At 37.8% G+C, this 72,089-nt stretch overlaps 2 protein-coding genes across 2 annotated transcripts; both read right to left on the reverse strand.

Moving 5' to 3' along the window:
* Positions 1 to 224: 224 nt before the first annotated feature.
* Positions 225 to 31,251, reverse strand: LOC145770273 (uncharacterized). Its single transcript, XM_082581873.1, has 9 exons — positions 31,160 to 31,251; positions 30,429 to 30,500; positions 29,467 to 29,655; positions 28,362 to 28,565; positions 26,975 to 27,137; positions 26,159 to 26,288; positions 16,127 to 16,327; positions 3,081 to 3,312; positions 225 to 2,542 (listed from the first exon to the last, which is right to left on the reverse strand). The coding sequence occupies exons 1-9, from the start codon at positions 31,217 to 31,219 to the stop codon at positions 2,435 to 2,437; spliced, it is 1,359 nt and encodes a 452-aa protein (XP_082437999.1). The 5' UTR covers positions 31,220 to 31,251; the 3' UTR covers positions 225 to 2,434.
* A 5,631-nt stretch (positions 31,252 to 36,882) lies between these two features.
* Positions 36,883 to 59,148, reverse strand: LOC145788222 (peptidyl-prolyl cis-trans isomerase B-like). The gene is made up of 6 exons (XM_082599952.1): positions 58,953 to 59,148; positions 58,396 to 58,527; positions 44,743 to 44,888; positions 41,464 to 41,695; positions 38,221 to 38,337; positions 36,883 to 37,453 (listed from the first exon to the last, which is right to left on the reverse strand). The coding sequence occupies exons 1-6, from the start codon at positions 59,146 to 59,148 to the stop codon at positions 37,230 to 37,232; spliced, it is 1,047 nt and encodes a 348-aa protein (XP_082456078.1). The 3' UTR covers positions 36,883 to 37,229.
* Between the last annotated feature and the right edge of the window lie 12,941 nt (positions 59,149 to 72,089).

Raw genomic sequence — 72,089 nt, forward strand, 5'->3', positions numbered from 1 at the left:
AAACCATGTCATATTCTTTAGATACAGTGCATTTTCCTTACAAATCTCTTGATGTGGTTACATTTATTTTGCGTGTAAGAATGTTTTAAAATGTTAATTGACTGTCTAATGAAATTCTGTCTGTCTAACGGATATTCTAACTAATTTGATTATCTGACTCCATTAACTATTTCCCCACAATTGTTATTCGAGTTATAATTTTTAGTTATCAGAAGGTGTTCAACTGTTCATATTATATTGTAGGTTTATAACAAAAGTTGAAATTAAACATTATAGGATAGTGAAACAATATTACGAATTATTACATTTTACAGTCGTCCAAATGTTACATAAAAGTAGCCTACACAATCAATTTGATTTTTTCTAAGCGGAGCTGAACTGGTCTGACTGTTTGTTCAACATGCGAATGTGAACAGTTTTATTTTCTGTTCTCTTTTTTCTATTTGCAGTAAGTTAACTTAGATGGAAAAATACAAAATCTTTGAAAGATGACCTGTGAGTTAAAATGGTTCACTTGTTAGGAAGGAAAACTTATCTGACGTACTAATGAATCGCTACACAAGTATCTCATTGGTAGCGGGCCAAAAATATCCTCAACAGCCCTGACTATTGAATATGGCATAGTTGTTAAAGTAGGGCTACCATATGTACTCTTTTTAGAGGATTTGTCCTCTTTTTTCAAAAAAAAATGAATAGTCCTCCGAAGACACTCAGAAATGCTCAAATGTCCTCTTTTTTTGGTATTTTGAGTTTTCATGCTTAAATTTTTAACAGGATTTTATTGTTGTGCGAATTTTCGGCGATGGATTGGATGTGCTTTCCAAAACAATTTTCTGCACCAATGTAATATTCAAAGATAATTCAAAAAATTGGAATAGCCTATCTTGTTAATCCGCTGTAAACAATCAGACGTCTACTGTATTGTAACATATCAAACACCATTGTTTCGCGGTTATCGGAAATTTGTGACTTTAAATTTGGAATTTTATAAGGAAATTTGTGACGAAATAAGAAATTTGAGAAATCAAAAAAATGAGTGGGCTATGTAGGCTAAAAATGGCCCTCTGCATACTTTTGCAAAAAAATAATCTTTTTACTCAGATTTTGTTAAATTGATTCAACGCTTGTAGACATTATGATTACCAACTTAAGAGTTTGGCTCGTTGGTCAAGTGAAGAAAGTAGGAAAGAATGTCCAAAAGTGCACCATGAATAACATAGCTTACGGTAGGCTACTGCAAAAAAAATCGTGGCATAGATACTTTCAGTTTATGCAGATGCAAATAGAACGCATTTTATGTACGATTCTCGTTTCGGCCTCAATGGTAGGCTACATGGAAACAAACAGCCTTTAGTTATCTCAGTCCGTTTTCAGAATCTTAAATATTGAGTAGCAATTAGCATACAATTTCAATCATATTTTATGCCAACAATTTTGAAATTTCAAAGCTGATCTTTTCTCACTGAAAAAGTTAAGGCATTGCTACCTGGAGGTGGTGCCTGATTTGTCACATTTTGTAAATTTTTGTGATCGTTGCTGTCTGACTTAAATTTTCTAAAAATCAGACGTTTTCGCTTTTTGCTGACTCGTAATAATATGAAAGCTTTTTGTTGCCTTGGGGAAGCAATCAAAAATGAAAAAAAACATATTAAAAAAACGTTCAAGCAGACTGGTAAAAAGTCCTTGTAACTTGTAAGCAAGTCCTTTTACCAGACTGAAATTTTATAGGTTAAATCGTCTTCGTTTTTCCAACCCTTGTGATGTTGAAACTCATTGTGTCACTTGGAAAGATAGCAAAACATGTAAAGAAAATAATTTTAAAAATTTTACTCAGACAGTAACCAAAAGTTGGAAAAATCTGAAAACGTGTTGCAGATTGTAGGCTAACAAATCAGGCCGTAGCCTATAAAGGGGCTGCAAAATATTCATAGGCCAAATCTGGCATATAAATTTATCTTTCTTTTTTTTACTATAACTTTTGATGCATAAGCTTAAAATTATCCAAAAGATGTAAAAGATTGTCCAAACGTAGGAATTCTACTTGCATTTTACTTGCTGGCAAAACGTGTCCTTTTTTGGGGCTATGAAAACATGGTGAAAACATGTTAATGTGAGGGTAAATGCCTGATAAATTGCCTAATGAGGTAATCCGCGCTGGATAAGATTATTTACCAACCCTGAAGTTGTAAATCTTTGTTCTTAAGTTGAAACGGTTAGACAATGTGTTGGAGAAAATAAATAAAAACGACATTGACACAAACTGCACAAATACAGTGACGTCGGCAACATGATAGCCTACTGCATAGCCTATACGGACCCGAATGAATCACTTCTATGGAATCAAGTCATCCATAGATCGAAGAAAACTTTCCACTGACCCACTCGGAAGAAAGGCTTTTCATGAAAGAGTCAATAATTAGAAAAATGCATTCAATCACAAGAGAAAAACTTGGGCTCCATATTTCTGCGCAATCCGTTCTCGATGCTCTTGTGCGCCTTCTAGCGGATCGACAGAAACGGGATTTTCTTTCATCAGTTGCATCTGAATAAAATAGACAGAATATTTCATTTTAAAGCAATATCAGGTGTTCTCATTTCAACACGATAAATGTGTTGCATTTTTAAAGATAACAAAAAATGCAGTTTGTAACGTTCGTAAGAGGGGTATTGCCTCGTGCTCGTTTTTAGAAAGTTTCTTATACATTTAAACGAATAGTTTGAAATACTTAAACAACCTAACAACCAAAACTATACCCCACCCTAAGAGTCTTTAAGCAACTGACATCAAGGCACCTGTTTGTCTCGTCTGATCTCCAACTGAGTCTAGGTAACTTTCCTTGCATCTTATTCAACGTGCAACACTTTTAGTAAGCTGTTTTTTATTTCGCGAATAATTGATTTGTTTTACAGAACTTGAATATGGCAAGGAGAAAATTTTTTACTGCTCGAAGTTTAGCGAAAATAAAACATGAGTTTCAAGCAATGAAAAGCTTTCTCCTCGCGATAGTCAAGTTTTGATTCTAAAACTAAATTGGTTTAACGTATAGTAATCTTGAAGTTTGGTAAATGATTTTGCTTACCCTCTGACGTAACAAATTCAAATTCTTCTCCAACCTTTTGTTGAGTTTCGCTCCTTCACGGATTCGAGCCTGATCTCTGAAGAAGTCTTGCTTTAATTCAAGAATTTCATTTATCAATAGAATTTGATGAGAAGCTAATTCAACGTTTTGTTTTCTCGTTGTGTGTTCCACGAGCACCGACCTCAGCTTGTGTGTAGTGGCTTTGTCTGCTCGATGGCTAGATGACGCCAGTCTAAACAAGTTTAATTGAAAGATCATAAAATTATAGCGGTCCATCATTTTTTGACACAGTTGTGATGAATTGGCAGATTAGTCTATAAAAATTTCAACAGTTTTTATGCTTGACAATACACGTCTACAGAAGATCAGTTACACAGAAAACATATCATGCTCAAACTATTTTTGGTGAATGTGGTTTATATATGAGGTGGCAACGCTAGATTGTAGGAGCGTTGCCAATACATTGTAGGCTACTCTTGTCACGTCGTCTTGAACACAGCACACACGTAGTGACAACCGTAGGGGGAAGGTCGGGACCCATGAGCCACTTTTGACATATTCACACATACTTGGTAGCAGGAACAAGATTGGATGCTGAAATTTGGAAGAAGTGTAGCCTGCGGCATACCTAATAGGGTGGAGTGAAAAATTTTTTTTCTTTTAAATCAAAAAGTCTAGTTTACCAAAATTCGGAGTTGACCCCAAAAACACCTTCAAACACAATGTTGGGTCGGTGCCCCCCAGGGGGTGCAGGCACATCCCCCTAAAGTTCGAAGAACCCCAATTTTATAAAAAAAAAAATAATAATATCTAATTAACCACAGACGATAGAAAGTCGGTTGATGGCTCAAAATCATCAGAAGGTACAAGTTTATATTACCTTTAAAAGAAGTGTTTTTACTAAAAGCACTACAAAGTGGTCATTTTTGCAATAATGCAATTTTAGTCGTAAATTTACGTCAAATTTGGTCGATTTTGTAAATTAAGTTAATCTTTGTGCTTAGTATGTGTCATAGAAGTGAAAAATCAAGCAGATTTATTGTCATTTAACAATATGAATAATTGAATATCATAAAATGGTAACTGTAATGCAGTGTTCGCTCTAAGGTGCAAAGTTGAGAAATTATTTGAGCAATTTTTTTCTTGATTTGAAAAATGTGAAGATATAGATTTGTGTGAAATTTTGGCATAGGGGAGACCGGGGCTAAAAGTAACAGGGGTAAGTTGTAACACTATCATTTTCTCCCCAACTAAACAGAAAAATGTATTTTTCTATTGCGCCCTCTATCAAGTGTATTGTAGCTAAGTTACAGAGAAACCCTCGTTTCAATATCTCTCCGTACAGTTGAGTTATAACGAAAAGCATTTTTTGCCTAGGTACTGAAAGTAAAATTTTAGAAAACTAAACTTGTAGTTACTACGACAAGAAAAGGTAAGCTAGAGGGCTGGTCTTTTTTTTTTTGATATAACCATTTACTTAGGTATTTAAAAAATTAAAGGTGACCAAAAATATGTGGCATTTTATTGGTGAAATATCGAACAGTTCATGGCTAACTGCTATTGGGGCAAGATGTAACAAGAGCTGTGTTATGTTCTTTGGCAGTAAATCAGCTAGATTACTTGGTAACTGTTACAATTATGCGTAATTATAAAAGAAAAAGTGAACGTGGGAAGATTCCACCTGCTGTATTAAAACGTGCTGCTGAGGAAGCCATCACTGATGGAAATGAGTTTATTCGAAAAATTGCCAAAGATTACAACATATGCCATGTGACTTTGTACAGACTGGTTAAGAAAGTTAAAGGTAAACTTAACTAGCCTACCTAAGATAGCTTACTGATTGTAAGAAAAAATATTGAACACCTGTAGGCCTATGTCTTTCGAGCGTACTCGAACAGTAGACCGGGAGAAAACTGGGTCAGGTGTGAAAAGTGCCATGGTTGGTCGCATTCTCAATGTACCGAGGGATTGCCAAAGTATTATTGTCACCTTTGTGAGGAGTAAAGAAAAAATGTGAATTTTTGAAATGCCTATTATATTGTGTGCAGTTTTGCTTCAGTGTGTACCTTCTGGTGAAAATTTTCTGACCTTAAGGAGTGAATAAACCTTTCTTGAGGAAAAGTGAATGTTTAGTAAAGTGTTTGCTATTTATTTGCAGCAAAAATATTCTGTTACAACTTGCCTCTGCCTGTATTACAACTTGCCCCAGATCCGGGGCAAGTTGTAACGCCCGATTAAAGTTTTTCTAGGCCAATTTTCTCAAAATCCTTCATACATATCACAGGGCTTTAGGTGGAATAATATGCGTAAATAGTCTACCTATACAACTAATCTCCAAAAAATTCGCTCAGACTTGTTTTTACAGACATATAATAAATAATTCAAAAAATGTTACAACTAGCCCCGGTCTCCCCTATTACTTAAAAAACTCGTGTGTTGAAGTAAGTAAAAGTATGAGCAAAATTTTTCTAAAGCAGAAAAAAATACGTTGGGCAAACTTGTACTTTAATCTACTTTGGGCAAATACTTACTTTACAATTTTCTTAGCGAAGAAAACTGCTGTAAGAAATGCACTTAACTACAGTGAGCTGATGTAAAAATGTTCAATTACGTGTAAGTTATACGACCAAGTTCAAATTTATCATAAATCAAGTTTCAGCAAATTGTTCATCAGACATTAAATTGATTTTTGGTATTGAAGCACGGCATTAGCATACGAGACTTAATATTTTGTCTGATCATGCCATCTCGTCTGTGAAAACCTTCAACGCTTGCAGCAGCTTCAGTTAGCAAGTGCACATGCCTTTCCACTGCCTGGTTATGGCAGGGATGGTTTAGCTCAAGTTTATCTGTGATAATTTGTTGCACAGCTTCATTCGTCATGTTCCTGACTGCAGGCGGCTCGTGAAAATCAGAAAGGTCTAAACTTGACATATCGTAATAGGCTTTGGCTCCCGCATCTAACTTCGGAAGAATGAACATTCGTATCTTAGCAGAACCACTTTCTTGATGGATGCTTTGACTTCTGCTTTGAAGAATTTTGTTTATTGCAGTGATACGAACGCTTCGGTCATCATCTCCCAGCATTGCTAGAATTATGTTTTCATGGTGGGCAAAAAAAGCATTGTTTTGCAAAACTTTAAGTCCAACGTTGTTTACCAGTACATTTGGAAAATGAGAAATGGCATTTAGCATAAAGAAAAAAATTTTGGACCAGTCTGTAATTCTATGATGACATTTGATGCGAAACCAACAGGGAAAATAGACTCGAACAAGGTATTCAGTCAAAGTGCGCAAATTCTTTGAAGGCCTCTTCTTTGAAACGTAATAACGTAGGATTCGACATCCTAAGGTCAACCAACGGGAATGGCATAATCCACCAACTTCAAGGTATTTCAAATCCTGTGTAACTACGCCTGTCATAACAGCTTGACACATTTGCACAGCATAATACTGATCACTGCTGAGACTTTCAATTACTTCATCAGGAAGAATAGGAAATTCGTCATTTAAGGTAGGCAGAAAATTCGCCACAGCCCAAGCTGACACTTTTCCATTCAATTGCTTGCCAATTGTTCCAGAAAACGATTCTGGACCACTTGTTAAACCATCTACTTCCTGAAATATATGCCTTAGTTAGAGGGAGCTCATTGAGATGCAGCAAGCACACCACCCATTGCAATGGACGCCCAAGCTTTTTTTCAAGGGAAGTAATGAAACCAGATTTTTTCCCTGTCATAGTTGCTGTTCCGTCTGTCCCAATGATGTTTAGCTTGCTTTCTATTGCTGTGCCTTCAATTGCACTATACACGGCTTGAGCAATTTGTTGACCAGTTCCATTTTCTGGTGTGATATGCGTGATGTAAAATTCAAAGGGTTCACCGACAACTACATAGCGCTCTTCAATGATTCTGGTTCGATGATAGTTGCTCCCTTGTTTCACACTGGTAATGGTGGCATCCTTTCGCCCATCAACATAAAGTCCATCCACAATATCAAACTGCAATTCTTCTTCCTTCTGAATTTCTTCTCTGTATATACTTTTGTCGTTCTCTCCTTAATTTACTTCGGTCAATAATTTGTGATTTATCAATGTCAGTTACTATACTAAATGCTTTGAGAGTGGCAGTAGCAATAGCAGCACCTGCTCTATCCGTCATTAACAATGCGGTTTTGTAGCCAAGCGCCACTGTACGCATTTACACCGTACTAAGCATAAAATATCAACTGAATATACAAAAATCGACTAAATTTGACGTAAATTTACAACTAAAATTACATTATTGCAAAAATGACCACTTTGTAGTGCTTTTAGTAAAAACACTTCTCTTAAAAGTAATATAAACTTGTACCTTCTGATGATTTTGAGCCATCAACCGACTTTCTATCGTCTGTGGTTAATGAGATAGTATTTTTTTTATAAAATTGGGGTTTTTCGAACTTTAGGGGGGGTGTGCCTGCACCCCCTGGGGGGCACCGACCCAAAATTGTGTTTGAAGGTGTTTTGGGGGTCAACTCCGAATGTTGGTAAACTAGACTTTTTGATTTGAAAGAAAAAAAATTTTCACTCCACCCTAATACCTAAGATACCTAGGATTCGAGCCTGCGGCATACCTAAGATACCTAAGACAGAAACATTTTTTCATTTAACATAAAATTACCAAAAATATTAACAAAATAATAAAAAACTAAATATGGCTCATCGGTTCCTTCATGGAGGGTCTCATAAACCATCTCTATACACCGTACAATTGCATCCTTTTGTAAGGCACTGAATAGAAATTGGGCTTGCAAATAGTTACAAACTGTTTTTTATAAGTTGCATTGCATGTGCTTTCTACTGTGAAGCATCACTTGTTGTTAAAGCCAGTGGCGTAGCTAGGGATTTGAGCCGGAGGAGGGGGGTGCAAGCTTATCTAAAAGGGGCCCTTCCCAAATACGTGAAATGTCTTCGAATTATTTGTTGGTGCAATATTTTTAGTGCAAAGAATAAGCAGAGGCAGACCTAACTTTTACAAATATATTTTACATATAACCATATATGGCCCATGGGTTCCAACTTCTGATGGCTCAAAGGAACCGAACTGCTACAATCATCTTTCCAACAAATTTTCTTCCCATATGCTAAAGTTAGCTTCCCAACTCAGTTACAACGTCTACAATAATAAATTATGTTCGTATAACACGATACTTCACACCAGTGGCATATTTAGAAAGTTTGTTAGGGAGGGGCCGAGACATTGAGTCAGTCAGCCGCGTAGCGGCTGACTCGGTGGCTGGAGGCCAATGCGGGTCTGGGGGTAGTACACACGGGGTAGTTTCAACTGTAGTACACAGAAAGCTTAAATTTGGTGAAAATGGCTGTTAATTGGTTTAAGTTTTTTCTGCTTGGGTTAAAATTAGACTTGTTTGACCCTTGAAATAGGGAGGGGGAGGTATACCAAAATATCATATGATGCGTCAGAATGGGGGGAGGGGGTTAGCTGAAACCGTCAGAATACCGTCAGATAGGGGGAGAGGGGATCCAAAATCAAGAGTGAATCCGCAAAAGTAAGTTACTGTTCCAATCAATAAACCAACAAAAGATATTAAACTCTTCAGAACATAAACAATAAGTTAGTCCATCCGACTTCGAATACTTTTTGAACATTCTCGGCGATTCGCAATGACAATTCACAGTTTAATGCGATGGCTGCGCTTGGCAAATATATCAATGACTGCATCATACTCGAGTACAATATCCTTTTTTAAATTCATCTGAGCTAGACCATCCAAACGTGGCTCGGTCATGGTCGTGGACTTGTGCGGTAATAATTTTTCAGGTACTTTAGTGAACTGAAACATCGCTCATTGGAGGCAGTTGTAAGTGGAAGCGTAGCAAAGATTCGAAGTCATTTATGGATAATCGGATAAGTGCCGAGTTGTTCAGCAACTTGACACGCATCCACAAGAGTTGCAGGTCGTTTATCCACAGAAATTGCAAGCCAATTCGCTCTCCATCTTCGCAATTCAATTGTAGCTACAAAGCAATTGCTTGGTTCAACATCCAGCCTTTCATAGTAGAAGTCGAAAATCTCGTCGATCGGGTAGTCCTCATCTTCATGAATCAATGAAGGCAGAAATGTGCTGACTTTAAAAGCTAGTGAGCAGTGCTCATTAAATCTCTCGTGAAGTTGTGTGCCATGCAATTGTCAAAAAAGGGAAGAAAAACTGTTGACAAATTACATTGCAAAACTGTACCCCCCCCCCACGCTAATATGAACCATCCAAGCAATTATGTCTTGCGCTTGCGCTAAAAAATTTTTTTGCAAAATTTGTGTCTTTTTTACTTGATTATTAGAGGGGGGCATCGCCCTTTATTCTCTCCCCTAAATACGCTACTACTTCACACACTTGCTCTTCAACGTGATCGCATATAGTTACCAATGCAAGCAACAACTCAAAATTTACTTAACACGCATCAAAACAAACTAACAGCTCCTACGAAGCAAACGTTTGATCAATGGCGTCCATTTCTTTGTTGTGAGGGTACTGATGCATGAAAAATAGAAATCGAGCACAAAGCATTGAAAGCCTTTTTTATTAAAAAAATTATGCGGGTGGCTCATCGGTGCCGCTATGATCATGGGTCCCGACCTTCCCTTACTACGTAGGATACATCACCATTTGAACAGTTATATGACTGTAAGTCGAATGTCAGCGTTGAAAAACAATTAGACCAAGAACTTTATCTAGCAAGAATTCATGGAGCGATTATGGAATGTGAAGTCGAAAACTTGAGGGATTGATTGATTGATTGAATCTTTATCCTCGGACTGGGAAAGCTTCTTGCAGAACTTAATCCTGGCAGTAGGCTTTGAATCACTGACGCAGGCCGGTCACCGAGATTGACAGAGTGAAGTTTCCGGTGTTGAAATCTTGTTGCAGGGAAATTATTCCATCCATTACATTCCGCTGAATGGAGAGCAGTCCTTAACGTGCGATGCTCAAGCGCACACCCCGAGAGTCGAACTAGCGCGGCTTGATCTTGAAGCTTCTTCGTTCCAGAAGTAACGTGCTAACCGAGCTATCGGGGCAGGCGGATTGTTGGTTCTAAGGTAATCTTCCAAATTTCATTCCCAATTCCACCACTTAAAACTCCAAATTCCAAAATCCTCTAATATTTTAATCACTTAATTCATCAAATCCACCAATCTGCTGAATTCTTCCGGTCGTTCTATAGTTATCTTTCGACCAACTTTTTTTTCGATCAATTGTCGCCAGATCAACAGTTGTTCCAATAGTTATCGGGCCAAGAACTCAAACTTGGGAGTTGTTGCATTCTCCTTTTCAAAGCTATGTTCTCTACAACATTGACCGACAAGTGACATTAGTGTTACAAAACTATGTCGTCATTGTAAGATTAACAAATTTAATCTGTATTTCCAATGCTGTGACTTTAGTTCAGGACTTAAACGCGTTTTAATTACATTTTCATTAGGAAAAGCAAGGAAGACCTTTTTAGATGTATTTTTGAGTGTAGAATTCAAAAATCTAGTGCTTACACGCCGAAAAATGGACATTTTTGAGATATTAACAGTTTTTAATGTTTTGGGTTACGGTAGCCTACTTCCATTTTTTTATTTTCCAATTCTTTCTTTTTACAGTTTGTGATAGAGTTAAACAATTTCTTAGTTCAAAAAGTGCAATTGGTCATATTCTGCAAGACAAAAAGGATCTGTTGTAGTTTTTGAGTAGCCTAAATGTAACAGTTTTTGTGTTTTTCACATAACAAACTGCAAAAAAACAAAAACAATCTGAAATACAAGATTCATTTAGATAAAGTTGAAACTATCGCTTCTTACTGTTATCTAAATCTTGAGATAAATTCGAATCATTGTAGTCACTGTCATTGTCATATTGGTCTACTTTCAGAGAATCTGGCAGCTGAGAGCCTTCAAACCAATTTGGCACTATCTTGCCGCTATTATCCTCTTTCCACCCATGGTCTAAGGGTGATTCTGTCACAAGCATGATTTCATTTGCAAGTTTTTACATCCTTGCAATAAAATTTGCTCGCTTAATGTATTGGATAAACTTTGCCCTGCAAGGAGACAGTGCTGTAGGTTCTAAAACTTTTTTTACTTTTTGCAGAGGCCGCTCATCATGTTTTGGCGAAAAACTTTGTTTCAAATATAACTCTGTGGGCTTCTTTAATATTATGAAGTTGATTTATTCCTTATGTTTCACATACAAACTCTTCCAAAGTAACTTCGGTAGCGCATCTAACACTGACGGAACTAAATCTTCCAGTGCTTGAAGGAATTAAGAGTGTTTCAGTGCAATTAAGAGTGGTCTCGTTTTTAATTGCCAAAGAAAACAGGAATTATAATTAGAGTCTCCTACAAGTCGGCAGTTGTGCACTGTGCAAATGAAAGTTGTGAAAGCGAAAACTAACCTAGCGACATTTCAGCAAGTGGCTGAAGTTGGCAGATAATGAAACTGAGCAAGTAACAACTGAGCAGGCCGAAACTTGCATGTCACAAGTCAGCAATTCAATTTAGCAAGCGATGACCAAGCAAGTCCGAACTGAGCAGGTAAATCTCATTTGCTGACTTGACAGTAGCTGAAATATACTTGCTGAGTTATCGCATACTAAGTGGTCTAGCGACCTTATAATTACACTCTGTGATGGCATGGTATCCTGGCAAAGCAATAGCCTACATAATAAGCTATTAATTTCATTGAGCTTAACCATGCTTCAGATGTTTACAAAACATCGAGTAATTTTGTAAGCGTAACTTATTTCCTATAAAACTTCTGTTTGCAGGTTCACATCGCTGCAATAATGCAAGATAATGATCATTATATCTGTGTCATCATAGCTCACATTTACCCCCAGAGAATTGTCACTACTTCCGTAGAGCTGAAGGATGTGATGCACCATTCTTGTGTCTGCTTCACTGTGATTGCAGTCATGTAAACAACAGTCCTGTCTTGTTACAAGATTGCTACTTTCCACAGTAAATTCATAGTACTGTTTTCCTTTTGCCACAATTGTTTCCTTATTCCAATTATTACTTCAGCATAGCCTAGGCATTTAACTGCCACTTATAAAATAAGAAAAGTATCTTTGACCTGTGATGAGGAGAGGCGCTACAAAAAAACTTTTTTTTGACTAGGACCAGTGATGCTGATGAGTAATGATAGTGTCGGTGTCCTTCCGAATTTTATAAACCGAATCTTTGATTGTGTTCTGAGTATAATCGTCACATACAAAGCACACTTCTTTGCTAGTGGCTTTACGAATCATAGTTACAAAAGGTTTGGCAATTCTACCATGAGTAGTTGGAAGGCTTGTAATCATTCTGATCAAGAACATGCCATAAAAATACTCACATCGCTTCTCGTATTGAACGATTCATTTAGCTTCCGTAGCAAGACTCAAGATGGTTAGCCAGTTTGGACTCTTGTTAGTTGTGGTCATACTTCCATCTATATTGCATAGACTCAGGGGAACTACTGAAAGTGGGTGAGACAGGACTTTTTTTAGATCAAGCTTATTTTGGCAGGACAAGTAAAACACGACTCAGGAACATTTCAGCTCTACCACTTTCTTATTTTTTGTGGTGACGAAAACCTTTGCTGCATTGCTAGCAAAGTTTCCAACTTTTGTTTTGATGGGTTTCGCCAATCTTCATGAAATCAGCATGCGGTTTCTTTTTTGTTCTGTAGGGTTTTGATTTCTTGTAATCATGGAGCGTATAAAAGCGTATCTTTATTCTCATCATAGTTGTCCCAAGCAGTCGTAGTTACTAAACCCTTTCTGCAATTATTTCATCTAAAAAAGCTTATAGGCAATTTCTGTTTTATACTCTTCACACAAAGCGTAGTCTAGACATGTGTCCAAAAGAATTAAGAAGTTCAAAGACATTTTAGAACCCTTCAATGATTTCAAACTCATTCCTAACAGGGAATACTTTGCATATTGATTCTTCCATTTGTAACTTTGTAAACATCGTCTTCAGCGGATGACAATGCATATCTTTCACAGCGCTGGGTCATGATATCTGGACTTTTATAGGCCTACATGTAAATACATGTACATGCCTATTTGTACTGTAGAACTACACAAGGTCTTCAGGTGGCTGCATTTTACCATCATTTAACAGATCCGCTGTTATAGGTGGCTTTAACTGCTTTACTTTAACTTACTGCTTTGCTTTAACAGTCTTGTGACGTTTAAAGTACAGAAGCTGTTTATCTTGCAGTGTGTTCAGAACTGCTTTATAAAACTCCACAGCTTTCAATATCATTTTCGCACGCACGCACACAAGCAACCTGGTTTTCAGAGCCGTTGACAGGACTTCTCGGGCCCGGTAGCCTACTAATTTATTTTCGGGCCCCTTTCATCAAAAATGTTATGAATATAAAGGTTGCTATTAAACTGAGAATGACACATGCCGTTCAAAGTAGAAAAACAAGAGAAATAGATCAAACCCGATATGCCAAAAGCATGGTTGTTTAACAAATCTTGTGCAATCTTAAAATTTTCCAACAGCAAAACTTACTATCTCTTTCTAGTGGTTAATTTTTTGAACTTTTATTGGTCACATAGCGCTAGAGTATTACTTCTCGATTCCATTGATGTTTCACTGATCATTCTAGGCTCACCAGAAGAGAATTTAAAGCAAAGTTAGTGCAGACGGTCAGAAAGTTTTCAATTTGACTTCTCCATATTTCTCCATAATTCAAATTTCTCCATAATCATTCTGCTGTACCTCCTAAAGCATTGCGCGCAGAAACGAAGTAAATTTTTTCTCATGTGCAGAATTGTTTTGGCATTCGATTAAACTGCATATATTTTCATATTATTGTATCATGCTTGGGTAGTAAAAATTATATTGAAGTACACTTTTCTGCCAATTTTTAATTTTTTTAGAAATTAGAAAAAATACCTTTGGAAAGTTGCTAATTGTACATAGAATGTTTTAAATTTTATTGCAAAGCTTTGCATCTTCGGATAGCTGAAGATGTATGCTTTCATTTGATGTCAAGATTGTGCGTCTACGTCGATCACATGACATGTTTTTATCGCGTAAATACAACAGATTTGTGTGAAAAATGTCTGGTAATTTAGATTAAATATAAATTACTTCTGTTCGGGATGGATTGGCCATGTGACGAGAACGCGTAAGACGCTCTACTACTGTTCACATGAATACATTTCTACAGAGCATATAGGCTACACCTTGGCTACAAGTTGCAAGCATAATGGTGAGACTTCGCTCGTTATTAAACCTAGTCCGGGTTTTGACGGAAAACTAAGTTACTCTTCACTCAAGCCTACCGCCCGCTTGAGTACAGCCTACAGTACATTTTTTACTGATGTTTAGTTATTATTTGACCTAACTAAAAGTGAACTCAATCTCATACATTTTCGGAAACTTGAATAGTTTATTGATAAAGCTTTCGCCGGCGCAAACCTGGACTAACAACAAATAAATGCTGAACACGCGCATTAAAAAAAACAACATATTTTTCTGTTCAATATAACATTTTATGTGAAATCATTGCCGGTTTAAGCAGCTTCACTCACGGAAACCATAACATACTTTTCTGTTCAACATAACATTTTGTGTGAAAAGCATTTCCGGTTCAAGCAGCTTCACCCATATATTCTTCTGTGTAATATAACATTTTGTGTGAAAAAGCATTGCCAGTTTAAGTAACTTCACGCACTGAAGCCATGACCAACAACGCACACGCATTAACAAAACAATATATTTTCCTGTTCAATATAATATTTTGTGTGAAAAGCATTGCCCTACGCCCCTACCTGCCAAGCTGATACAATCTACAGACTTTACTAGGAATAGCACCTAAATGAACGGGCGCCACAGTGCTCCGCACCTAAATATCCAGACGCCACAGTGTGCGCGCCTATTAGACCAGCGCCTAACTGTCAGCGCCTAAAATACGTGGACCCAGGTTTTTGGGCCTAGGTCAAACATTTGATGATTGCTGCAATCTGAAGAGCTGTTTTGGTCTAATTTTTAGTCCAGAAATAGTGATAACAATCTTCTTACCTGTGTCATTTCAGTTTTTGAGTTTAAACAAACATAAGCTTGTTTATTTTGAAATTCGTGTTTCGGGTTATATTTCACTAAATATTCGTGGTTAGGAAAATCACTATAGCCTACTAGACTAAACTAAATTTTTATTTTACTGTTTGGTGTCTGAAGTGGCTATTTTACCACCAGAGAGCTAAAGTGGGCTCGGTACTGTACCATTTGACGGCTGAAGTGACTGTTTTATATTAAGATCTTGATAAGGTTTGAAGTCGCGGGGAATCTTTTAAATCCGAACCCCTTAAATATTCCGAGCCCGGGTCCAAAAGTACCGCCTAGACCCCCCTGTCAACGCCCCTGGTGGTTTTTAGAGGTGTTGAAAAATGTTTTAAAATTTGTAGCGCAATTGCTTTAAAAAGTCTAAAAGTAGCTCAAGTAGCCCAATCGTCACAAGTAGTGAAACAAACACAAACCTAACCCACATTTAGAAAACTCGTGCAAAGTAAAGTTATCAAAACCGAGCATTCTGAAGTAGCCTATACATATTTGCTCCATTAAAGTTGGTTCGACCTGAAACGAAATTAACGGAACAACCAGACCCCAACAACTTCAATTTTCTCTCGACTAGAAAACAAAACTAACCCAATTCCGAGAGAAAACAGCGGAACATGCAACTTTAGTTTTGAGCCACGTATTCAACCAACAGCTTCAACCTTTTCCTGAACTCCAAGCAATGACATCTTCTTGTTAGCCCAAAAATTGCAAATAACTTAAAATTGTCCAGTTTTTGACTTGTAAGCAGTCAATTTTTTAATTCTACGTTCAAAAATACATCTAAAAATATTATTCTTACTTTTTCTAATGAAAATGTAATTAAACGTGTTTAACTCCTGCTCTAGGCTACTTAAAAAGGTCATGCTTTTTGATTTAAAAGTGTGTTTACAAATAATAGAAGTGTAAACTGTTTGAAAATATTGTAGGCTAGGCTATTCTTACTTTTCTCGGAGTTGTTGGTTTTTTACAAGTGTGTTGTGGTTGTTTAACCGGGAAGTGGTCAGCTTTTTTTGCGCATCTTCAACTTGATCTTGCAACCCAGACAATTTATCTTCCCACATCGTTTCTCGCTGTCTTGACTTTTCGTTCATTGTTTCTATTTTTGCTTTGAGTGCTGTCACGTTTTGTTGCAACTGAGTGAGTCTGAAAAAAAAAGCATGTTCAAGATTGCGTATCATAGCTCAATTGGTTAGCGCGTCACTTCTGGAACGAAGAAGCTTCAAGATCAAGCGGCGCTGGTTCGACTCTCGGGATGTGCGCTTGAGCAACGCACGTTAAAGACTGCTTTCCATTCAGCGGCATCTAATGGATGGAATAGTTCCCCGGCAACAAAACTTCAACAATCGGAAACTTCACTCTGTCAATCTCGGTGAACGGGCCTGCGTCAGTGAATCAAAGCCTCTACAAGTATGCGAAACTGCCAGGATTAAGCTCTGCAAGAAGCTTTTCCAGTCCGAGGATAAAGATTCAATCAATCATCCACAATATGCTAACCCTAATGCAGGAGTCTTCAAACCATGTGCCGGGGTCCAAAATTTGGTCGCTTCCTTTTTTTCTGGTGGTCGCATGGTTCTTAAAGAAAGAATTCATATAGAAAAGTTTCATAAATCGTAACGGAACACGTCCTGAAACCGTAAAACCTTGTAATAGTGGTTTGCTTTAAGTTCTTCCATTGCTTTTTTACAATTTTTTTTTGTCTGGATTTGGGATTTATATAGCCCATGTTAACCAGTAACCTACTGTAGCCTACTTTGCAAATTAATTACGTTACTTTTTAGGCCTCAAAGAGGAGAATCGAAAAAGTTGTTCAGCTTTAGCCTATATGTTTCATTGTTTACATTTTTGCTATGTTTGTTTGTTCATTGTTGACTCTTTATTAACAAAGTTTTCAATTTGATTTGGGAAAGGTTTTTGGGCCTAGGCCAAACATTTGATGATTGCTGCAATCTGAAAAACTGTTTTGGTCTAATTTTTAGTCCAGAAATAGGCATAGCAATCTTCTTACTTGTGCCATTTCAGTTTTTGAGTTTAAACCAGGGGTCACCTAACTTTTTTCTGTGAGGGCCGAATTGCTGCGAGATTAACAGCTGCGGCCGGATGCAAATTGCAAAAAGATACAACTATTTAGAATCTCCATTGGCTTGAATTGAGCACAATAAATAACAAAGTCAGCGGTGGAATAGCAAAGTTGCGATGAAAATCGAAAGGTTGCTGGAAAAGTTATCCCCTGCTGTGATACACTACAGGGCATTGTGCTCTTGAAAAAAATTTCATCTTTCCAAATTTGGCCTGGGCTGTCCTCATTTGTGGTGGCCTAATGATAAAGATGCAATGTGATGGTAGCTCAACAACAACGTCAGTCCTTTACAAAACGTTTGGTAACTTTTTTCCTTAACAGTTGTAGTCAGGCCCGGATTTAGGGGGGGGGGGAGGCGGAGGGTGCAGGTGCCCCGGGCCTCCCGACTTTTGAAGGGCCCCCTATGTAGAAAAAAAATGTGATTTTGTGTTATTTTTTCTATATTTCAGCCTTTGAAGTTTCTGATAAATGCTGTGCAGTACTGGATTAATGCTACTGTAGATGTAGAGGTGGGTTTTTGCGCCGTAGGCGCAAAAATTTTTTTTGCACGGGGGCCCCCCGATCTAAAAGTGCCCCGGGCCCCCCATCAGCTAAATCCGGCCCTGGTTGTAGTGCAGCTGTTATTTTCGCAGCACGTGGCGGGCCGGATGAAATCAGTTCGTGGGCCGGTTCCGGCCCGTGCGCCGTAGTTTGGTGACCTCTGGTTTAAACAAACATCAGCTTGTTTATTTTGAAATTCGTGTTTCGGGTTATATTTCACTAAATATTCGTGGTTAGGGAAATAACTATACTAGACTAAACTATATTTTTATTTTACTGTTTGGTGGCTGAAGTGGGTCCGGCACCCGGAAGGGGGACCGGTACTTTACCATCTGACGGCTGAAGTGGCTGTTTTATCCTCTGATGGCAATTCCTTTAGATCTGATTATCTTAAGATCTTGATAATGTTTGAAGTCGCGGGGTTCTTTTAAATCCGGGCCCCTTAAATAAGCTTATTCCGGGTCAGGGTCCAAAAGTACCACCTTGACCCCCCTGTCAACGCCCCTGTTTGCTTGTGAATCGAATTGAATTTTTTCCATTGGAAATGACAAAAATTAGTGCATTTTTTGAGTAAATTGTGGCCCCCATAATTTGTGGGCCCTGTGCGATCGCACGGTTTGCACACCCCAAAGACCGGCACCGCCATAGCCTACTTACCGTGGTGGCAAAGAGTTCAAATAGGTCATAAACAAAATAGGCCTACCTCTGCCAACCGAAAGTACAAAATTGTCGTTATAGACCTATCCTATTTTTTCTCATTTCGAGCCAATTATCTTTCTTGACTGACTTGGTTGGTCATTGTTATGATGGATAGCCGTATAAATGGTAGTTATTTTCATTGCTCATTATAGAGAAGTTGACTACATATTTGACATACCAATAATTGGATTACCGGTAGGCCACTTTGAAATCATCCTTGTAGCCTACTTGAAAAAGCACCTGTTATACACAAAAACAATCACTAAAAAGCCATAAAGATATCAATATTCTCTGACATTATTTCTCTCGGACCAAGTAGGCTTATAGCAGGGGTTCTTAAACTGGGGTCCGTGGACCCCCAAGGGGTCCGCGGACTAGTTTTAGGGGGTCCATGAAGGCCCAATGGAAATCATAGTGTAGGCTATAATTTCAAAAATGGAATAAATTTTTCAAAAGAAAAGAGATTAAGTTCAAACGGCGCTGGTGATTTCTAGTTTGGCGTTTCCAGATAATTGTTATCGCATTGTACTGTATTTTGTTACGTACGTTTATTAGGCTATGTCACTTTCTACATCGTTGTTTTTGCCGCTATTTGAACATTGCAAAATTTTATCAGTTGCAGCTAAGCTAGACATCAGCTAGGCTAGGTTAAGATTGTAAAAGGTTTATGCAATATGCATAGGCCTATCCTCTTTTGGCAAAGAGAGCCATGGCTGCTATAATCCCTTTTGCGACTACATATTTATGTGAGTCAGGATTTTCATCCTTGGTAACTATCAAAACAAAGAGTCGAAATCGGTTGGATGCAAAGGATGATATGCGTGTTGCCCTATCGAAGACAAAGCCACAATTTCATGTTCTTGTTGAAGACAAACAGCAGCATCCTTCACATTAATGAAATTAAATCGAAGATAATGAAAAACAATCTGCATGCGCTATTTTCTTAAATTTAATAAAACATAAATTTTGTTACCTCAGATCAAATATAGTTGAGCCGCTACTTTCTAACCCTTGACAGCCTGTTTCACCCTAAAAGAAGGATTATCAGAAGATCCTTATTCAAATACGGTATAAATAAATTTTGTTACCAATTCATTCTAACTTTATTGCGTTATGTCCAATTCATGCTGATCAAAAAAGTTTCTCCGACTAGGCCATAAAGGGGGTCCACGTAAACCAAAATTTTTTTTAAGGGGTCCGCGTTAAAAAAAAGTTTAAGAACCCCTGGCTTATAATGTGGGCACATTTGTCATTAAAAAAGGTTTCGTGTTTTTTTTTTTGTTAAAAGCAAAAACTTTCTTGATTTTGTCAGATGATACAATAAAGATGAAAAAAAATTAGGGTGGCATTTCTTCTGTGCACTATAATGACCTGAAATCCCCTATCAAAATGGCCAAAATGAAGTTTTAGCCCCATTCATTACCAGTAAAAAATTTACAAAGTACTTTATGACGTAAGTATTTGTAACAAAGTTACTTTGTGACGCACATACAGCAAGCTTATTGAATCATTTTAATCAGCTGTTTTTAATAATTTGTGACGTCATAGATAAATGACAGTAGGCTACCAGAGAGAACCCAGGCTTGTATAACGGTTTTCACAGGTTTACTCAGGCTGCTGGATAAAAATAACAAAGAACCAGAAGTGATGCTGGAGTAAAGGGCGAAACAGTCTGTTAAAGATTTTTAATAAATTGAAGAACTCATAGTGGCTGCTTTTTATGTAGAAATAGTTTCTGGCGATGATCTGTGAAGCAAACAGTCTGCGAGTAGCCAAAGTGTCTAATGATAACATGTGATGCACACATAAACCACTATTGCCCATGATCATGGGCGCCGATCGCTCTCTAAGATTGGTGGAGACATTTACTAGGAAAGGTAGGAAGGGGCGAAGCGAGCTAAAAAGGTCGGGGGTCTGTTCTGATAAACAAACAAATACAGTAGATACGAGTCTAATGCGATGTATAGACTATATATATTTTGATTGTCGGTGTCAGCATTGGACAGCAGTCGTCCAAACACTGCAACTCGGCAACGAGTCTTCGGCGAATTAAAAACGAAGTCCTTGCACTCCTGGAGAGGTCATGGAGGTTGATCGAATTCAAAGCTTTTGCTAGACCATTGCATAATTTGTTCGTTTCTGTGTCATGGTTTTCTGTGTCAATCAAGTTTTGACACGTCGCAAAGTTGAAAATGACCATTCAGCTGAACACGAGCTGGCTGCTGAAATGAGCAAAAGTCACACAAAAAGTTCCACTTGCGAAAACGTGTGCCGGACAGCAGATGGTAGGCTATCTTTATGAATATCATTCGAAAATCTTGTGCAAGGGACTCTGTGTGAGAGAACTCTGGATAATCGTCTACCACATGTGATTGTAGATTTCCACTAAAGAGCGGTTCTTGTAGAATTTTGTAGTGCTCAAGATCGATCGACTTGAAATAGTCAGGAAAATTTTGCTGCGCGCTGTCAATGATGGCTACTTGCAAAATACTCTGACCGATATATTTCGTCTCTGGTGTTTGAAGTTGAGGAGGTTGACCATGGCCATGTCCATACTGATTACTGAATACGATTTGGGTTTTGGGATCTTTTTGCGACGTGACAGGTCTTTAAAAAAAATGGCAGGGTGAGAGTTTTTTTGATTGAATAAAAGCTGCCTGCCAGCCTTCCAACTGCTGACTTGGCCTATCTCGTACAGTACAATGTTTTGCCAAACCGGCAAAAACGTTTCAGCAGCCCTTAACTTCAATGTAATAATAACTCAAAAAACTCCTTTTTTCTCACACAAAAGTAACACAATCTAAGCCTACTGCATTACATGCTTGTACAACTCTTTCTAAGTAATTCTAACACTCTGCACTGTCTGGCTTTGGCATAACCAAAACAAATACAATTTGCGAGTTGCACCTGAGTTTCTACGCCTAATAAAACATTTGTAGCCTACTACGGTTGAGGTTTGCTCGCATAAAACAAAAATGTTGTCCCCTTCTTTCAATAGATTTTAAACGTCTGACTGGTAAAATTGTGACATTCGGTTAATATTTTCCCTTTTAGGTTACAAAAATAATGTAGAAAGATAGTGGGGACATACAGTGGCGTACGCAGGATTTTGTCAAGGGGGAGGGGGGGCCATTGACAGTAGCGTAGCCAGGAATTTGTAAAGGGAGAGGTGAGACAACGGCGGGCGAAGCCCGACAGCGTTTTTGCCTGAGAGGACACCTAGCGGCGGGGGGTCTGGGGGGCCTCCCCCAGAAAATTTTGAAAATTACTTTGAATTTGGTGCATTCTGAGAGCATTTTCAACAAAAATGTGGGTATAAATATTCCTGTAAAATGATGCTGTCAGGTGGCATAGCAAAAGGATAAGATCATGTTTTCTTCTGCATTTTTCGGAAATAAAGCTAAGTCTCTATATTTTCTTGTTGCTAATTCCTGGCTGAGATGTTTGAATGTTTGGTATTGGCAAAACTCGCTCTTTTAATGCAGTTTTGTTTAAAATTAGGCAAGTTTTTTTTAGACTGAAAGCATCATTCCCAAGCATAAAGAGACTGAAGGCATGATTTTCAATATCGTGATGTCACACGCGTGCCAAAGGGGGGGTTGTAACCCCCAAACCCCCCTGGCTACGCCACTGGCCATTGATATCCCAGACGTCTTCATGATATCCCAGTATGGTTTTAGTTTAGACTTTATCCATTTTTTTCTCACTATAATAGGCTTACAGAACACTACGCTACATTGGCATACCTGGGGTGGGGTTGGTGGATTGGGCTATGTATTTCGTATTAGCTTAGTCTATAAAACAACATTGTTAATTGCTCTGACAGTGCAATCCAAAACATATTAAATGCCTTCATCTACGTCGTTAACTACTAAAACATTTTTAAGGGGAGCATAGCCCAATGCCCCCCCCCCTGCGTACGCTAGTGGGGACATATAAAAAGATGGTGGGGACATGTCCCCGCTGTCCTATAGGGATCGGCGCCCATGCCCATGATCATTTAAATTATGCAGACCCTTTACTACTTTACATTTCTACAATGTAGCAAGCAGAAAAGGAGCACCCAGAGATCTTGGCAAAGTTCATGAAAGGGAATTTCTGCGTAACCAAAAGTGTTGCTGGGTTCACATCAATAGGTGCAGACCACGGGATTGAACAAGAAAATCGTGAACTCAAGGTTATTGGAGGCATAGTTGGAATTACACAGAATCAAAAGTCACTGGACAAATACTTTCTCATCGCACCCAAACTCTCAAATTTGCAGCATGACTTTGAGAAAAAGTACTACTCTGGTAGCAAGGCAAAGAGAACGCAACACCATGAGCTCACAGGAGGAAAACTCTCCCGAATAACGCAAAATGCTATCAAACTCAGCGCAGTATTTCACGCGCATAGAAACCCAATTGAATCCTCTGACAAAGATGAAATTTACAATTTGCTCAACAAAGCAGTTATGAATGAAACTGCTACCAACGACATCCTTCGGCGTGATGAGATTGGGCAACAGATTTTCGAAAGTTTTGTCACTGAACGAGTGAACGTCTTGTAGAAGGAAAACTTTCCGTGTGGGACAAAATGACCAGAAAGAAACTGTCTACATTCTAAAGTGCCAATGCAATTGCAAAAATCAGCAAGGGAGACAAGCTAATCAAAATTGAAGAAGAGCGAGGACTGTTGCAGCGTTTCATTGTAATATCAAGAACAAGAAGTCGACCGGAGATGGACCTCAAGGATTGCATCGGAACGTATGAGTTTGGTGTGGTGCCCCGATCACTGTTTGCTTCAGATGGATCCCTCCTGCTGGCATATGATAAGGCATCAATACTCCGTCATCTTGAGAAGCTGCTGGATACCGGTAGTAACAGACAACGGGTACAAGTTGACAGGAATGAGGTAACTGTTACTCAGCGGTCTGATAACCATTCATTCCAAGTACCCTTAAAGATCATAAACACAGCAGTTGAATATACCACTGTGGACCTACCAGACGAACTGACAACTCACCAAGTGATCATCATTGATGGGAGGGCTATGGTAAACGCAGTTACCAAAACGGAACAAATGAAAACATGCCAAGACTTTGCTGAAGCCTTTCTTCAGATAATTTGTAACATGGGTAGGCTACATAGCATGACGAGATCAGGTTGGTGTTTGACCGGTACATCGAAACGTCACTCAAGCAACAGATGCGGACAAAGAGGACCAAGGGAAAGTCAACATATTACCACGTGAAAGACAACACTTTAATCCAGAACATTTCCCTGAAGGACCTCTCAGATATCAGCACCAAAGGAGAACTGACCGAGTATTTAGCTAAAAAGGTTGTACATCACAGCAAGAGCTCCAACAACAGACTGAAAAACCTACTGGTGACATCGGAAACACAAACCAAGGGCAATGTTAATATTCCAGACTCGCTCCTGACTCACAGCCAAGAAGAGGCAGACACTTTAACTGTTCCCATTGAAACAGAACTGGTTGTCAGTTCCCCAGACACGGACATCTTGTTGTTGCTCATCTACATGTATCCACACTTACCCGGGTCTATAACTTTCCTTACGGTAAAGGGCAGATTGAAGAGGGACATTTGTGTGCGAAACATATACAACAACTTGGGACCAAAGTGTGCTTCTGCACTTCTAGGTTTTCATGCTCTGACTGGTTCCGATATGACTGGAAGATTTGCTGGCAGAACCAAAGACTTGGATGAGAAGATGCTAAGGAAACATAGATGCGAAGGAAGGTGCAGCTGCCATAAGAACAATATTCCATGTACAGAAGTCTGTGGCTGTGGTCTCAGCTGTAAAAACAAAACTATCCAACCAGTGATAAAGGAAGACTGAAAATTTGAAGATAAATTGCTTTCTTTGACATTCAATAAATATTATAAATTCCGTAGATGTCGGTTGTTAACGATAACTGCCATTTAATCAGAAGGCCTAAGACTTCTTACGTCTTTCGCGTGTAATACGACTTAAAGGATCGAACATTAATTCAAGTTTCATTGTATTTATATCAGTTCATTGGCTTTCTAGTTGCGTATTCTTTGTGAAAATGCATGCAATTAAGTTAATACAGTCCTTTGTGTAAAATTACAAAATTACGTAGGTAGCTTAGCATACGTTTCGGGTGCGCGGGGGTATTTTGAATAACATTTTAAAATTTGGCACATGTATATCATATATGAAACCTAAATTCGATGATCCCATTAGATTTCCTGGATCAGAAAACATATATTCAGATATTTTATATGTAATTGTAGCCTATATACTTGCGAAAATATTGCATAATTATTGTTGTGCCCCATTTTGGACGCCATCTTGGATTTCGTGTCCCAAAATGTTCAGAAAAAATGCCACCCTAATTTTTTTTAAGTTTATCATGTTTTCTTTCAAAAACAAGTGAGATTTGCTTTTAACAAAAAAAAAACTCGAAATTACAAATATGCCTACACTATTACTCAATAATACTAATCAAGCAGTCCTTATAAAACGTTGAAATAATGTTAATTGTCATATTTGATAGAAGATTGAATGTTCTCACACAAAACTTTACTAATTTATGAAAAGACTTTACTATTTTCGAAGTCACCAACAATAGGCAGAGCCGTTGAAAGAATAGTTCGGGCCCGGTAGGCTACCAATGAGATTTTCAGGGTCCAAAACCAACACACTTGTAAGCAAAATGCACTATATCCTAAGAATGTCCGGCATATTTTCCATTTTTCAGGCCTCTTGGGAAGTATCCGGGCTCCAAAATCACCCCGGCCTGAGTCTATCAGTACCCCTGGACACTCTGGCAACGCTATAGTGAATAGGCATCTAAAGGCTTATTTCTCCAGCCGGATATAATTTGCAACAAGTGAGATAAAATACGCTTTTTGGTATTTGCACTACTAAAACATAGGCTTGGCTAACAATTAATAGTAAACACACCTAAAATGGTCACGGGCCAAGCATAACCCATTTCAAATGTTTAAATTGTCTATGTTCTCTTCAGTTTAAGTTAAAACATTTCATTAATACTGTACTTTTGGCAACTTTAAAACTTTAGCTGCTTGTGACACTTGAGACTTACAACACAATGAGGCAACATCGTCAAAGCACACGATAGACTACTTTTGTTAGTCAACATTGTACAGTGTAACCGAGTTTAATTCCTTTGTGAGCTTCGTGGAGCCTTTCAACTGCAGATTGAGCAAACTGCATTATTGTTTATTGTTCAATTCAACAGACCATAGTCCTAAGATGGGCCGTGGGAATATCTCTTGAGCAGCTTATTGTTCATAATCATGAGAGAAATGTATGGGTATAGTCGAAAGGGTGCTACTCCACAATCGACGGCGTGCCTTTGAGTGCCTTGCAAAAGACTCAGCCACATGCTCTTGCAGCGTCAAACAGGCGACTTTTCGAACATCGAACCATGGCTCTAACCAGCACTCGGCTATATAACCGAATTTAGACTAAATTTATAATAGGCTACAGAGCTAATTTTGTACTAATAACTTTGTTTAATATTTTAATACAATAATTTTATACTAGAATAGGCTAATTTTAAAGTAGAAAAAAATATTCATAGACTATGTAGTTAGGTTAAAAATCTATAGTAGGATTACAGCAGATGTTCTATCTTTACATCAAAATAAATCATTTGCTCACCTGGTTTGAAAAGTTTTATTTTCATCCTGCAACACTGCTTCACGATCAGCATCTTCTTTTTTTATTCTCTTAGCTTCTTCTAGTTGTTTAATGGTGGCCAATAACTCTCGTTCGCTTCTGGCGTTTGCTTCTACAACAGTGACATCAGTATGGACAATTACACTTGATCAAGTGAAAAACCGATGGATGCAACCTAAGCTATAAAATAACGAGTACAAAACAAAAATGTCGAGTTTTTGTACTGCAGCAACCAAGTGTGAATATGAGTGGGCCCCTAAACCGAGATGTGGGCTATTACCCGGGGTTTTAGAAGCGGTAAATAAGGCCTTGCGTGATTTAAGCTATTGAAAAGCGAGTTTCTGTAGCAATAGTAACATTTTTTCATTTCAAATAGCAAAAAAAAAAAACATTAAACAAACCGAAATGAGTGGGCCCCAAAACAGATATGCCCCCACCTCGGTACAAGAGGCAGTTAATACGGCCCTGCTAGTCAAGACCGTTCTTGAACTATAGCATGTTTGCACTACATAATCACAACAACGCTAAAAAATATCAATATTTTTTGAAGGAGGGGGGCATGGCCCTATGGTCTCCCCCCTGCGTTCGCCACTGCAGACTGGATTGCATATTTTAGATTGTTTGCTCTGTCAATTGTGACCACAGGCCAATCAAAATCTTGCAGATTGAAAATAAATTTATTAGCCGATTATCGTAACAACTTAACCAATGATGACATTATCACAACCACCAGATCACCATTTAAAGTCGTGGTTTAGTTACACAAATTTACCCGCAACCTCCGTGTACACAACTAACCTTTCAGTTTGTTGTTCTGCCGTGTTGCCCATTCTACTTCCTTCTTCACACGATCACGTGACTGCTCAGAGGATTTACAGCGCGATTCCAAATGATTGTAATCTTTTTTCACTTTTTCAAGTTTTTCTCTCAATTCGTAGACAATTGTTTTATGTTTGCTTAACTGCAAACAAACATAAACAGAAGAACTGAGCTTACAATAAGCCAACTACATGGAGGTTATGCAGTCATCTCATTATAGCCCATTAGATAGTTACGAAACTCAGTGCAGCTCACTGTCATAATCATATTAATGCCATTTTTTTTAAACTTTGTAACTTATTTCGGTTTCAAGAATTCATAAAATAGAAATTCAGAAATAAAAACAACTGAACTAAACTAAATCGAAAATAAAGTAAGTTCATCAATCGTTGACTATCTTAATAGTTTCATGATCTGAAGATGATGAAAGTAAATTATTCAGTTTACAAGCTTTCAAATTTTCTGAAAAAAATTCCATACAATATTTTCAAAAACGCGATTGCTTGCTAGCTCTTTTAGCTCAGTTCAAATTATTTTTAATTTTGACCATCACAATAAAAACAATGTAGGCTGTGCAGAAGTCTAGAAAAAGCTGAAAGCAATAAAACGCGAACGTTGTAACGTGCTTGAGACGGAAATAGTAGACCACAGTATAATCAATTTAAAATTTGGCACGGTTGCAACACCTTTCGCAACTTTGCAATATGATGGCAATTAATTTAAAACGGAGCATCTTAGGCTATTGCTCGCGGTTTTCGTTTGTTATGAATCGATGTTTATCTTGAACTCAGACTTTCTTTCCAGGTTGTTCAGGTGGAAGGCTGCCCTTCCTGTTCATGGTTTCCCTTAAAATCAACAACTTCGGCTATGATTTCCTACTTTCCTAATGCACAGCCATTTGGGTGGCACCATCTACCGAGGTGATGACGGCTGTGAAGTCGCAAGTCATAAAATAAATCTTTTCAACAATATCTCACCTTGTGAAGAAAGAGGCGTTCTTCCCGGCTATCAGCACAAGGCTGAGCACTCACTATAGTACAGCGAGCAGTTGCGATTCGCTAACCATAACGGTGTAGCTTCCACGCTAGCCATTCAGACCATCCAATCAACAATACGTTTCTCGGCAGCCGATTTGTAGCAAGAATTGACAGCGATAGACACCGTGTTGACTGGTAAGGCGACGGTCGAATACTGACTGGTCTTTCCATAATACTGACTGATACTAACTGACTGGTAAGGCGACGGTCGAATACCTTTGTGGCAGAATTAGTGGTGCGATACTGACGATCCCAGCCTCATGGGCGAAACACGGTGTCTATCGCTGTCAATTCTTGCTACAAATCGGCTGCCGAGAAAAATATCTCACCTCATTGCTGATCCGGTTCTTGTCCTCTTTAATTCTTTCATTTTCGCTGTTGACTTTACTTACGTCACTGAGCATCGATGCGATAAGTTGTTCCCGCCGTGTGGCAAATCTTTGGTTCAGTTCAACATATTTTGAAGCTGAAAGCGCCAAGTTTTGCGATTCTTCTATGAAGTTTTCCTTACTTTCTATCAACTCGTTTTCGCACTACAATAAAATATTTCAATCTTAATCAGTTGTTCTTTAACAGTGCAGTCTCCGACAGAATGATATCCCAGCCATCGATGATAATGGGTCTTGAATCGAATCCCCATCGGGACATTTCAAAAAAGGATTTTGTAGTGATGCCGATCATGGCCAACCTGGAGTTCGAGTTTAGGTAGCCATGTGCCGATTATGCTTTTGCGTGCAGGTACGTCATGGCAAAATGAGCTGAAAGTTCGGGTATTAATACAGTCAAATACAAATTATAGGCTAAGTCATCAGTCATCACATACAGTATTTGGTAAAAAGCAATGGCTATTGGCTAGTAGACACATTTTAATTAAGCCTATCCTCTTTCCATAATCTTATATGTATACTACCCACTAGGGCAGTGGTTCCCAACCTTTTTGTTGTCACGGACCCCTTTAGACAAATTATTAATTTTGCGGACCCCTACCTAAATTTTGCCTGAAACTCAATTAACATACTATTGACTATAGTAATAGTTATGCTACTCAACTACATGCAGATGTATTTTTAGGTCAATGTACAGTTGTACACAATGCAGGCAGCAGCATAGATTTATTTTAATGCATACCGGTACAGTTTATTCTCTCGGGCTTGAGCTTGACACATTTGCATTTAAAGAGAGAAATGAAAGTAAAAAGATCGCTTTTCGTTTTTTTTCTCCAAAATTCATCAAGATAATCACGGACCCCCAAATGATTTCTCATGGACCCCCAAGGGGTCCGCAAACTCCAGGTTGGGAACTACTGCACTAGGGACTCTGAAGTAAGTGCCCAATTCTACCTGACAGATGTAACTTTTCTGTTCGTATCCGTTTTATAACATTAAAATATGCTGAAAAAATAAGTTAGAGACTTGTGTTTTTTCAAAATCTTACTTTGAAGTAAGTGTCGCGATCTTCTTCGTGTTTCTTTTTCGAGGAGAGAGCTTCGTAGTATATAAGACGTAATGCTTCTTTAAGACGCTCACATTTTTTTATTTCGTCATATTTGTCTTTAAATGCAAAAGTTGCTAGTTTGCAATCTTCATACAAATTCTCTAAGTCTTTGCCACTGAAACGAAGCTCCTGCAAGTGGCAACTAGAAATATTTTCTGTGCTGAACTTTTAGATATCGATTTTACATATTCTTACGTTGATTTTACATCACAACAAAGACATGCTATTTATCAGTATCACAGAAAAATGATTTTTCAAACGTGACTTGCATCCATAGTTTTCACATATTTTGCAGACGGCATAGCGCTTGAATCATGGGCAGCTGTCACTGGTATCCAATTAATGTTCAACATATTTTGCATTTGTGCGCGAAAGTTTTCTCGTTTCGTTGCGCGAAAGAACAAAAAAAAAATTGTGAAACCATGAACTATGAATTCTGCATGACGCTAATAGATAAAGATGTAGGGACCTTAAATTCATCGGCTTACACCAATGTTTTCTCTGCTTGAACAAGCTCGTTATAAAAAAACGTGACTTTAAGGAAGGAGAATTTCAAGGTATTGTATGACTTCCGGTGTACATTTTTTAAATTTCAACCAAAAAAATCCCAAAATTACTTTATGTAAAGGATTTTATTTACGGCACCGTAAAAATTGCTTCACATTGCATTTACGTCACTTTAAGGATAGAGGGAGGGGTTTTGCGGCAATTTCGATAAAAATTACCTGAGGTTTTAAAATGTCCTGTTGTACACGAAAATCAGAGCTAAAGTTGAATTTCAAATCAACGTTCCAATCAATCATCTAGGCTACTTTAAACTTTGCTTAGGCAATTTTCCTACAGACTTTTCATAACTTAATTTTGAAAGCAACACTTTAATTTACCAGGTTTATTGTAACTACCTGCCAGCATTTGTTGTACTCCTCCCCTGAGAGCTTTCCTTCTAACGTAGCGACAACCTCTGTGAGGCTAACCTGAAACAGGATCAGTAGCCTAGTTAATATTAGCAATGAAGCTCCTTCAATTGTTGATGTCGCTACGATACCAACTGAACAGCATAAAATATGACAAAAACGTACAAACTAATAAATTAAAAAACGCTAAATTACTTTTCTACAAGATGTAACGAAAAACAACAACTCGTTGATTAGTTGCATAACTTGACAAACGTTACATGGTTTTAAACAAACGCTTTGTCGTGTAGCCTAAGTAGGCCTACTTTACCGACTAGTCTTCGTTCATCTAGCTTACAGACATTTCGCGTTAGAGAAAGGAACTAATCACGATTACCAAAATGGGTTCAAATTTGAGTAAAGTTTAAAACTTTTTTTCGACAGTTTTCAATTAATACTTTTCAGTATAGGCTACTTAATTGTGACAACACCAACACCTTTCAAAAGGTAGGCTATTAGCTTTTCCTATTATCTGAAAGAAAACTTGTAAACAAAATCAAGTGTGAAAAGTGTGATGAAAATACGACTGGGCCCATCTTGAAGTTTCGTTTTTTTTATATTTAAACATTTTTATCTCTCGATTTCATTTTTAGTTTTGAGTCCTCTCTTCTCAGTGCTCGTCTTGAAGAAGTTGTTTTGAAAGCTACGTCATTGCACTGCTAGGACGATGTGTGGTTTACCTTTTGCTTGGAGCTCCAGGTCGAAGTCATTCCGTTGCTTGTGGGTATTGACATATACATTCTTCTCTTTTCAGAAGTAGGCTACAGTCGCTAAGTGTTAATGGAAACAAAATGTAAATTGTATATTAATCTACACCAGAAATTTCACCACTGCCTACATCAGTGCTTTCTGAACATTTCTGTAGCCTACAACAGGTAAATAGTAAATTTCCTTTCAAAAAAAAATTTTGCATTGATTTAGTTTGCCTTTCTCGCGACAATTTGAATGTGACACGTGATGCCAGCAGTGATTTAACATCAGATTGCATTTTAGATGGAAATTAGATGGAAACTGTTTTTTTGGTTTGCAGCTGCCGATTGTCATACATTTAATATGAAACCTCATTTTGCGCATAACGTTTCTTGTCAGTTTTGTAGTAATATGTTGTAATATAGGCCACAACCAGGCCCGGATTAAGGTCAAATGGGGCTCCTGTGCTAATGAATTTTATGGGAGCCCTTACCAGCTTACGTGGAGCGTAATGGAAGTAAGCTGGTTACGCTTGCAGAAGAAACCGAGCCTTGCGTAGGTAAGTTAGATAACTTTGAAATCACTGCTCACCTCTCTCTACCTCTGCGGCTCTATCTTATTCTTGTTCTCTGTGTATCTAGCATTGACTTCCCACTACCTCGTCTACCCGAAAAGCTGTAAAAAAAATACAAGAACCATATTTTTATTTCACGTGAAGGGGGAGATATATTGATAAATGTGTTACTTTTTTTAGACAGAGGGATTGTGTTACTTTTTTTAGACAGAGGATTAGACAGATTTTCTTAATTTTTTTTCTTGAACATTTTTTTCAGGAAAATTTTGTTATTTTATTTATTTCCTTTTTAGGAAAAGTGGGGCCCTCTGCCTGCGGGGCCCCTGTGCTTTAGCACACCCTAGCACAATGGTTAATCCAGGCCTGGCCACAACGCATAACAATTTCAAAACACTTTTCAAGCCCTTCATTACCTAGTCCTAGTAGGCTATTTGGTAGGCTATGTACAGCAGCTCTACCGTACTCTTTAGTTTCCCTTTTAACGACACTAAAATGACTTAGTACCTCTCCTAAAACTGTAACTATTCGCTGCACTTCACACGTGTTTCACTTTCTGAGCCGAGCTGAGAGCGGAAATGGTGAGGTGAATTAAAGTGAAGAGAAAACAACCACTAAATCTAAATTGCTTTAGCTGCATTATTAAAGTGTCAACCGTCCCCATTTTCTTTTCATGAGGACATTTTTGTAGGCTAGACATGGCCTCATGAAAGGCTGACTGTCTTCTGTAAAAATGAGAATCATCAAGCTCCAAAATTATACATCATAAAAATTGCTACATTTTATGTTTAAGATTGTATAGTGAAAAAGGAAAAGATACAGTAAGACGGCACTATAAAAGCTGGTTTTGTTTTCGAGTAGGCCTAAGTTATGGTAGCTAACTTTGAAAATGCAGCAGTCATTCTCAATCAGAATCGTTCGTTTTTCAAGAAATATTACTGCACTATATTTTCAGAATAATATAATATACAGAAAGTAGACTTTGCTACCAGACATTTTAGCAGTTGTCAACTAATCACTGCTTGATCAAAAGGAAAAGAATATTTTCAAGTTTTTTTTTTATTATTATTGTGGATTTTTGAATTGACACGACAATACAGCATGCGCGAAATTAGCATTCAAGCGCTTTCTTAACATAACTTTTCAATTTTATTTTGATTAAGCCTCACTTTAAATCACCTCGCCGTAGAACTTATATCAATGAATCTGCTAATCTCCTTAGACGCAAATAGCTGAGCATGACTGTGAGGGCCAACTGTACAGTGCACAACCCTACCTCATAAAGTTTCAACTTGTAATTTCATATCGTGAGTTTGTTAAATCAACAAACATAATCAAACAAATTACGTCATCATAATTCTTGTCACGTATCGAGGAAACTTAATGCTAAAAGAAATTCTCAAAAACTTTTAATATGACTGATATAAAAAAATTAAATGATTGAAAATTTAACAAATTAAAATAGATTTAGCTGAAGTAACCACGATGTTATATTTTCGTTCTTGTATCTTATGGTCAGAAACAAAAACAACTGAACTGAACTTGAGTTGCACGTTTTATCGCATTTTTCACTCACCAACAGTCCGTCTCAATTGTTATCAAAACAGCCATCATTAGTTTACTGCTAAGATGGATTTCAAGCCACTTATTCATAATGATACTGAAATATACAACACACAAAAAACGTGTTGCTTACATGTCTACAATATAACCAAGAAACAGCTCTCGAGTATTTTCAACTACAGTATCAGCATACCGTATCAGCTTCGAAATAACAGACCCACCAGTAGGCTTACAACTGATTGACCGACTGACAACTTCGAAAGAGTGAATACATAGCTCTTAAAACCGCAAATTATATTTACACAAAAGAAACTTCTCCGGGTCCGGACATGGACACCATTGTTTGTTTTAGGGATAGCCATCCTCTTTTGTGTTGTTACAATACTAACCTTGTGAAGCAACAATAGGGAAAAGAACAAAAGGAAACATTTAAAGTGTGTTTTATAACAAACAATTCGAGTTATTACAAATGAAAGCGAAATCGAAAGTTCATATTTGAACAGGGTTTTTTAACCTTTTCACAACGGCTTAAAGGTAGATGTGGACTTTATCAGTTTTTCATTTCTTCGTAGGTTTCTACAGTGGATCTTTATCTCTTCGTAACAACTAGAGGTGTACGGAGTCAGATTTTTTGGACTCCTGCTCCACTCCGACTCCGAGCGCAAACCACACATGCAGGTTTTTTATTCTATACTATATACCTTCGATCCTGTCATGAAAACAAAAACATGTTTTTATATGAAAAAATAACCGCTTGGAAAGCAACACCGCAAAATTATACAAAAATAACAACTACGCCAACTGTAGCGTGGATATTTGTAAGCTGAAAGTATCAACTGGTAAAAAAGCAAACATCTGCTTCACTCCGACTCCGGCCGAAACCACTCCCAAACTCCGCTTCTGTACAGGGTATAGCCTACACTTAAACCCGCATTTGGGTTCTGAAGCTACTTCGATGGATATCTATCAGTAGCGGATCCAGAGGGGACTTCATAGTTTTTCTTGTTTTTGAACATTTCTCGCTCCTGTTGCTCGCTCAATCACGTTGTTTCAAATTGTTTTTTTTATTTAGTTCAAACAGCTTCTCATCGCTAAGGAAGCTAGGGGTTACTACTTTTCTATAGACAAGAAAGGGGTAATGGCTCTTCCTCTTAAATTATAATTAAGGCGATTTTTGTCGCTAAAGTTACTTTTTTTTAGTTGTACCAATTAACAAAAGAAATGTTGAACCAAAATTTCATGGTTGTGGGGTGAATATTTAAGAAGTTATAAAGTTACCAAAAGTCACTTTTTGTGTTTTTAGGTTACTGTACTTTTCATTTGTTCGGCCACATACCTTTTTGGCTAATTCCCCTGTGTATTTATCTTTCATTGCTACTGGAGAGATGAACTTGCATTCTATGTAATGCCAAGACTTTTAATATATCTTCTACTATGGTACGGATTTTAGGTTTGCACGAGTCCACGCTTGTTTGTATCGCGTGTATTCCCGAAAACTCGTTAAGTAATTTTTCCGATGAAACAAATGTTCAACTATAATTTGAGCACAAATTGAATCTAATATAAATGTTTTTTATGTTGAATTGCTGCCATTTCTTTCGCTTTCTTGGTTTCGTTGAATAAAGTTACTTTTTGGTTACTTTTTTGCAAAAACAAAGTTACTTTTTTGAATTTTTTAGGTTACAAAAAAATCGCCCTACTCATAACACTACATTGTGAATCGTAGATTGCTAGGGTGCATCATAGCACAATCAGGCTCAGCATGACAGCAAAAGACCATAAGAGGTTAATTATAAGCTCTAGAGAAATAAATTTAGATCTCGTAGGGAAGACATTCAGTTAAAATCTGAAGCAGGAGCTCAATTAATCAAATGTAAGAAAAAATATATATAGGTGGGAGTAAAACATTCCAAGAATAATAAATTGTAGCAAATGTGAACAAAGTGCTCAATGAAGATAGCAGAGCTCGTAATAATAATAGCCTAATAATAAATAAATAGCCTAATAGATAATAACATGGCCACCTGGAGATGCGGCCTGATTTGTCACATTTTGCAGATTTTGATTACAGCTACTGCTAGTGCTTGACTGACATTTTTTGAGATGTTTTTACTTTTTGCGGTTTTCTAATGACATAAAACTTTTTGTTGCCTTGGGAAAGCAGTAACAAATGAGAAAAAGTAAGTTGAAAAACGCAAAATTAGACTGTTATTGAAAATTAACAGTCTGACTGAAATCTTCGAAATCAAATTTTCTTTGTTTTTCAACATGTGAGAATGTTAAAAACCTAATGTGTCATCTGGGGAAAAGAATAAAGAAAGCGTAAAAATCTAATTTTTAGAAAAATTTATTTAAAGTTTGCCTAAAGTTAGAAAAACCTGAAAATTTCTGCAAAATGTGACAAATCAGGCCGTATCTTTAGGTGGCCATGATAATAATAATAATGATGATGATAATAATAGGTGAGAATATAATATATGCTTACTGAAGAAAATTAAATTTTGATGTAGCGAGCACGGATGTGCACTGGGCATACGTTGAGGCAGGTTCTCTAAGCTGGGTCGGGGAGGCTAGCGATCGAAGCGGCGAAATGAATAGGCTACATTACCGGGAAACTGATGAGGTTTTGAGATGCTTTACATGTGAGCTTCTGATGTTGGGTTGCTCAGCGAAAGCAGTTCTGTCAGAAAGTTTGGTTTGTAGTATTGAAATAGGCTCAATAGAGCTCAACCTCGAAAGCGGATTAAACTGTTTCGTGCCACATAACACTCCACCGGTCTATGAGGGCTGCGTTTGCCCAAGACACGCAAAGGTAAATTGTCCTGCGTTGTTCTAAATGTCAGGAGGTCACCAGTGCGGGGGTAGGTCGCTAGACCTCACACCCGTTGGTCAACGTTGCCTTATGAGCGATAGTGAGACCTCTCAATGTTGGATAAAGTATAAAGTGTGTAAGTTTATAGCTGCTATACTTACAGCGATTTTAAGCCACTGACGCAGGTCCGTTCACCGAGTTTGATATAGAGTGAAGTTTGTTATTGTTGAAGTGTTGTTGTCTGCGAATTATTACATTCATCAGTAACTGTTAAATGGAGAGCAGTCCTTAACATGCGTTGCTCAAGCCCACAGTCCGGGAGTCGAACTAGTGCCGCTTGGTTGGATTTTGAATCCTTATGCTCGTTCTGGCAAAGGTTTTGTTAGCTTATTCCTGGTAGTTTCGCATACTTGTAGATGGTTTTAACGCAAGGCAGGTTATCGAGATTGGCAGAGTAAAGTTTTCCGATTTTGGTTGTTGCCAGGGGATTATTCCATCCATTAGTAGCCACTAAATAGAGAGCAGTCCTGAAAATTCTTAAGCGCACACCCCGAGAGCCGAACCTCCTCGGCGTGATTTTCAGTTGGGCGCGTAATCACTGAGCTAACAGGGCGGGCGTTGCAGTTTCCTACCTAACTAGAATAGTACCCTACTCAACAATTCACAGTGCCTCACTTTTTTATCGTTTCACAAGTATGTCGTTTGAACTAGTAGACTACCCAATCCACTGTTTAACTTGCTACACCAAATGCAAATGCTTGCAAGTGAACTGTCCGAATGCTTTTATTCCACAACCAAAAAGTAAAAACATTCAGACTACACAATTTTACGACTAAACAAAACAACTTGTTGGTCATAATTAAGATTTTACAGAAAGAAAAAACACGCTTCTTCTCTTAAAGTAAGCTAACCTAATTCATTAAAACAATTGAACGTTTAAACTTTTGTAATTTTTAAGGTTGTTGTTGTTGACTTTTTTATTTTTCTTAGTTTCTAATCAGTGTTAATGAAAAACTAAACCTAGGTTCACTTTAGTACGGAATGACTAACACAGTTGAAATACACTACGCTTCTTTAGGATATCTTTAAATGCAACTATTCTAGCTCTATGTCGTCACAGTTCACTCGATCGAGAAGTATCCTTTCTATAAACTTCCGTCCATGTGTTCGAGATCCATACTTGACGAAAAGGCCGATCGTAGATGTTCGTTTTGACATCGTTGATCTTCTTTGCCACCTTGTGGCCAGTAATTACTTGACCAAAAACAACATGCTTGCCATCCAGCCAGCTGGTACGAATGACTGGCACGAAAAATTGAGATGCATTTGAATTGGGACCTATCGAAATAAACATTATTTTAATTTGAAACTTTTGTTGCTTTGATCGTGCACTACAGTAGGCTAATATACATGGTGAACAATGTACAGTAGGCTACATATTGATCTTTAAAAAATATAAATGAAAAGTCTCAATTAATAGAAAAGTTATCTAATTTATACACAAAATTAAGCAACATAATGCCAAGCTAAACAAAACATTTCGCTATACAGTAGGCTACTGCAAGTTCCAGTTATTGTCATACATGTAAAATATTGATTTATATCGCACTAAAAGTAGGGGTTAAAAACAAAAGATTACGAAAAAGAAAGGATCAAGGTGCAACATGTGATTGTTTAGTTGAAAACCTTTGAGGGTTGAAGGTTCCTTTGGAAAACAACTTTCTGTTAAATCCTGGATATCAAAGTTCAATAACTAGAGTTTGTAAACTTTGTGTTGCTCGGAGTCGGAAAAGTATTTATGAACACTCTCAGTGGGTTCGAACGAATGTTTCTTATTGAAACAAGACCGACAATTTAGCTTTTATATAATATGAATAATTGAATATACCGGTATGTCATTTAATTCACTGAATAAACACAGCAGTCATAATAACCTACGATATTCATTCAGTTGCCTACAGTAATGTACTGAGCATCCACGTATTGATCTCGACAGATGAAAGAGAGAACACATGTAGGCTGCATGTAGAGTTTTGACCACACTGACCAATGATCAGCGAGCTTACTACAGATATAACAAGGCAATTGCAAAATAATAAAGATACCTGAGTTGGCCATGGATAGGCAGAAAGGGAAGTGTTTGATTGCAAAATTTTCATCTCGGAAATACCTTCCAAATATGCTCCAACCCCCACTGCCATCATTGTTTAAAAAGTCGCCACCTGTTCGCCAATATAATCATAAATGGGTTATATTGTGTTGCTGGCTTTGATGTAGCCTAATATCTAACATTTCCTAATAGGTTACTTCAAGAATAAAAGTTTATAATTAGTGTGTATTGTAGGGGAGACTGGGGTAAAGTGTGCAATGGGGTAAGATGAGCAACCCCTGTTTTTGGAAAAACAAGTCGGCGGAATTTTTTTTTTATATTATGGATATATCACTCATAATACTACTTCATTCATTGTATTTGTTATGTCCACTGCGAGTTGCATTTTACAATGGCACGCAATTATATTGTTTATGTCGAAAAATCTAAATTTTTATTTTTTTTGCCAAAAACTGAATAACTTTATTGTTACACTATGTAAATCAAATCTGTTTTTTTGTATTGGTAAGTATAAAGTGTGAGGATATTCAATAAAACCTTCAGGTTGGTTAGTCTTGTAGTTTTTTTTAAATATTTGTAATTTTGTCAGAAAAATCAGGATGGGGTAAAATGTGCAATGCTAGTTGACGTATCTTGGAGCAGTTGCTCAACTTACCCCAAAAGAAATAGCCTTAGTTTATTTAATGTTTGAACTGCTGAACTTGTGTCTTTTTAGGTTCGTATTGGATAAAAAAAAGCAGTGTTGTGTTGTAAAGCATAATGCCTCGTATAACAAACATAACAATATGTTTGTTATACGAGGCATTAATCGTATAACATAACAAACAAACTGACAAGGAAATGCTTCAACTTAATCAAATTGCACAACTTACCCCAGGTCATTGCTCAATTTACCCCATACAATTTATGCCGGGGTAAGTTGAGCAACACGCAAATAAGTATCAATACAAAAAAATATAAAAATCGCAAGGTGATAAAACTAAATCTAAAATGTAGCTGATTCATTAGTGCTTTAAGTTCACCTTATTAAAATTTTCCAAAACAAACCGTTCTTTTGTAAAAACGACTTAAGCAAAAAGCTGCTCATCTTACCCACCCTCCACTACCTACAAAAACATTGTTGCTATTGTTTCACATGTCCCTTTGAGAAGCATCGCAATCTGTAGATGTTGGTGGTGAGAATTAAAACTCTTTGTCAACAACGGTTCAATAACAACAACTTGTTTATTGTTCTTAAAGATATTAGGACAATGCATTGGTACATTACATGGTGAAATGAGAGAGGAAGGAAGCGAAAGCCATACGAGGTCATCAAGTCAGCTTCCACTCTGTCAGTATTTTACAAAAAAAGTTAACAATGGATATTATACTGTAAAACACAAGAAAAAATAAAGAAACGTTGAGTAAGGTTGCACTACAGGTTTGCAGTACAGGTTGCAGGTTTGCACACAAGCTATGACTATTAAAATTTTTACATGAACATATCGTAACAGACATAACAAACCATAAAACACAAAAATCAAACCAGGTGCTTATAACAAAATTTTTTTCATAACATCATTGATCAAAAACTTCATTTTTTCAAGTACACAAAAGTGATTTTGATCTTCAAGATCTCCAAGATCACGTTGTTTGGTGATCTAATTATCTTGATCTTCAACACCAAAACTAATGATCTGGCTGTGTGAAAAGACTGGCATTGGGCTACTGCTGCAAAACTCGATATCTAGGCTACTAGCTTAGAGCAGTGCCGGTCTTAGGGTATTTCGGGCCCTGTACGGAATATGCTTTGCGGGCCACAATGACAATGATCCAATTCGGTAGAGTAGCTAGGTATTTTGAAAGAGGAGGGGGGTTGTTTGAAATCGGAGTAACAAAATCAAATTTCGACCTATTTCGTTCCCTGAAAAAATCGAGAGAAATTTTGAAATGTTTGTGGCAACTCCGATCAGCGACTTCGGCTCAGTTGTTTTTTTTTCTCGATCTTTTCAGGGTACGAAATGTTCAGGGGACGAAATAGGTTGCACCCGTTGAGTCTCTGTTTTCTTGTTGTTAATTCCTTTGTTGAATTCACTTGTTGAATTTTTTCATTGAAAATGACAAAATTACTGCATTTCTGAGTAAATTGCGGGCCCTGTGTGATCGCACGGTTTGCACACCCCAAAGACCGGCACTGCTTAGAGTTTACAACACATCTGGGCTTTGTTTTGTCAGTCATCCTCATCATTAGTATTTCAAACAAACAAAAGTAGAGAATTTATGCTATTTCAACAGAAGAAATAACAAATTACTTCTATAGTATAAGGTAGCGCTCAACCGGTCTTTTGCAACATTAAGGGCTCTTCAAATGACAAAAATGTTGGATATTGACAGCCAGCAGCGTTGACAGAGGTGGTTTGCGAGCACTTGTGGACCCGAAATCATTCTAGGGGCCCGAAATCTTTCTATAGAAGGATCTAGAACCGGAAGAAAATGCCGCATTGTTTCATTTTTAAACTAACTATTTTGGGATAGGCTATGCTAGTGCTTGCCTCCTTCATCCTAATTTCAGCACAGAAAGTTTATGTATATGAAAACACACGATTGTAAAATATTTGGCCGCTGTCACCAAAAATAAGAAGGGGCCTCAGATGGTGCTCACAGGAGACTGATTCTATTGATTTCTTTAAGATATCCAATTACATGGCATAGAAATTAAATGCATTTGTAGTTTGACCATTTGACATTTCGCAAAAGAGATTTGTGATAATTTTGTACCAAGTGATGTTTTTAATACTCGACGCAAAACTATCAAAAAAAATTGTGTAACTAATGAAAACATTGCTTGTTTTGGGGAGCAAGACCTATTTACTCATACAACATTGCTTTCATCACCCGCGCGTAGCTGCATGCTCATGAACGGAAATATCCAACATGAGCGACAGAGGCCTTATCATTTATTTCTACTTTCAGTATCCAATAATCGTTTAAAAACTGTTTATCACTTTTCACATATTTGAGAAAAACTTTAAGAGCAAATTGTTAAATGATGCCCTAGGCTACTTGTAATCTTTTTGTAACAAAATCTTTTACCTTATGCAGGCTATAGTCATCTAATCTTTAACAGAGTTTTTGTAAAGTTTGAGCACAATAAGTGATAGACCTAAGCTTTAATCGTCCACACGCTATTTGTATTCAGTCACAGAAAATAGCAATAAATTGTGCTTCCTACAAATGGTATGAAAAAATGATGATTTACCTTGAAATGCGAATCCCTTCACGATTCGATGGATCTTGCTACCTTTGTATCCCTCTCCTAGTGGGCGATTGGGGTTAGCGAGAGTGACAAAGTTGCGAACAGTTTTAGGGCAAGTTCTTCCAAATAAACCGAATGTAATATTTCCTATGCTTTCTTGACCAAACGATATTTCCAGCGTCACTTTGGACGTGATCGTACGATCAGCTCTTTCTATTGGCACTTCCTTTCCATTCTGAAAGATACGTTTGTTGTAATGTTTTAAGAACTCCAAACACGTAGGCCTACCCTGCTTTTAATGCAATATTAAAAGCATTTATAGTGTCACATCCACAATGTAAATTACACCCATTGACTCTTGCGCTGCGAAGTAGCTTATTAGCCTACTTTTGATCACCCATTATAATAATATTATTTAGCAAAATAGTTCAGAGCGGCGAAACAATAAACGTGAAGATGATCATAGAATATCTGCTCGAGCCGAGTTACTTTTTAAATGAAATGAAAGTTAACAATTTGCTTTCTGCCGACAACTAGGCTAGGCTACTATAATGATAGTAAGCCTTGATATCAGAATAATTAGGCTAAATATCTGTTTATGCACGTAGACTGCATCGTAAACATGTAAGCTTTCAAAGTGACTACAAAAGGCAAGTATAAGGAATTTATGGTTGCATTGCCCTTCAATAAAAGAAAAATTTAATTTTTGTAACTAGAAAATTTAAAATTTAATTTCAGCTAAGTTATGATCGAAATTGAAACGGCGACTTTCACAAAAGTGGGGTAAACTGAAATCTGTGCAACTAAGCTTATAGTGGCTTGGATGCTTGCAAAGATAAGAATATTGTTTAGTTTTGTGAAATGCAAGCATCTTGTCATATATCAAACACGTACGAAGTGCTTTGCAGAGGAATAAACAAGTATTACAGATGTTGTATGCAATGTGTTAGCCTCTGGTCCCTAGCTGAAACCTATCAACAGCTTCCGTTATGCGACAGTAATGTGGGATAGCAGTGGTGCAGTGGCACGACGTGGTGGCGGTGCATGAGCATCATTCCTATATAGCTACCCCAACGAATATTGGCTCCAGACAGAAAAAAAAGGTTTTTCATTGATCTTAGCATTTTTACATCTTTCTGGTTATGCAAATTAAAATTTGTTTTTCACAAAGACTTTGAAAACAATGCAACACTCTAAAATACAAGTTTGTACAACTCTGATTTATTGTCTTGGTATTACATTTTGCATTAGTCACTTTATATTTTACAAGGTTAGTTTAGTAACTACATATCTGTTGAAAAAAGTAGCCCGCATTGTTGCATGATGAATAATAATACAACAGGTGTATTTCAACATTTTTGTGGTGTTTTCTAATAGTGATTGGCAAGTGAACATATAAAAGTGAGAAAAACATGAAAATTCTATTTAATTTCTTCTTTTTTTCACTTTGTTGAATAATTTAGAAGACACTTTTGAACCAAAAGGCACAAACACACTTTAAGCGTTCCTCCAGAAATTGCAACCTGCAGTCAGTGACACCAAAACTGTGGTGACAACCTTTCATTTTCATAATCGGGAAGTTGGCCATCAGCTGAAGATTACCTTTAATGGAAAGGCGCTGATTGTCTCTCTCAAGCCAAAGTACACTATACACTAGCCTATAGAGTTACATTGCAGTACTAGAGTGACTAGACCGATTGCTATTGTGCCACAACCATTTGTTGTCACTATCAAACTACAAAAGCGTTTGGCAGATTCCTGAATTCCTGCCAAAAATCATTTCCTAGACCTTCCTGTCAACGCGAGTGCGGACGCGACATCCTTTTTCACTTGTACCTTCCCCTACCGGGACAGGTGCAGGTGCATCCAGGGCTATCAAAGAATCCACTTGTGAGGAAATTTCCTCATTGGAGGAAATCTGACTTCAAAATTGATGAAAGAGAAAATCTATGAGGAAATGAAGAATAATAATCAATAAGGAAATCATTAAAACTGAGGAAGTAAGGAGGATATTTGACGTAGAATTGGCAAAAAGCAAAATTCTTACTCTTTCACCTATGTAGCTAGAAATACACGAATACTATCCTATAGCCTAGTTCTCTACAAATATGTCACATGCTAAAAAAAATTTACGGACTTGCCCATTTAGGCAAGACTGCCTATCAAGTCAGTTTTTAAGCTGATTTGTTGCTTAAATGGCTTGATATTTTGGCTTGTATAATAGCCTATGCAAAGGCAAGTGAAACCAAATAGCCTAAAAAGCAGCTTGCCGACTGGTATTAGCTATGCAAGTTGAAAAATTTCACGTTAACCATGAGATCACCCTGCTTCAATATTAAATGCAAAATTGTTGGAGTTTTGGGAGATCTGAGCTGTTAGGCCCAATAATCTTTTTTTTTCTACTCGACCAAAAGCTAAGTGCTGTATAAGAATAGCCTTAACCTACAATGAAATGATAGACAGCATTAACCTGAAATACAATCTAATTTTTTTAATTTATATAATTCTTTGATGGGTGTTTTATAGGCATTCTTATAGTTTAGTTATCGAACTTGGAAGCAATAGCTTACTGTACCTTACCTTTGTACGACTAGTAGCCTACTTTTAATGTTTAGTCGAATAATAACCTGTTTTATCGGTCAATATCATGTACGGTATATCGTGTAAGAGGAAATTTGGGAGAAATGTATTTTCCCAAATGAGAAAATATGAGGAAATAATTACTTGGTGATGAGGAAATAGAAAATAAAATTGTGGAACCCTTGGGCACATCTCACCCGTTTTCGCGTAGGCATCTGGGTTTTCTGTGCAACCATGCACTAAAGAAGAGTGACACCTTTCTCATTCTATACGTAGGCCTACAGTATTGTCTTGGGGGACAGACCGCTGACTATATTTTCAACGATTGCAGCTTTCCACCAGACTCCTTTTCACTCTTTCTACCAGATAAAGTAGGCCTGCAATGTTTGCGTGTTTTGGATAATGAAACTAGAAACTCTAATAGCCTTTCGGCTTCATCAGGAAAACGGCAATCTGGTTAATCAAGGCAATCTGGTTCCACATCTGGCAATCAGATTTGGAATTCAAAATCTGGCAATCTGGCAATCAGGCAATCTGGTTACAAAAAAAAAACTGAAGAGAGCCTTGACCTCAGAGGCTGCTTTGTTGCAAAAGAAATGTAGCCCACTGTATTTTAATGTTTATTTACGTAATCATTTCATAAAATCCGACTTGGAATGTTTGTCACATATATTTCTTTATTATAACTATTTCTATTCTCACAATATTGATGGTGTTGGGCAATTCATCTTTTGTTGAATTGGTGGCTGCATCATCTAGATTCTCTTTTGGCTTTGTTGCACTACTTGGTGCTTCGTTGTCGCCGTCTGTGGAGGCAAATGCACAAGCAGAAATACACAGGCTTAGAACTAAAACATGGGTTAAACTCATGATACCTTTGAACTAGAACCACCTTGTAATGCAAATTTATAAGGTTAATTGACCAGAAAACAATAGAAATGTCCATCTCAATTGTTTTTTAATAAATCCAACGTTTCATTAAGTCGTTTACTCGATAGAATCAGTTAGAATGTGTTTTTTTTCAGGTGCATCCATGTGCTGTGGTAATTTACTGTAGGGCTACATCTATGACATGACATATTCAGTGTCCATTTAAGGGGCTTCTTTCTTTATCCACATGTTATCACAAACCTACAGTCAGTTGTTTATGACTAAAAGCTGAACACAAGGGATGACATGCCTAGCCAGCTGCCAACATCGGGAGCTTCCACTCTTTAAGTAAAGCAGAAAAACCGACCAAAGCGTTTGCAAACAGACAAGGTGGAGCAAACCCAGTAAGCAATGAAGTTTAACCAAATATCTCTTCCAGTGATGGTGATATCGACTTTCAGAACAACACAAGGTTAATTTATACTAATGTGCTAGCTATTAGGCTACCACTGCATGGAAGGTATAGCAAAGTAGCCTATCAAAGTTGCTAGACATTCAGACATCAGTAATCTACTGTAGCCTATATAAGCGAGAATTGTTAAAATATATAAAACAATAATTCTTAAAGGCCTATAGGCCTACTATTTTTCTCGTCAAAAAGTTCCCATAGGCTTCAAGATTTTTAAGCTAACGTAGCCTACTGTACAAAAACAGACTTTGGGCTATACACGTAAAAAGAGAAAAATACCATGAAAACAGTTCCAGCCTATCCATGAGCACATTGTAGAAAACTTTTAAAAAAAAGTCAATGACGTTGTAACAATTTATTGACGGAACAGAATCTCTAGATTGATTTAAACTCGGACTCAGTTGGAAAGCTTGTCAGAGTGGGTTACAAATAAGGGAAGCTGCGTGAAACCACATCAACTGTGGGCCAACACTAAGCAGGCTAAAGCTACACACAGCCTTGATCTGTTTGTGTTGTTCTCCAATTACACGTTTTTGCTTACTGACATGTCCACATTTCACTAGACTAATCCTTTATGCTTCTCGCCTAAAACATTTGTCTGTAGATCCTAATAATTTTATATGTGAAACGAACAACGATAACGCTAATTGATCCTTCAAAATTCAACTCATCTGTCGTGCAAGAGCGTGATTGGAGGAAATATTAACACAATTAACCGGTCACTTAGCTTCCATATAACTTATGATTGGATGAAGTGGCGGCCTTCGTAATCGATCGATTGAGTGCTGCTTCAGTGGCAGCGTTGTTATGGGAACCACGTTTCATACAAGTTGTTAAAAAACTATCACATTCATCGGTTTTATGTTTTTTCAATAACAAGTATAATAAATAATGATTATGGTTTGAGAACACAGATCCCAGTTTCGGGAATTGCCGGAATTTAGTGTTTTTTCGATTTCCAGTTTCCCAGTGTTTTCGAGTAAAAATTCCTGTTTTTTTTAAGCATAACCAGGATAAAAACAGCCAAATCCAGCTGGTTCACATCAATCAAAAAGATGATAGCCTTTCTGGAAGGCTTCAAGCATATTAGGCATTCCACACACTTACACTTAGTCCTGCACAGTGTCTCATCAATCATGTGATCATAGAAGTCGGCTCCAAGCCATTAGCCATAATAAAGCAAGAGATGAGATTACTGAAAGAAAACTTATTACTTGTGATCACAGCTAAGTGACAAATCTATCAATGTTCTGTGTTTTTAACGCGTTCATTACATAAAAATAAATAAAACAAGCCTCAATCCATTTTTCGTATTGTTGATTCGATATACAGTACATCCTATTGTTTGTATTTTTACGTTGTTGATTTACTTCCATATCTTGACTCGATCGAGAGCTGAAACTCAATCTCCCGACTTCAAAACGGACGTTCTAAGCAGGTAGCCAACTCATAATAGGTTACCGTCTTTAAGAATCCCGTTTTTTTCGGGATTGAGTTAATAAGCAGTCCATAAATGCGTTGCTCATGTGCACACCCCGAGAGCCGAACCAGCGCCGCTTGATGTTCAGTCAAGTACTTAATCACTGAGCTAACGAAGACAACCACTGTTTGTTTGTCGTCTCCAGGCTTACACCCGGTGGTTGAAGATTTAAATTAAGTGGAAGGGAAGGCAAGGAAGCCAATCTTTGTGTCCACCTTCAGGCATGTCTTTAAAGTGTCCTTCCAAAGACACAGCCACATGCTCTTGAGCAGTGTCGAACCGGCGCCCTTTTGATTGACGTTCCAGGGCTCTCACCACTCGGCTATGCAACCGACAGGACAACCACTAGGACAACCACTAGGGCAACCAGGACAACCACTGAGCTAACGAGACAAAGATAAAAATTGAAACGTCACACGACAAAACCACTTAACCAAAAAATTACAGGTTTCTTAACCAAAAAACGTAACTTCGCTTAGAATTACTGAACAATCTTGCACCTTTGATTATGTTTATAATTACAAATCTATGTTTTGTACACATGAAAATTACTGTATTGTACATGAAAATTACTGTATTGTTATTATTGTACACATTTCTTCCGTGGATTAAAAGTTGGTTGCCATGGTTCGGTTGAACGAACCATGATGCAATCAATTTTCAACCTCTCCCCATGAAGATTTTCTACGTAGATTTCGCAGGGATATCTAAAACAGAGGGAAGGGAAGGTTCGCAGCTATTGCCTTTTTCTCACGACACTAAAATGGCGGTAGTTGATAGCGCGTTAAACATCTCGCTCTTTTTATAAATTGCAGAAATTATGTAGTGCTTCTGGTATAGTAAACTACAAAAGACAGTTAGCAAATGTTATGTACAACATATTTAAAGAAGAAGAGGATCAGGGATCATTGGGGCAAAAATAGCTTTTTCTTTAACAACTCAAATAATTTTATACCCAAAGTGTACCAAACCACATCCAAATCACATCTGGTTCGACTCTTGGGGTGTGCGTTTGAGCAACGCATTGTAAGGACTGCTCTCCATTCAGCGGCACCTAATGGATGAAATAATTCCCCGGCAACAAGACTTTAATAATCAGAAACTTCACTCTACCAATCTCGGTAACCGGCCCTGTGTCAAAAGCCTCTCGTCTAGCCTACAAGTAAGCGAAACTACCAGGAATAACCATCAAGGTTTTGTCAGTCCGAAGATAAAGATTCAAACCAAACCACATTTTTTATAAAGTTTCACCTTTGCTCACATCTTTAAAACATTTCAACAAATTTTTTTGATGTTTGTTTGCAAGTTTTAGCCTATATGCTGCACGAATGTGTGCCATTGGTGCCTAACTTCAGAGAGAAGTGGGACACTATAAAAATGCATTTAGCGTAATAAGAAACTAGTTGCAAATAAAAATAGAGATTTTACGTTGCTTTCATGCATGCATTTGTGTATTACAATGCATTGTTTCGACACTTCACATCAAAGAAACGTTGAAATAAATAGTTTTAACCACTTCCCATCGGCGGTTTCGCTTACGTCATGGTGCCATCCGAACGGCGTTTTTTTCTTTTTTTTTTGCAAAATTTTTCGCTGGCGTTTCGGCTGTAATATGGGCTTGTTAACTCATTTTAAACTACTCCAAATGGCATATCTTCTTCTTCAAACCGTAAATCAGCTTCTTTTACATAGATTCAACGTATTCAGGCCTTCAATAAATGTAAAATGACTTGTTCAAAAACCCTTGTGATGAAACAAATCTTGACCTGCTTTTGAAACTCCTTAAAAGGCAAATGAACTCATGCGAAACGTATTCAGCTTCGGCAATTCATGGGGCGTGGAGTAATCAGCAGTTTTTACATGAATTCAACGTGTCCAGGCCTTGAATCAACGTGAAAAGACTCATTGAATAGCCAGTTTGAACTGAATTTCTCAAACCTGCTTGTAAACAGACCAGCTTTTTCCTTACAAAGCAAAACTATAACGATGATTTATTGAAGCCAAACTATTTCTGATAGATAACAGAAGCTTTAGGGTATTCACCGAAACGATACAAGTTGTATACGACCGTACACGTTGTTCCAAAGCTAAGCAACAAAAATTTGCGTGTATACACGCTTGCCGGGTGGCGCAAGCAAAAAGCGCGCGCGTCTATACACGCTTGCCGAGCAGAAGTGGTTGGATTGACTCAACAAAACTCTCAAAGTTTCAAAAGAAACATTGCAGAAAACAAAATAGGGCACAATGAAGTTGTTTAAATGTCCTAAATTGATTTCTAGTTTTTTTTTTAATTATTGTTAACATTACTTTGCTTGCGTGACTAAAGGCAATTGTTCTGTTGTTGCTGCATTCCGTTGTATCGCCTTTTTTTGGTAAAGAGACAAATATTGATTTTACCTCATCATCTGGCCAAATGTTGGTTTCTGATGTTTTGATACAAAGTTTATGAATAATTTTCACTTCGCTTTTTCCAATATTTTTCAATAGTTCGATGGGTATATCATCAAATCCAGGACTTTTGTTTAAAATAGTTTTTAAAGCATTTTGTACTTCACTTAGCAATGGTCGTGGCTCTGTATCACTTTCATCTTTAGATTGTATATTTGGACTTGTCTGTGCATTAACGATAGGAGCTTTGTTTTTGTATAGTTCTTCGCAATATGCTTAACATCTTTCTTTACCTCATCATTCTGCCATAAAATTTCACTATCTTTAGATTTTATGTTGTCTAGCTTTGGTTTAAACTTGTTAGTTATGTTTCTTACTGCTTGGAATAAATCGTGAAATTAGTTATTTGTTGTCGGCTTTTCGATTTTGCAGCACTGTTGTTTTATATATATTGTTTGTCTTTCTTTATCGCCTTTTGTACCTCTCTATTGAGCTGAGCGTACTCTTGTCTAGCCTCTTCGGAGTAGAAAAATTTTACTTTCAAAATTGTCCGTTGTTTTATTTTCATCAATATATCTTCTTTGATCCAATTTTTTCGTTTCTTGCTTTTTAATAGGTCATTGTTGTCAGTGAAGCAGTGTTGACAAATTAGCTGACTTCTTTAAGCCTTTGAGCATGCCATCCTACAATGGGACAACAGGTCATTTTCATCAAATTGATAGAGGTTCTCCCTATTTTGCGTCCACACACACAGTTTCAGTCACTTATGTTCACCATGGTTCAAAAATAAAAACAAAAAAATCGGTACTGTCCCACTGGTAAAGCGTCTCACTGGTCACCGATTTCCCTTACTTATTTAAAAGCAGAGTTGAAAAGTTATCAGTAGGCTAATCTTTTATTTTTTACAAAGCCTTTGTAGTAGGCTAGGTGTAAAACAAGTAGGCCTAAATGTGTAGTTGAAATGACAAGTACTGTAGGCTGTGGCTTCAGTATGATTGCTAGCTGCGAATATGGCAAGCTTGTCCTACTAAACAAGTATCCCCGGTCCACACCAACGGTTGAACCTTGCAGTGATGTGCACAAACAGTTCGAGTTGCAGAAGCCCAAGTTTGCGCCATCGATTTAAAAAATGCTTTTCCGCGGTTTATGGCGTAACTTACATAACTCCACCGGTGAATTTTTCAAACAACCACTGATCCCATTGTGAATTATGATAGAGAAATATGCACACAAGTGTTGAAATTAATCATTTGAAGATAACGTAATAGTCCGGCAGCGTGGCAGCCCGTCACGTAGCCTATTTGTAACATCATAAGGTACAAAAGGTTTGAGTGTTTTATCAACCTTGCCCCACTGTGGGATGTTCAGAAACCCACATCCGAGGTTTCACTGCTGGGGCGTTTGGGGGCTACGGCCCAGTGAAAAACCCATTTTGGAGGTCAAAAAAACATCATAAGGTGCAAGAACAAAATCTACGCCAGATGTTATGTCTTCACTTGTAGACTTTGGAACAAGTCGATCTGGGTGCCCCAGGTGGGGCATTCCCGAATAAGGGGACCCCAAAGTTGGGGCAAAATACGTAAAAATAACATCATAAGGTACAAAGATGGAACTTGTATCATCAGTTGGGGCATGTTCCACTGAGTACGAAACAACTTTTCTTATGGCCCCAAGGTGGGGCTTAACCTCATTTTGGTGGTACAACCCCTAAAATTCACAAAATTAACATCATAAGGTACATGGATGAAACCAAGTGTAGGTGATAGTACCTCACTTACGGATTTCAGAACATTAAAATGTGGTCGCCTCAGGTGGGGCATTCCCGAATAAGGAGCCCCCAAAGTTGGGGCAAAATACGTAAAAATAACATCATAAGGTACAAAGATGGAACTTGTATCATCAGTTGGGGCATGTTCCACTGAGTTCGAAACAACTTTTCTTATGGCCCCAAGGTGGGGCTTAACCTCATTTTGGGGGTATAACCCCTAAAATTCACAAAATTAACATCATGAGGTGCATGGATGAAACCAAGTGTAGGTGATAGTACCTCACTTACGGATTTCAGAACATTAAAATGTGGTCGCCCCAGGTGGGGCATTCCCGAATAAGGAGCCCCCAAAGTTGGGGCAAAATACGTAAAAATAACATCATAAGGTACAAAGATGGAACTTGTATCATCAGTTGGGGCATGTTCCACTGAGTTCGAAACAACTTTTCTTATGGCCCCAAGGTGGGGATGGATGGATGGTCATTTTATTTTTGTTTGGATGCGAAACGCCGAAACACACATAAAACAAAAACTGACAGTGTGCATCCAATGAGAGAGTGCGAAAGACCGTAGCCCTGAAGGCGTAGGAGGTCGTCGAGTCTGCACTCTCTCATTCAAATAGTTACACAAATGAAAGTATTGCGTTGTTAATATTGTTGCAAATTGACACAAAAAAGAAGAAGGAAGGAAGAACAGAAAAAACAAAACAGATACAGATAGCCTACTACAAACAATAATAACAATGAACATAGTCAGGTAGTGGATGTCGTTTTTATAGCTCTTGATTATTGAAGAAGTGTATTTTGCACATTTTACTGAAATATTTGAAGCCTTTGTTCATGTTTTTTTTCATATTTTGAGGTAAAATGTCCCATACCTTGATTCCCATGCATTTTAAACTTTTTTGAAATAATTGGGTATTTGCCAGTTTAGTATAAAGTGAATTGGAACTTGAACGTCGGGTGTTATACGAATGAATAGATGATACATGTGTAAAGAAAGTTTTGAAGTTTTCCGGTAGTTTATTATTATAAAATTTGTACATAAATTTGCTTATTTCTAGTTTATAAGTAGAATTAACAGTTAGTATTTTATTTTCTTGATAGAGTGGCAGTAATTTAGTTTTCATTTCAAATGCTCCTGTAACGATTTTAATTATCTTATTTTGTCTAACCTGAATTCTATTCAAGTATTTTGTGGGTGCGCATCCCCAGTTGATAATTCCATATTGTAGGTGCGAGTGTACAATGCTATAATAAATATTGATTAGAACTTTTCTAGTAGTGAATTTTCTAAGTTTGCTGAGTACGCCTGAAGAAGAGGATAGTTTTTTCGACAGGTTATCAATGTGTTTATTCCAGTTGAGTTTGTTATCTATTGTGATTCCTAAGTAGCGCGTGTGGTCAACTTCTTTAATTATTGTATCATTTAATTTTATTTGCATATCGGAGAGTGTAGTCTTTTTATTGTTAAAGAGTATGTAGTTAGTTTTACTCAAGTTGAGTGTCAACTGATTGTTATCAAGCCAAGTGTAGAGTTTACATAATTCTTTATTCATTATCGGCTGGAGGTTGCTGGTAGTTTTTTGAGCCAAATAGAGAACTGTGTCATCAGCATAGAGTAGAGTTTTCAAATTAGTTGCATCGGGAAGATCGTTTATGTAAACTGAAAACAAAAAGGGGCCAAGTACACTGCCCTGAGGAACTCCAATAGTAATATTTGAGCGAGAGGAGTTGATTTCCCCGCCATGTACATATTGCTGCCTATTGGTTAGATAGGAATGAATAAGGTTTTTAACGTTTCCCCTTACGCCATAATGATTCAGTTGGCTTAACCTCATTTTGGGGGTATAACCCCTAAAATTCACAAAATTAACATCATGAGAGAGAGAGAGAAACCTTTTATTTTGTTTGTTGCGAGAAAAGTATACGGTACAAAATATAGACAATGCAAATAAAATAGCACCATAACTAGAATCTACAACAGACAGGAAGCAGCGAAAGACTTATTAGTCATCGAGTCAGCTGCTTCCCATGTTTTTAATGTGACAAATGTCAAACATCGGCATTACGTTGAAACCAAGATATGGTATAAAACCAAGAATATGAGGTATAAAACCAAGTGTCTCTCGTATATATTTCAAAACGTCTGCAAATATTTTAGAAAATCAACAAAGCATGTAAGATATAATATCTACACAGCATAACATTTGCTGATTAGGTTAAAAATTATCACTATGAAAATAGATATTGTACGCAGGGGTAGATTGGCGGCTAATCATTAGCCTACTGGGAATTCGAGAACGTTCCCGGTTGGCCGGTCAGAAGGTCACTGTCCTGTTTTATGTACAAAAGAAAATTTTATTTGAAATATAATAGTCGTAGCGCTATATCCTTATTCTTGGTTTGAATAACACTGACAATGATTCAAGTTATAAATCGAAGCTTGCTATACAAATACGTACAATGTCTAATTTTATAGCCTACATCATATTACCGGTGAACAGTGCCGGTCTTTGGGGTGTGCGAACCGTGCGATCGCACAGGGCCCGCAAATTAGGGGGCCCGCAATTTACTCAGAAAATGCAGTAATTTTTGTCAAGTCCAATGGAAAAAATTCAACTCGATTCCCAAGCAAGTACCGGATCCTTGAAGTCAGTTGCGGCTTTAGGGTGAGGCAAGTGCTGAGATTGTCGCGTCGGGCCACCTTTACATGCTTTTAGGCCCCCACGACATTTCACCATGTGCCAAATAGTTAACATTGCAGTGTGACAACAGAATTTCGTTTTGTTACTTTCTATTCAAAACCATTGTTATTATGCCATATATATGATATGTAGTTTTTAAACTAATCACTTAAAGGGCCCGGATTTTTAAAACACCATGTATCAAATCACTCAGGAAACTTCACTCTTGTGAAAATTTAAATGCATGTTACTTCCAGAATTAAACTATCATTATTATGCCCTATGCATGTAATTTTTGAAATCTAATATTGAGGGGCCCAGGTTTTTTGAAAACGCCATGTGCCAAATGTTTAACATTGCTCAGTGACAACAAAAACCAAAATTTTCAATCTTGTGGCAACTGTGTTTAGATGCATGTTACTTCCACTCCAGTACAGTACTAAAATGTCATTGTTATTCCATGGGTTGAAAAATAACATTTAAGGGGCCCGGATCTTTTCAAATTGTTTCAAGTTGATTACTCTGTAGTACCCAACCTAAACAACTTTTAAATCTTAATATACTTGTTATATATTGTATTTAGATACAGTTTGTGCAGTAGGCTACATTGTACACTTATTCATTGTTTGGATTTTATTCACTGAATAGTAATATAATCCTGTGATTGATTGATGATATACCAATGTAATTTTTGTACCAGCAAAGGTTGTTGAACTCAATTAGTGATTTATCCATTAGCTATACCTAATCATTGTAAAAGTGGAGCAAAGAAAAAAAGGATTTAAAAAAAGAGTTGTTGAGCAATTATACAAAGCATTCTTCAATTTCTAAGTTTTTAAAATACTAGTTGCAGTAATGACACCAGTGAATCTACTTCTTTGACAACATCTTAAATGATGTCACTACTGGTGGTAACAGATTAATTCCACTAAATTCTGAGGTCAGCTTTGCCTTATTCAAACTCCATCTGCTTGCAATGATGTTAGATCAATAGCAGAAATGCTCGATTTCCTCTAAATGTGATGTGCTGGCTAATTTTTACCTGGCCAGTACTAATTGGTAAGTATTAATATAACAAGTACTAATATAACTGATAAGTACTAATATATTTCCTGTTGCTGATTTTCCTGATATGATTTGTGCATTCATATACCTGCAGACAGGCTCCATTGTTTCAACTTTAAGGTCTATTAATCAGTGCACTTGGTCTATATAGGTATAATTTTAACCAGTAGCCTGCCTTATATTTTTTATACAGAATATTTAAGTGGGGTTGTTTTTTATTTGTGGTGTGTAAAACAACATTTGTTACTCCTACCTACCATGCCAAAGTGCAGAAGCATCGAGCAATGCACAAGCAAGGTATCTTCAAAGATGAATTCAGTTGTTCTATCTAGATTAGGCTACTTTGGTAAGAAATTCTAGCTAGCTGGTGATTTTTTTATGTTAGTTTTTCATTGTTATCATGCACCGCATACCGTACATTATATTTGGGAAATTTCTATAAAAGCGTGCAGATTTGGGCAAATTTACGTTCTGCCCTCCACAAAATGGTTTGGTCTCATACGGCTATGTGTGAGAGTGAGAACTTAGTATATTTTTTTTTGTAATATGAAATGTATAAAATCTATATATCTTCATGAAACTATGCTTTGTGATTGTGTTAGTCCTCGTTTATTCCCCTAGTGGTCCTTACTGTTGATATATTCCGCAACTTAGTATTGTCAATTGTCACGGGGAGATTGTAAATGTAACCTTACAGGTTGTTGTTACCCTGAGCTACTAGATGTGGCATGCAAATAGCAAGTGCAGTCGTTTTCATTTTTTTTATTATGTTATATACTTCATATTTAACTTATTGAGATATAGGCTACATCTCAATGTGCTTTTTTCCTTGGATTGAGTAGCTGTATTTATTTTTCAATATGTTTGTACTGTATAACATGAAGCATTTCACCGCAAAGTATTAAGATGCATGATTGCATGGTTTACGTACTTGAAGCATGATGTCTTCAATAATAACACCTTCACTCGTCTTCAAAATTTCCCCTTGTTGCTTTGCCTGTTGTGGCTTAGTTTCATGTACGAATTTATTTCTAGCCTGCTTAGTTATTTTTTAACTTGCATTTGCAGGAATGAGGCAAACAATTTAATTAAATGCCGCTCTGCCACTGCATAGAAACTGACTCTGACAGAGAATATTGCCCATCTTCAGTTGCAGGGTTACTTTAAGTTTGGCAGCCAGCAGTTTTAGTAAAACTTTTTCTAAAGAGAATCTGCTGGACATTTTACAAGCATTTCAAACAACTTCAATCGAGGTACCTACTTCCGAGTTCAGATGGTTTCCAACCAATTTAAGCATAATAAGGAGTCCTTGCTGGTTGCTGCACAGGTACATTTGGTTGGGTTTGTTTCTTTTGCATTGTTATATTTCATGCTTAAATATTCCCATAAAACAATATGCACACATTTCTTGGAAGTTGAGCATTGTATTTTTGATGTATTTTCATTCATGCTTTCATTCATTTCTATTTATGCAACCAAGTAAAAGTAAACCGATTTTCTTAAAACAAATTGGATCAGTAGCGTAGCCAAGTGGGGGTTTGGGAGTTACACCCCCCCCCCCTGGAACGCGTGTGATGTCACGATATTAAAATTTATGCTTTCAGTGTTTTGTGCTTTCTAACCAACACTAAATTAGAATGGTATAGGATCTATAATGCTCTACAACTTTTTAGTATCCATAGTAGTCTGCAGCTAACTCGTACAGCCCTTGGAAACACTGCAATATCCACAGCTGTGTAAAATTGCACTGACCTTTTATAGCTGATTACAGTGGTTCGTTATACAAAACTTGAATATATCAGAAATGAAGTAAGTTGACTGTCTTAAAGCTTTTTGTCTGACACTCATCGAGATGTATGACGTCTATTTACATTTTCTAAACTTTGGGTTAACTTTAAAGCATAAAAGTTAGTCGCTTACCGGAATAAGATCGTTTTTTGATCAACCAAGGACAAAATTAATCAATGATAAAACTGTAATAATCTGGCAAAAAAGCAATCAAAATGTGTCTCTAAAACAAAGTTCGCCTAATTTTAAACGAAACTACATTAAAATAGCTAGTTTTGCCAATACCAAACATTCAAATATCTCAGCCAGGAATTAGCAACAAGAAAACATAGAGACTTAGCTTTATATCTCGAAAAATGCCCAAGAAAACATGATCTGATCCTTTTGCTATGCCACCGGACAGCACCATTTTACAGTAACATTCATACCCAAATTTTTGTTGAACATGCTCTCAGAATGCACCAAATTCAAAGTAATTTTTCAAATTTTTCTGGGGGAGGCCCCCCAGGCCCCCCGCCGCTGGGTGTCGCCTTCGGCGAGCACACCGTCAGGCTTCGCCTGCCGGCCATCAACATCCCCCACCCGTTTCTAAATACATTACTGAGTTGGATCATTGTCCTTGGGGCCCGCAAAGCATATTCCGCACAGGGCCCGCAATTCCCTAAGACCGGCACTGCGGTGAAAGACTTTTTCTGAAATGAAATAAATTGTTTGTGAAACGAGCATTTTTATGCTAAATCTATTTTTGCTGAAACCTGGTTAAATAACAAATAACCTGCAAATAACCGTCTTGGTCCAAACCCTTTTCACTTTGCAGAACTTGTCCAGCGTGGACGGAACTGGATCTCCATGAAACCAAACTGGAGTAAATTTACCATCTTCCAAACGCCAGCCGCTTTCAATAATTGGTGTCTGAAAAAAGCTTCCTGTTTCGGCAGCCTGATTCCAAATGCCACAATGTAATTCACTCTGTATTTTCTGATGGAGCACAGTTTTGCACGGGAGAAAGTTGCTTCCATCTGAACCTTTCAGTCGTCGCAATGGATTGGAACCTTTCGGTTTGTATGTCTCAATGAATTTTTTAAATCGTAATTCATTAACGCAATGACCACTTTTACATCCATACATCTAGCACACAAATTTTTCAATGCCTTTTTCAATGTTTTCATCAAGATTTTCGAATATCCCAAAGCAGCAAAGGCATGTTGAGCATGCACATTTTTCTCCAATATATTAAGAGGTCGAGCCTTCCCTTTACCCGAAAAAGCAGCTGTAGCCTATAATCACAGCCTGTAAAGTAATGAAAACCGGGAAGCGACCGAAGCATGGTCTATGGCCTGGAGATAAAGTACTGACAAGCTTTGATACATCAATATATCTCAGAGTGTTGTTTGCCTGTACACCAACTTCCATCCATATGTTTACGTCTTTTTGTACGAACGACCAATTTCCCAACAGTATAATCAGAACATCTGTGTCATTAGAGCGGACTACCACATTTTTCACATCTTGGCATGCGGTGACGATGTGGTACATTAGGTGCGTATCTGCTTCTTCGTGGTAGCATAACAAGGACTCCTCTTCACCACACAACATTTTTTCGCCTTCTTTTCGATAAACATAACATTTTTCATCAAGTGTAGCATAAAGAACATTTAGGTCGAGAAAGCTGGAATACTCATCTGATTTCCAAGAATTAACAAGAAAATGTGTTTATCATGTCACTTCTGCACACCTGTGCATGGTTTTATTCCACACCCTTAATACATTATGCATGGTTTTATTCCACACCCTTAATACATTATCATCGGTGGTGCCCTTGCAGATGACTTCGCCTTTACCTTTTAAAGAGTTCATGAGAATCAGTTCAGAATTCTGCCCATACAATTGTTTGTTAGAACGCCTGACGGTGTGATTTTCGTACATAAATTGCTGGTAGACATCTGGGGGACTTGTTTCCAATAATTCTGCAACTGTTTAAAGATACAGGCGACATGTTTTGCACAATTGTTGTGACCTGTGGCAGCAAATAGCTTCAGCATGCTTTTTGACGCAGAAATGTGTAGTGACCAGTTGCTTGTTCTCTCTGCTTGAATAAACTCCAGCACAACTGAAACGTAACTAACATAGCTCAACCACAGAGCTGATGTAGCCTACGTGATTCTCGTGTGAACTGCTCCTTTTTATCGGTGAAAAATGCCATCATTTTATGCCCAATGTTATCATTATTATGATCAGAAGGACTGTCTGAGTCATACAATTTCTCCAAGGCACTCTGTTCTCCGGGCGTCAACTCACTCCAAAATTCTTCCAACATCAGGGACAGAATAGCTGTTGCGCATAACAGATGACCTCGAACAGCGCGGGAAACTGCCTTCCCACTAAACATGTGCCCTACTTACAGTTACAGGAGCGTATGCTGTCTCAAGAGCTCTTCTCAAGCCACTTCCTTTCATAAAAGAACCAATTGATCCCAGAAAACTCATAAGCTGGTGTAAGCCGCCCAATCGAACAAATACGCTCATGTACTTTGATGATGATTCTATGTCGTATGCATTTATATGAAGCTGTTGGTCGAAGGTTACACATGCCATTCGGACATAGCCTACAGTTTTTGGCACTGTTCATTGTTCAACCACAAATGATAGAAACAAGTGTTAAGCTGTTAAATCTGTGGCGTGTAAGTCGATCACCGGTAACATGGTTACAACAGACTTTGGCTTAGATTGCAATGTTGTTTTCGCACTCATGTATCCAGACCAACTGGGGAGTGACTTCTTGAAGATGTAAGATGCGCTCCAGAGAAGATCAATAAAGCGATTGTGAAGGTCCTCCTGAAAGTACATATGAAAAACAATACGGTTTGTGTGGCATTCTGTAATCAAATCATGATTCCAATCGTACACTGACAACGGTGTACAAGTCCATATCATGTTCCATTTTTTTTACATACAGTATTAAACAATGTCATTTTTTCAGTGGATGTTGGACGACCAGGTGTTGAATACTGAGCAGGATTTTCAAACCTTGTTCTGCATGGTACATGGTATCTGGCTTCAGCAACTAACAGGTCGTGTGCACTAAACAGTAGTTTATGTACAGTTTTAGCAAGTGCCATATCACGTTGAGAACACCCCATCTCGTCCGATCATCGTCTCTACTTTGGCATAAAGCAAGTGTTACATAATGTATTCCTGACGATTTTGTCTGCACCTCTTCAAATTTATTTCGATCAGGGTGCCATTCATCAAACATACAACTACTGTATATCCACAGTAAAAACACTGCTTTTTAAAGTCGAACGACTGTTGATCTGACCTGGTCGATAGGCCTACTGTCTTGCTACGTACTGGATTGTTCATTGCTTGAGGCTGGACGTTTCTTGGATCTCGCATGGTTTCTCAAGAAATTACGGCATGATGTAGCCTATGGATGTAGGTAATATGGCCACTTTTTCTATTTTTCTCCATTGCAACCAGCATTTCACAATCCATTTTCAAAGCATGACCAATTATAGTGTCCAAAGGGTGTGTGGTAGGCTACTATCAATCTCGCAGAAATAAGCTCCAACATGACACAGTGAATCACCAGTCCGATAGACACTTAACACAAATTGCTGTTTCTTCTTAACTTGAATCTATCTGCAATGTATCACACTAACCGTAGTAAGTAAACTATAATATAATAAAGTTATAATGAAAACCGACAGCTTTACTGGTGCCCCCCCGTCTTGCTCACTCTTACCCCCTGAAACAGATATGTATTTTCATTTATACCTTTTGCATCTATATTCTGCTTTACTGTTGATAATTCATAAGTTTCTAACCTTTTGTTCACCTATTACAGGAAAGATAAGAAAATAAATATTCTTATGTTAATTTTTTTTCCTAATTTCAATTTTTACCCCTCTGGCACGTTTTTGGTCGTAACTTTTTTTCCCCAAGGTAAAAAAAATGACAAAACCCATCATTGAAAAGCTGATAAAATTTCTTTCCAACGACATATGATACGTCTTTATAAGAATTTTTTCTAGGTTGACCCATTTTTAGACCAAATTCTACAGGATATGGTGAATCGTAAACAATGCTTTACAAATTTCTGTGCCCTAAAATTACGTTTTCAACTCGCAACCGTTGGAAGTACCGGTAACGTCAAAATTTTTCAAAGCAGTAAAACTATTTGGAAAAGTGTTTCGAAAGTTGCTTTCAATGATTTCTTTGAGTAGAGATCATGGGGTGGTTTGCAGCTCAGGTTTGCTGTGTAGCTTTTTTTCAAAAGTACCAACTCATCCAAAATGTCATTATTGTAGCCCACAACTTGTTTAACTTTGTTCCACATGCCCTCAGCTGCTCATCAGACATATGAGTAGGCTACGATGAAATTTCCATAGATCTTCAAACTTATCAATGGTATGTTTTGAGTTTGTTGATACACTATTAACAGCTAGCGAGTATGTTACAACATACAGTAGAATAAATTTTGTTTGCATAATTGAGCTGGTGAAGCGTTGTTGAAGCGTTTGGTCCCTAATCAAAAATCAAATCTTTTTATTTTCAATTCATAGTTCCTATCGAATCGAATGATGAAGTTTTTGTCACGCACGTTGGAGAGAGGAATATTACATTGATATTGCAGATTGTCAATTAACGTCGTATTATCCTGGACGACAACTGCTCAAAATTCTACACTGTTGCCAAACAGCCCTTTTAATTTAAATATTTTTGTTTTAGTCGCAGGAACTCAGAATAATGAAGATACACAAGAGAAGGCTGCTGATGTGCAATGAATCTCCATCTATCTATATGATTTGTCGTGGCACAAAGGGAGTAGTATTGCTTATAAATCCGTGTTAATGCTGTTTTTTCGCCCAAGAATTAGCCAGGTTCAACAATAAACTTTTTCAACGTTGGTAAGATGCAGAAGCCAACGTTGGCAAAATGCAAAAGCCAACGTTGGCAAGATGCAGAAGCCAACGTTGGCAAGATGCAGAAGCCAACGTTGGCAAAATGCAGAAGCCAACGTTGGCAAGATGCAGAAGCCAACGTTGGCAAAATGCAGAAGCCAACGTTGGCAAGATGCAAAAGCCAACGTTGGCTAGATGCAGAAGCCAACGTGCAGAAGATGCTTAATGTTCCAATGTTTTCAAGATGCAGAAGCCAAAGATTCAATTATAATACAACTTAGGCTTGCGAATAGCCTGGCCTACTCTTCCTACCTTCTCTTAAATTTGATTACATTTTTATAATACAGCTTCGGTAGAGAGTTTGTCTTGTTGAACCTTATATTTTTATAAGTTGATTGGTTAGTCTGGTTTTGAATCTTTATCTTTGGACTGACAAAGCCATGAATATGTTATTCCTTGAATAGGTTGTTTCGCACACTTGTAGAGGCTTTTGAGGCAGGACCGGTTATCGAGATTGACAGAGTGAAGTTTTCGATTTTATTGAAGTGTTATTGCAAGGGAATTATTCCATCCATTAGGTGAATTTAGAAAAATCCTCAGAATGCGTTGCTCAAGCGCCACTCGGAGAATCGGACTAGCGCTGCTGGATCTTGAAGCTTCTTCGTTCACGAAGTCACATGCGCTAACCAACTGAGCTATCGGAGCGGACATCTATCCAGTGCCGGATTAAGGGTCTGCTGGCCTGTAGGCACATTTTATAAGTGGCCCGAAAATCAGGGTTGCCAACTAAAAAAATTAAAATTATAAGTGTTGCCAAATCATTGTCACAAAGATCGTTGTTGCAACTATTACACAGGGTACCGTGCAAAAACTTGGTCATATGCCTAACTAAATAAAAACTTTGCGCGTTTTTGCGATTGAAAACGCGTTAACTAGTTTTTGGAGGTCAATCTTACCGAGTAGATCGCTTTCAATACACAAAAGTGCCTGTGTACCAAGACGTTGTTGACACATTGTTGATTGTTTAACGTCTTTAATTCGTTTCAGTTGTGAAAACGAGCTTTCCTCCGAGAAACTCGTAGCCATTAGAAACAAGTAGGCTACATTCTAAGTGCTACTTCAGTGTTCGGAAATGCATTATAAGCATCAGTAGTGTGCAGCATTTTAAACATCTTCTGGACACTTTCTGTTGCTGTTGTTTCATCGCATCTTTGCTCTTTATAGTCTAAAAGTTATTTCTAATTTCTTAACACAACGCCACGTTTGTTTCGTTGCGTCACCCAACGAAAATGCGAATTTTTAAAACATGAAAAAGGAAGCGGCAACATGTTTCAATTCGTCTTTTTTAACGATTTTTGCAACCTTTAATTCATCTGGAAAAACAGAGCTATTAAGATAAATACTTATTGGTTTAGAAAATAATTGTTTTGAAAACATGACTAAACTTCTATTGATTTTAAAGTGGCCTGGATTTTTGACTGGCCTGTAGGCACGTGCCTACTTTGCCTAATGGTTAATCCGGCACTGCATCTATCCATTGAATATCTAGCTATCCATTGAACAGTTCTTCATCGCTGTATGAATAGGTTAGTCCAGTGAATGTTGTTTAGAACTAATCTACAAAATGCAGAGAAGCATAGATTTGAAACTGTTCAAGTAGGCTGCTTGGATGAGACAGCTTTCTTTAGTAGAATTTCCTATCTGGCCGGGTTCCAATTGAAAATGACACAAGCTTTGCCTACAGTCGATCAATTACTCCAAAACTGATTGAAGCAATGACATCCATAAGCAAACAATAGGCAAAAAGGATTTACTTCCCTTAAATTGAATCTTGCTTGAACATTTTTCATCTTTCCAGACATGTTGGATCAATATGCCTGGCCAACGCAGTTTTTGAAGTCAAGGTACAGTTGGTCAAGCAAAAATAGTAGGCTACACACTGAGCCAATCGCAGCAGCACCAGTTTTAAAGTTAAAACAGTAGAAACCCTATAATGATACAGACATCAGTTGGCATAACAGCATCAAATTTTACGTCTTGAAGCAGTTTAAAATAGCCTACCTTAATACGAGAATAATTTGTTCTTGGTGAGAAACATCTGAAGTATCATCTACCACGATCGAAAAATACTTGGAACTGCCTATTCAAAAATTTGTTTATTTTTTAAATTCGTACACTATTATTTTAGGGGCAAAAATGGGCCCCCCTTAAACGTGAAAAGACGAAAAACTACTCGTTTTTCCTTTACAATGTTATGTTAGGGGGGAAAGTTGCCCGACTTCCCCCCGTTTCGGAGCCCCTAATAAAGAAAAAAGTGTGGGTTTTGAAAAGACAAAGCATTAGGCTACGGTACACAATTAGTAAGAAAGAAAGTAAGAGAGGCATGATCTGTAAGAAAAAAAGTGTGAGTTTCGAAAACTTAAAATTAAAATTTCTTCCCAATATCTTTGTTTCTTTCTTGTCTATTCTATGGTTAGGTTCTAGTAGGCCTATTTACTAGTGTTGCAAGGAGAAAGATACCGCAGACCACACCATATGAAAGTTGAATGGAATATTGAATGTAATAATTCCCCGGCAACAACACTTCAACAATCGGAAATTTTACTCTGCCAATCTCAGTAACCTGCCCTGCTTCAATAGCCTCTACAACAGTGGTCATCAAGAACCCTTTTAGGTGAGAGAGCCATTAAAGTTTCATTTTTGGAAATACATTTTTGTGAGAGCAATAGGTTATAACGCTTTTTAACACTTAATACAACTAACATGTGGTGGCACTGGTGAATTGTGAAAACGGGAACTCTTCTTTGCAAGACGAGAAAAACACAGGCCCGGATTTAGGGGGGGGGGCAGGTGCCCCGGGCCCCCCGACTTTTGAAGAGCCCCCCTACGTGAAAAAAATGTTGTGTTATGTGTTATTTTTTCTTCCTTTCAGCCTTTGAAGTTTCTGCAAAATGCTGTGTAGTGCTGGATTGATGCTACTGTAGACGCAGAGGCAGTTTTTTTGCAGGTGGGCCCCCCGATCTAAAAGTGCCCCGGGCCCCCCATCAGCTAAATCCGGCCCTGGAAAAACAGCGAAGGTTTTGGGGGTCTCCCAACAAACTTGGTGCATTCTAAGCGTATTTTCAGCTTCAAATTGCAATGAAATGTTAACATACAACTTTCGCAGTTTGCATTTCAGAAGATTAGATTTTTTGCGAGCCAGATGCTGTCGTCAAAAGAGCCATAGGGTCAGAGATGTACGTATACGCCGCAAATTCTACGCCGCATACTTGCGGCGTAGACTTTTTGTTTACGCTAACGCTTGCGGTCACAATTTTTTGGATATTTTGCGCTTGAGGCTACGCCGTAAAGTTTTCGAGGTTTTTTAGCGCATAGCGTCAACGCATACTTTTTAATGTATTTTTTTTGTTCGCTACAACACGCCAATAGCCTACCTTCCAGCGCTGCAGTTGAAAGAATGTTTTCAATGGGCAAAGACATATTGGAACCAAAACACAGCAAAATGTCAGATGAACACTTTCAGATGCTTGTGTTTATTCGTGGAAATTCAAAATAAAACTTGTTTGTTTCGAGTGGTTTATACCGTGTGAATGTTTGGCACCTAGCAAACAAAATTAGTTTACGCTAGTGTATGCGCTGACGCTAACGGCGCCAACTTTTCTTACAAGTTGCGTTGACGCATACGGCGTATGGTATTTCGAACGTTTGCGTTAACGCTGATGGCGTCAATATTTTTGTATGCGCGTACATCATTGCATAGGGTATCAAGGCTATGGCTTGCGAGTTATAGGCCTAGGTTCCCGACCTCTGCTCTACAAAGTAGCCTATGCGAAACTACCAGGAATGACCTATCAAGGTTTGTCAGTCAAAGGATAAAGATTCAAAACCAACCAACAGGCCCGTAGCCAGCCGGGGGCCTCGCCCCCATGAAAAAAATTTTGCCCCCCTGGCAAAATCCCAACATTCTCGAGCAACAGCTACAATTATAATGATTCAATTTTTTTGCCCCCTCCTAAAAAACAGTTGGCCTCCCTTGCTCTGCGGTCTGGCTACGGCCCTGCCAACCAAACCAAAGTTTGCTACTGCTATCTACCAAAAGCCAAATGTTGTGCGTTTTCTGAATAACCAGTCAACCCAATGGATGCTCGACACCTGCCCAAATGTCATTATAGACCGAGTCACCGCCACTGCTCAAAAGCTGTAGATTAAAAGACAGACCCTTGGAACGGCAAAGGACACTAAACGTTCAAACAAAGATGTGTAGCCTACTGTAGCCTATGTGGTTCTTAATTCATTTTCAAGTTTTGAAAAAGTGAAAAGTACCTCTTTCCTGAGAAGCTGGTAACCATTGATCTAAGAAATAGCGGAATGATTATGATTTTACCTCCAGGAAGGACATCTGAGTTGTTTTGCTTGTTGTTCAGTCGCCCATACCTAGATGCTAATGTCCAGTGATGGGCATTATCGGCGATAATTTACCGGCGATAATTTGGCGATAAGTTTTTATCGTTATCGCTCAATTCTTTTTTCAATTATCGTTATCGCCAAAAGCAATATTTGATAATCGCCGATAAATTTTATTTCGGATCAACACACAAGTGGAAAGACCATGAAAAGTAATATTTTTACTAGCAACCTATAGTTAATGAAACTAAAATTGAAACCAGTTCTTCTTCAGTGCCTGATGAAGTGTGTGTGCACAGGTAGTTGTCAGGGGAGGGGGCACGCCCCCCCTGCAGCGACGGCCTTGACAACACAATAATGTTTAAAGTTGCAAATTGCAATGAAATGCATGCAACAACTCTCTTGTTGTTTTGCTGCAATCGGCAATCGCAAGTGAATTTTACAATTAAAATGTAAGCGCACAAGTACACAGCTTCCTTTGAAGCAAAGCGAAAGAAATTGGCAAGTGGTCTGTGAAAGTGTCGCAATACGAGCAGTCGCGTAGCCAGAAAAAAATTTGGGGGGCCAAACATTTGATGAATTGAAGAGAACAACAAAGTGTTTGATTTAAGCCATCGCCACTTGATGTGCAGTGGCGTATCCTGGTGGGTTGAGCAAGGCAAGCAATGAAACTGGTGGGGGTTAGAGCGTGCCTAAGGCACGCATATTTTAGGGGGGTCCGGAGCATACCCCCGGGAAGTTTTTTGAAAAATTACACTCAAATAATGGATTATAGCGCTTTCTGGAAACACTTTTAGGGTAATGTTTGTATGAAATTTATTAGCAGATAAACAGTTATTAACTTATTAAAGGTAGCTCTTACACACGAACGGGCAAAACTGCGGCTAAAATTAGAGAACACCAAAAATTCAGCTACACAACAACTCAATAACTACACAAAAACCCAACAGAGTAAGCCATTTTGAAATTGCTTCCACAAATTAGTTCAAAGAAACGTAAATCGCGTAACTTTTGCGCGATTTACGATTTGCAAGATTTATTGATTTATTTCAACAAAGGGTTCAACTTCGGAATCCAAACTTGGAAAATTTGGGGGGCCATGGCCCCTCTTGCACCCCCTGGCTACGCCTATAAATACGAGGCCGCTTCAAGTAAGCATTGCAGCAGAAAGAGAACTCTGATTGTAGCATTGTGCATTTTAGCGCACTTTTCAAGATCAAGACTCTGGAGAGTGGGATTTTATTGCATAGGCTTAGATTAGGGGCGTAGCATGTTAAAAGTTGTTTCTGTTTAAAGTTAAAGAAAACCAGCCATGCAGTAAGTATGAAGTAGATAAGCAATGTATGACCGTCGAGAAAAGATGCAAGAACAATACAGTAGGCCTATAGTTCATTGCTCTCACCAGAGCGAAAAAAGTAGGAAGAGGGAACCTGCCCAAAGTGAGAGAGCACCAAAATGTTAACCTAATGAACAAGTCATAAAAAAGCCGGTCACATAATAAACGCCATAAGTTTTCGTGGGGCAACAATATTATGAATGCTGAATGGTAATTTTGCAAATCAGAGTTAATAAATAACTATATTCAACACAATAAGAAATCGGTTTATAAGGAGAGGCCACAGAGACAAAAACGTAACAAATAATAGCCTAGTGAATTTGAATGAAAAATCATTTAAAATTCAGCCAGAGAACTGGGGAAGCGCTGCAAACTCACTCAGTGGAATCCGAGGATCGTAAGCACAGGGAGTTTATTAGAGAGTTTATGGCATTAAATGGCTAACTTCAACCTTGAAAAATCCGATATTGTTGTTTCGATACAAATTTCGTTTGATTTTGCGTTTTTTGGAATTTTTTCAATTATTGCTGACTTTGCTGTAAACAGCCCTATAAGCAGAAAGCAAATACAAAGTTTAAAATTTTTTATGGTACTTTTATTTGATTTAATTATTTTGCCTACTGCACGTAAGCGGCAGTGTAACTCAATTGATAAAAGCATTGAACTGGTATCTGGAGGTATAATTATAAGCACGGCGGTTACCTCAGTGGTTTGATTCTGGATCAAGAGGTTGAAGATTCGACACCCACTGCCGCTGTTGCGATTCTATTCATACATAACTTATAAAAAGTTTTGTCCCTTTACAGTATATTATGTTCGATTTTTCGTCATGTTGATGAAAACAGTTCGTGCTGCATGGGATGGGGCAGCGCTAATCAAGAAAAAAAATTTATCGTTATCGGACATTATCGACGATAATTCATCGTTTATTGTTATCGCTTAACTTTTTTTTGATTTATCGTTTATCGTTATCGCTTTAGGCAATTTTCGTTTATCGATTATCGTTATCGCTGAACTGAAAAATGAGTTATCGCGCCCAACACTGCTAATGTCATATCACTGTTTTTGTTGTCTCCCACGTCTTCTCTTTCCATTGACTTTACTTTCTATGCAGATATTGCTGCCTCTGTATTTTAACCCTTTAGTGTGGCGGATATAGTTTAGAACTTTTGACCTTCTTGTTGCTGCAATTGGATGTTAGCTGCGTTATAGTCAATAGTCTTTTATTTTCATGTGATTGATTAGCTTTTTGTTGGTTATGCTTCTTATGATGTGGTTTTGGAAAGTGGTATGTGTTTTCATTGTTGTTAACGTCCAATTTACGCATTCTAGAATCTAGACCGTAGAGCACAACAGTTAATATCTGAATGTTGAAATATTTTGATTTTACTTTGATTAGGTGTCTATTGGAAGTAAACAATTTTTTATTCTTTTCAAATGCTGCCCAGCCTAAACCAATTCGGTGTTGCAGGCCTACTGTGGTTTGTCCATCGTTGGCTGAGGATAGTTTGTGGCCAATACGAACTCTGATAGCTACTTGTTGTGTTGCGACCTTTCCAAATTTCTTTCAACTGAATAATTTACTTCGGTCACAAGCACGTTTCGCGTTTTGTCGCTTCCACCTTTTTCTCGACCTTTGCTATGTTGACGTGTAGCCTATTGTTTGTGATATGATCAGAGATATGATGGTCAGAAATAAAAACAACTGAACTGAACAGGCCTACAGAGAGAATAACTGTGTTAATAACTTTATTAGTTAATTGTCATTACATTTGGTTTTAGACACATTTATTTGAAGTCCAAGTTTAGCAGAGTTTATTAGCGTTGAAGGCATACTAAATGAAATTTTCAAACGGGAACTAAGCATTAAAATGCGTAAACTGAACATTCAAGAATACATTTCATAAAAAATTATTGAAAAAAAATTGTTTTCAATGGCGCTGACAAGGCGCAAAGTCCAATGTTTCATTTATTTTTTATTTTTTGCAAAATGACCAAAAAGTGGAAACACTGCTTGAGGATTACGTCACCAGCGACCAGCAGTAGCAGTATCAAAAGGCGTTTCGCGCATTGGGTTGGAAAGTTCAGACGTTCAGAAAGTTCAGGCTGCGTTTCAAGAATTTTCACATTGATTCAAGGCCTAGACACGTTGAATCCATGTAAAAAATGCTGATTACTCCACGCCTGCTGAATTGCCTAGCTGAAACCGTTTCACATGCCTTTGTGGAGTTTGCCTTCAAAAAACTTGTTTTTTTACATTTTCATTTTACATTGATTGAAGGCCTGAATACGTTGAATCTATGTAAAAGAGGCTGATTTACAGTTTGAAGAACAAGATCTGCCATTTGAAACTCACGCTGTAAAAACTCTTGGCCGATCAGCTGATTGCTAGTCGCTGGTGACGTAGACTGTATAATCGCACGCTTCGCTGCTCACGCCAAGTTTTTTTCAGCAGCATGTTAAACACAAAGAACGTGGAAAATCGCCAAGTCAGGTTTTTCCTTTAGTATGACTTTAAAAAGTATAGCATTTAGTTTCAGATAAATTCCCAAATAACTATTACGATAACAGTCGAGCCATTGGAAAATTAACAGTTAAAAATGTAACATTTAACCTGTATTTTGTTTCCTTTTCCAAAAAATAAACATATCAGAAATTTAATTTGTGTTACGACATGTTTATGAATACCTATTTTATCAGAACTAGTGCAAGTAAATTTTACTATAATTATTACAAGGTGAATGTTTTTAAACGGTTTTAAACATTCCTGGTATGGTATGGCTTGATATGGCTACCTCTAAAATTTTGAAAACCTTAAAATTTGAGGCCCCAGGCTTCAGCCTTTCCAATCAAATAATAAATCTGCACTGGTCACTCTACACCACTGGGTGACACCCAGTCTTTAATCTAGTCTCTGAAAAGCCACTTCTCAGAGACGAACTTGCCGGCATTCATGTTATACCGACTGCATCCAGAGCAGATGGAGAAAATTGACCGTTCAGACCATAGCCGTACGAGACCAAACCATTTTGGGAGGACAGAACGTAAATTTGCCCAAATCTGCACGCTTTTATAGAAATTGCCCAAATAGAATGTATGCGGTGCATGATAATAATGAAAAACAAACAGTTTTATAAATAGACCATGATCAGATAATTTCATATTTTTTGTTGCCCAAATCTAAACGATACAGTTATGTAAATGGAAAAAATTAATGAATTTGTTCATTTTGGGGAAACTGCCTCACGCTAATTTGGGCAGTTGCATAAAAAGACTAATCAGTTTTATCAGATAATTTCATGTTTTCAGCTGCCCAAATCAACAAGATGCATTTGTGAAAATTAATAAAATTAGCTATATAGCAAATTTTGCGTTTTGATTTGGGCAGTTTCACAAAAGTGTTAGAGACATATTTTGGTGGCTGCCCAAATCGGCATGATGCAGTTGGTTAAATGCATTTCGTACTACAGTTTGATCACCATGCTATACAATACATCAATACGGGTGTGCCAAATAAAAGTTTTGCGCCACATTTCTTGTGCAAATAGGTAAAATATATTAATTTATAGTTTTTCTTAATTCATACAATTTTGTAGCTTTTCATATAGCAATTTTTGCCCTAATAATTGCAACATTTTTCCGAATTCGCGACGTTTTGAAACAACAGGGGGGCGGCTGCCCCCCTGGCTCGTACGGCTATGGTTCAGACTACAAAGCCCTGGTCAAAACCATAGGCTACACCAATTCTACAACTTTGACAATTTTCAGCAGGACGCCATGTCGTGGTATGACATAACCATAAAAGGAAAATTTCCTCACTCCGAAGACCAGGAAGAGTTGGAATTTGTGGACTTGGTGAAAAATATGGAACTTTTTCCAGCTGTAGCCTACGTCAAGCGATGATAACATTACTGACCCTCCCCGCCACTACTTGTACGGTAGAAAGATCATTCAGCACAATGAGGCGGGTCAAAACAGGGCTCAGATCAACCATGTCTGACGCCAGGCTATCCGGGCTGTGTATGATGAGTGTCTACAGAAGCCGAATAAACTCGGACAAAAATTCGTTCATCCAAAAAGTCATCGAAAAATTCGGCAAAGACTCACGTCAACTTCACTTTTTATTCAAGAACTGATTAACTAAACTGGTGGCTGATTGTTCTTTTCTGCATGATTCAATGTTACGAACAGCTTCATTGAATTCACGAACTACGTGATGATTTTATCTGAAACTGTGAATTATCCTTTTTCAGACTTATGTGAGATAAAGCCAGTGCCCGCACTATATAGTAATGTGGTTCTGAGAGTAGGCCTACAGGAGCTCAAGTTGTCGAATTTTCTGATTACGGGTAGCTCGTAGGCCTAGGTAGGCTATCTTCGTAAATTAATAGAGGAAGTGGGCAGAGATGTACGTATACGCCGCAAATTCTACGCCGCATAGTTGCGGCGTAGACTTTTTGTTTACTCTAACGCTTGCGGCCGCATTTTTTTGGATAGTTGTCGCTTGAGGCTACGCCGTGAAGTTTTCGAGGTTTTTTAGCGCATAGCGTCAACGCATACTTTTTAATGTATTTTTTTCGCTACAACACTCCAATACCTTCCAGCGCTGCAGTTGAAAGAATGTTTTCAATGGGCAAAGACATATTGGAACCAAAACACAGCAAAATGTCAGATGAACACTTTCAGATGCTTGTGTTTATTCGTGGAAATTCAAAATAAAACTTGTTTGTTTCGAGTGGTTTATACCGTGTGATTGTTTGGCACCTAGCAAACAAAATGAGTTTACGCTAGTGTATGCGCTGACGCTAACGGCGCCAACTTTTTTTACAAGTTGCGTTGACGCATACGGCGTATGGTATTTCGAACGTTTGCGTTTACGCTGACGGCGTCAA

This window comes from Aplidium turbinatum, chromosome 1 (genome assembly GCF_918807975.1).
Source record: "Aplidium turbinatum chromosome 1, kaAplTurb1.1, whole genome shotgun sequence".
Lineage (NCBI taxonomy): Eukaryota > Metazoa > Chordata > Ascidiacea > Aplousobranchia > Polyclinidae > Aplidium > Aplidium turbinatum.

Coding starts and splice junctions, on each gene's coding strand:
- LOC145770273 (XM_082581873.1), bottom strand. CDS start 31,219: ATGTATATGTCAATACCCACAAGCAACGGAATGACTTCGACCTGGAGC. Junction 29,656..30,428: donor AGTACAACAAATGCTGGCAG/GTAGTTACAATA, acceptor TGCCACTTGCAG/GAGCTTCGTTTCAGTGGCAA. Junction 26,289..26,974: donor GCAGAACAACAAACTGAAAG/GTTAGTTGTGTA, acceptor TCACTGTTGTAG/AAGCAAACGCCAGAAGCGAA.
- LOC145788222 (XM_082599952.1), bottom strand. CDS start 59,148: ATGGCATGTGTAACCTTCGACCAACAGCTTCATATAAATGCATACGAC. Junction 44,889..58,395: donor TCTCATGAACTCTTTAAAAG/GTAAAGGCGAAG, acceptor CCCATGTTTTAG/TTCTAAGCCTGTGTATTTCT. Junction 38,338..41,463: donor GAAGGGATTCGCATTTCAAG/GTAAATCATCAT, acceptor ATTGGCGAACAG/GTGGCGACTTTTTAAACAAT.